At 35.9% G+C, this 56451-nt stretch overlaps 6 protein-coding genes, 1 long non-coding RNA gene and 2 pseudogenes across 9 annotated transcripts; 8 read left to right on the top strand and 1 right to left on the bottom strand.

The window, feature by feature from the left end:
* Positions 1-375: 375 nt before the first annotated feature.
* LOC111996794 (peptidyl-prolyl cis-trans isomerase CYP18-2) lies at positions 376-4166 on the bottom strand. The gene is made up of 6 exons (XM_024028790.2): positions 3992-4166; positions 3613-3708; positions 3446-3507; positions 2570-2703; positions 1932-2016; positions 376-713 (listed from the first exon to the last, which is right to left on the bottom strand). The coding sequence occupies exons 1-6, from the start codon at positions 4061-4063 to the stop codon at positions 668-670; spliced, it is 495 nt and encodes a 164-aa protein (XP_023884558.1). The 5' UTR covers positions 4064-4166; the 3' UTR covers positions 376-667.
* Positions 4167-7042: 2876 nt separating this feature from the next.
* Positions 7043-11382, top strand: LOC111996789 (mitochondrial fission protein ELM1). 3 transcript variants are annotated; one of them, XR_002881280.2, is made up of 11 exons: positions 7043-7328; positions 7607-7763; positions 7891-7957; positions 8171-8267; positions 8961-9110; positions 9234-9360; positions 9641-9753; positions 9830-9893; positions 9987-10048; positions 10185-10293; positions 10915-11007. XR_002881280.2 is itself a non-coding variant. In XM_024028785.2 (11 exons), the coding sequence occupies exons 1-11, from the start codon at positions 7143-7145 to the stop codon at positions 11014-11016; spliced, it is 1266 nt and encodes a 421-aa protein (XP_023884553.2). In that variant the 5' UTR covers positions 7045-7142; the 3' UTR covers positions 11017-11382. The 3 variants fall into 3 exon arrangements, 1 of the variants encoding a protein (XP_023884553.2); XR_010630306.1 differs by having other exon boundaries at positions 9987-10091; XM_024028785.2 differs by having other exon boundaries at positions 7045-7328; positions 9987-10080; positions 10915-11382.
* A 1229-nt stretch (positions 11383-12611) lies between these two features.
* On the top strand, positions 12612-14054 carry LOC111996797 (casparian strip membrane protein 1). The gene is made up of 3 exons (XM_024028793.2): positions 12612-13032; positions 13282-13405; positions 13621-14054. The coding sequence occupies exons 1-3, from the start codon at positions 12764-12766 to the stop codon at positions 13834-13836; spliced, it is 609 nt and encodes a 202-aa protein (XP_023884561.1). The 5' UTR covers positions 12612-12763; the 3' UTR covers positions 13837-14054.
* A 2836-nt stretch (positions 14055-16890) lies between these two features.
* LOC111996790 (DNA-directed RNA polymerases II and IV subunit 5A) lies at positions 16891-20488 on the top strand. Its single transcript, XM_065777076.1, is given in 6 exon segments — positions 16891-17015; positions 17017-17173; positions 17937-17958; positions 17961-18115; positions 18720-18833; positions 20105-20488. Coding segments are annotated over 6 exon segments (612 nt in total). The 5' UTR covers positions 16891-16977; the 3' UTR covers positions 20231-20488.
* A 2166-nt stretch (positions 20489-22654) lies between these two features.
* On the top strand, positions 22655-29314 carry LOC111996798 (mRNA-decapping enzyme-like protein). Its single transcript, XM_065777074.1, is given in 10 exon segments — positions 22655-22940; positions 23145-23185; positions 23402-23451; positions 24063-24207; positions 25018-25074; positions 26921-27035; positions 27500-27528; positions 28639-28692; positions 28694-28916; positions 28919-29314. Coding segments are annotated over 10 exon segments (1266 nt in total). The 5' UTR covers positions 22655-22781; the 3' UTR covers positions 29312-29314.
* Positions 27533-28619, top strand: LOC136061529 (uncharacterized). Its single transcript, XR_010630305.1, has 2 exons — positions 27533-27769; positions 28099-28619. It is a non-coding gene; the product is annotated as an uncharacterized LOC136061529 (long non-coding RNA).
* Positions 29315-39324: 10010 nt separating the features above from the next.
* LOC111996781 (glucosamine 6-phosphate N-acetyltransferase-like) lies at positions 39325-40309 on the top strand (annotated as a pseudogene).
* Positions 40310-42970: 2661 nt separating this feature from the next.
* LOC111996782 (uncharacterized) lies at positions 42971-45485 on the top strand (annotated as a pseudogene).
* A 6340-nt stretch (positions 45486-51825) lies between these two features.
* LOC111996796 (small RNA-binding protein 11, chloroplastic) lies at positions 51826-54329 on the top strand. The gene is made up of 4 exons (XM_024028792.2): positions 51826-52025; positions 53541-53609; positions 53708-53814; positions 53891-54329. The coding sequence occupies exons 1-4, from the start codon at positions 51911-51913 to the stop codon at positions 54008-54010; spliced, it is 411 nt and encodes a 136-aa protein (XP_023884560.2). The 5' UTR covers positions 51826-51910; the 3' UTR covers positions 54011-54329.
* The last annotated feature ends 2122 nt before the right edge of the window (positions 54330-56451 follow it).

Below are 56451 nucleotides of genomic sequence, written 5' to 3'. Positions count from 1 at the left end.
CGAACACTCTCTCTCTCTTTGAGGAAGAAGAGTCACTGCTAAGCCCTCTCTCTTCCTTGTCTATTACCCATGTTTTAATTTCAATTCATATAGCAGTGTGTGTTATAAAGAGCCTGACTATCATTACTTTTCTTAATATTCGCGCATCACTCCAGCTACTCCACTAAAACAAAAAGGAAATTTTTTTCCTCAATGTGAAAACTCTGATTGGGCAAACAAAAAGACATGGAAATTTGAAAAAATAAGCATAAGACTTTGGCCTTTGGCTAAAGTTTTATAGAATTCTTATGTTAGGGAGCCATTTGAAGTAAAACCAAAGCTCAGATATTTTTTGATTACTCGTAGTTGGAGAAAGGAAGATTTAAACATTGGACGTTTAGGAATGCCATGAGATGTCAGTTAAGTTGCAACTTGCAAGGTCTTGGCCAAAGGTCAAATATTTGAGAACACTTAATTAAAATTAAAACAAAAAATAAACCCTGAATCCAGGCAGATACTTTCCTACTTAAAAAATTTCGAAACTTTCTGCCCTACTATCCTATGAAAGCATTCCAAATACAATGTTTTATCACATTTCTGAATGATACAAGATATTCAAGAAAACCACCACTTGAGTCTTGAGCATTTTGGAACCTGATACATGTGCCTCAGTAACAGCAACTCGATATTAATCTTTGACCGATGTCCGTAGTATCTTCACATCATGGATGGGTCTGTAAACACAGCATGTATCACAAGAAGTTAAGTCTTTAAAAGTGTACAGAAGAGCTCAATCACCAGAAAAAAGTTACAACACAGTAAATCTGGGTGGAACCTATAATCTATATGCCTTGATTGCATTACTTTGTAAATCTAGCCAGGATATGATATATCAAAACTAGGAATTTGTGTTGCCAAATTGTGATATAGTGATTGTCACTTCTGCAGAATGAAGATATTTGAGCTAGAAATGATTGACTAAACCTATTAGTAGGTCCCTTTTAGATATAGCCAATATTGTTCCAGCATCCAGCTTGATTCTGTAGCTTATAATTAGTTCTCTCTAATAGAGCAGTTACATTTTCACTGAAATTTTTGAGAACTAGTGTCTCAGTTTTATCATTTTTTTTTTTCTTTTTTTTAATAGGTGTCTCAGTTTTATCATTCAGCAATGTATTCATAGAAGCAGTAGGAAACGGAATCATGAAGGGTCCTGCCTATATAGCACTTTTTCTAATCATCGCCTATTTTGCTTATTATTTTAAAGTTTGCTAACTTTGTGACCTAACAATTTGAAAGGATCACAACCTCGCTGAGCTATCTTCCCACAATAATTATATACTGCTTTTTTGTTTGTCTTTTCAAGCAAAGACCTGTTTCAGTCTTCTTGGCAAATGGATTATTAGTTGATATGAACTTACAGAAACCCAATAGAACATTGGGAAGATTAAAGATAGATGATAACTGATAAAAATTAAAAATTTCCACGTGTTGAGCCCTCTTATTGAGGAGTTTGGATGTGAGAAAGTGTTACAATAACAGTTAAGTAATTAAGTTCACTTTTCCCATCAATTGTAGCTTTTGGGACAATTGATAATTTATCAATAATATTAGAATTTCTTATAGATAAGTTTCATTTTTCAAGAAGGACCAACATAACACCATATTATTCTCTTCGTTTTCACTTTTCAGCTTTCACAAGCAACACAAGGTTAGTCTAGCTGCACTCAGTTTTTGGATTATTCAGGGTGAGGAGGCCACGTTATTGGGTTTCAGAACAGCAGCATGCTTAGATGATTGTCAATGTTCAAGTTTTATTCTCTAAAAACAGTTAGGAAGCATCTAATACGTATATAAAAATTCATATCCAAATAACAATGCAGCAAGCTGATGTAGCCCATGTTCTAAATCAAGGCACTTATAGATCAGGGATATTTCTAAGGAAAACATACCTATCATTATTATCAGTTTGGACACTGCCAAGTCTTTTGATTATCTCCATTCCCCTACAAACTCTTCCAAATATGGTATGTTTTCCTGCACAGTACAGATACATCAGTTCAGCATTATGAGCACATGAAAAAAAGTTTCAATGTATCAGACAAAGAAAGGAACAACCACGCTTACCATTTTCAATATTAAACACTCATTAATAAAAAATTTGTTTTTGAGGCAACCCAAAACACATCATACAGTATGAAAGATAATAAATGTCAGAAATATTAACTGCTCAAAAGATGATATATTATCCTAAAGTAGCCCTTATTTGGCTAAGTAGTAATTTGGCATTTATTTTGGCCTTGAATGAAGGAATAAAAAAAAACTAACAGCTTAAAGACATTTCAAAAAAAAAAAAAAAAGCCCCAAATATAGGTGTAATAACTTCAAGGAATGGAGGGGTCCATTCTTGAATAAGTGTTGAAGCTTTACATTTTATGTCAGCAGTTCAAGCATGGTTATTCTGCAACTTAATCATAGCAGTAATACAGTACCACCTATACCAATCACACGGGAAAAAAAGGTTGAACAAATTTTCAAAGAGAATGATCAAACACATGCAAGTTGTAACAGGGAAGGATCATATCATTACCATCCAGTGATGGACATGGAGCCAGGGTTATGAAGAACTGACTTCCATTTGTATTTGGACCAGCATTTGCCATGGACAAAATACCTGCCCCAGTGTGCTTCAACTCCGGCTTAATCTCATCATCAAACTTCGAACTGCAAAGCATCACAGAACAAGTCATACAAGAAACCCCTCTTTTTTTTTGGATAAATAACGTAATTTATAGAAGAAAAAAGACAATGTATACAGGACATATACTAGAGACCATTATAATCATGGTGTAGAGTACAATGATCAATGAAATCCACATACAAAAAATCCCTCTTAAGTCATACATATATCAAAGACATAATATGGTATTCATTCACATTATTTTGATAAGAGGATAGTGAAAAGGGATTTAAAATACACTATCATATATTAAAGCTAACTCCGCCTGTATCTATACCCAGTGTCATATATTTTGTTCACATTTAATCCCAAACCCCAGAAAAAGGAGTAGGATTGTGGTAAGTTGACGGTCAGCATAAATTTTTTTTGATAAGTAATAAGTTTTATTGATATCAAAAAAGGAACACCCTAATACACAGGGAGTGTACAAGGGTTCAACAAATCAAGTACAAAAATTACAAGAATCAAGGAAATCAATAAAAGAAGGGAATGATTGGTTTTGCATAGCAACCAACCAATCCAATAAAGTTCTAAAGACTACATATAGTGCGCGGCTGACCCTGATTAGCATGTTTAGGATCCATAGCCGGCCCAATAGTTTTGGGACTAAGGCTTGATTGTTATTGTTTTACTATATACTAAAGCTAACTTGGAGAATAATCTTCCAGAAACAAATCTGTAATAAAAAGATAGAAATACCCAAAAAAAATTAAAATTGAAATTTACCCATATATGGATTCTCCACCTCTTCCTGTTCCAGTGGGATCCCCACCTTGCACCATAAAATCCTACTCCAAAATTGAACCAATATATCTATGTAAACATTTACATTCCTCAACAAAACAAAAAGTACAATACAAGAACAATTTTACGAGAGAGAGAGAGAGAGAGACCTTGATGATTCTATGGAATTTAACGTTGTCGTAGTAGTTTCTGCGAGAGAGTTCAATGAAGTTCCTGCAAGTTCTCGGTGTGTGCTTGTAGTATAGCTGTGTTTACACGACAAATTAAAAATAAAAAAATTTTAAAAATTGAAGTTTGAAACCTAATGACACTTTGCATTTGTATGACCGTTTGAGCTAGTTTAGTTGACATTCAAACATTAACAACCAAAATAAAGTAACATTGAAAAAAAAAAAAAAAAACTCAATTTAGTACTTTGTCTGATTTTCTATGGCTTTCTGAGCAACCAAACACAAAAAAAAAAAAAAGAAGGAAGTACTCAAACAGAAAGGGAATTGAACCAAAAAAAAAAAAAAAAAAAGGAAGTACCTCAACGGTGAAAGAACCCATGGAGGTTTCCAGTGTCACCTCCGGAGGCCCTCCTTCCGCACTGGCCCACATCTTAGGAGAGAGAGAGAGTGAAATGTGAAGACTGAATTCAAGAGCTCGAGTTCTTGGTCTCAGCTCAGGCGAAGGTGTCAATTGCAGGGTCTGAACTCTGAACCCAAATTCTAAATACTTGGGTTTTGTGGGCTTTCTTTTTGGGCTCAATTTTGGGTCGGTTTTAAATATTTGCAAACATGGGCCAATGTAATTTTTTAATATTCCATTTTTTTATTGTTTTTTTTTTCTTTGGTGACTAAAAATAATAGATAATAATAATCCCATCCTTTGATTTTATATGTTGTGTATCGATTTAATCTCTACATTTGCTTTAAAAATGATAATAATAGATCGCTATATGACTGTGTCTTATTGATTATTTTGTTTTCACTAGTTAATTTTTTAAATAACATCAATTATCACATCTTTTTTCTTTTTTTTTGTGTGGTGCATTTGTGAGAATACTTCACCCTTGACAATTTAAATAACCCATCTTACTTTATTAAAAAAAGAAGAAGCTTAGATGGATTTGATAAATGAAGGTATAATTTCAATTTTAAACAATATAAATAATGTTATAGAGTCATTTGCATATAATGTCATTAAATTTATTCAAAATGATAAAGTTTTATTTCAATCGTCCCTTTGGATTATTATTTTTTTCTAGTTAACTTTATTAACTTATTTGTTTATGTATAAGTTTTAAAATTTTCATTTTTTTTTCATATACAATTATACTTTTGCCAATTTTCAATGAATAAACTTTTGAAGAAAAAATTATAATAGGACACTATGTTATAATAGGAATCTTATTCAAGTCATTACATAATAGTTTTTTGTTGTTGTTGTTGTTGTTGTTGTTGTTGAGAAAGACATAATAGTTTATAGTACTATTCATGCATGTAGGGATAAAGGGCCCAAGGGTGTATATTGGGCTGTGGGCCTTATCCGAGGATGCTAAGTGGTTCGAGAACAAATAAACAATAGTGAAGACATAATAATCAGAACTCCACAAGTAAACTACGTCTAGGAAGGTCCAAGAAGGTGGTCCGAGGAGGAATGCCTTCTCGGCTGGGCAAGATAGAAGTCAGAAAGTGTGGTCTGCCATCCAGGGCAACGTTCCATGAAATTCTATTGATAAGGATACACATCATGAAAGCTCAAGACAAAAGGAAGCTGTGAAATATCTAAGAGAAAGTTGCTACTACGGCAATGAATGCTTTGTAACTAACTCTCTAACTGCATTGATGTAGAAGTGATATTTGAACAGTAATTTTCACGGCTACTCTTAGAGACTTCAGGAATGTACTAATGATATAGGGATCAACACTAGAAACTTGGTCTACACGTGGAGGGTGAGGATGAAAGAATAGAGAAAGTATAAAAGAGAGAGAATACCCTGAGGAAAGGGGATCGAAACTAAGAAAGAAAACACGGCAGAAACAATAACAAGACTTGTAATCAGATCCAAAAGAAATATATACAAGAATCAACCTCCTTGGATTGTGTTCGATGTCGATATTTCTTAGATAAAATCAATCCATCTTTATTCTATTGTCATCTTAACCCATTATAATTGTTGTTCCACTCATTAGAGCCCAATTTTATAACCCACTATTTACAAATTCATTGTATTGGGCTCTTTAGGCCTACTTCCTTTCATCATTTGGGCTTAGATACCAAACTGCATCCCTACAATGCATATTTTAATCATATGATCTAACAAAGTCATCTAAACAATTTCTTCTAAAAAAAAGTCATCTAAGCAAGTTATACAACCATTAAAAATAAGTATCATTTAATTTTGATTTTTAACTCATCATATCAACTGTGGAGACAATTTTTGCTTCAAGGCCAAGGGCTAGACCACGTTGGAACCTAGGCAAATTTGTTGTCCCACATGAGAAAGAAAGCCTCCCTCTTCATGCCATATAAGAAAGCCTCCCTCTATCACCATTGGCTCATCTCTTATATGGCATGAAGAGGGAGGCTTTCTTTCTCATGTGGGACAACAAATTTGCCTAGATTCCAACGTGGTCTAGTCCTTGACCTTGAAGTAAAAATTGTCCCCACATCAACTTTTTCCAAAATAATTGTTCAATATTTTCGAAATACAACAATGTATTATTCTCTTATCTCACGTAATAATGAATCATTCTAATTGAATTCATGATGGAAAACGAGTTATATTTTCAATTTTTGCACTCACAAAAGGATACATGACACATTTATACATGTTGTCACATTCTAAGTTCGGTTGAGTAATTTTTTAATTTCTCTTTTAGTTGGGTCAAGAGAGACTTTAACGTTGTTGCTCATACAATTACTAAGTTTGCTTTAAGTTCCCTTGAGTCTTTCTGTTTCAATAATGGCAACCTACCTCTAGTCTTAGATTCTGTTTGTAGGGTGGATTACCCCTAATCGTCCCTTATTGACATGCTAAGAAGGAATCACTTACTAGTACAACATTATTACATGTCTAGCTTTAATGATAAAATAAAAGAAAAGTTAGTACATTAAGTGCATATGTACCCCCAAAAAGTATCTTTAATTTCGAGAGATGCTTCGAATAAAAGAAAAGTTGGGACATTTTTGATAAACAAAAGTTAGGAAATAAAGAATGAAAGAAAAGTTTTTTTTTTTTTTTTTAAAAAATTTTAGAAAGTGTAAATTTAGAATCTGTTTATTTTGTTAAAATTAAAAATTTTTTGTTAAAAGTATTACAAATAAATATAAAAGTTAACTGAAATAATATAATAAGACTCATAAATAATATCAAATAATACATTAAAATCTATAAATAATAACAAAAATAAACTAATTAATAAAATAAATTGATAAAAATAATCATGCCAAACACAAAAAAATAACAAAAGAAAAGTTAAGTGGCATGGATAAACTATAAGTATATCTTTTTATTCGGAGAGATGATAATTCTGACTATAAATTGACACACTTCTAGTAAATGAGACTAGTCGACTCAAAATGGGCATAACGTGGGCCCCAAGCCGGCCCACCTCGCCCAACTGGAAATTGAAAAGAAAAAAAAAAACGGAAAGAAACATACCCAACGGGTTCCATACTTGCCTGACTTCTGATGAGACCAATCAGGCTTCCCGAACCGCCCAGCGGGTTTTCGGGTCTGCCTGAGATCTTCGATTCTGGTGGGGTCTACGGCGCAATCAAACGAGCTATCATAATCGGAAACGGTTTCGCCGGCTCAGAAAATCAAAGCATTGGCCTTGTTCGCGCTCTCGGTCTCTCTCGCCACCACTCTTTATACGTAAGCCATTTCTCTTTGATCCCAATTCTCTGTATGAATTCTTTTTAAATTTTTTTTTAAGATACAATAAAATTTTAACTTACAGTGTCTCGCTTTAACTTAAGACAATAAAAGACTTCACTAGTTCAGCTAACTTACCGAGTTAATTTCATAATGAGCGTTTTCTTTTGTCATTAGACTAAATCACTTACTAATTGAGCTAACTGAAACTTACGCTTACACTTATGAAGTCTTAAATGTTTTTATTAATGATTTTGTATATGAACTGAATTTTGCAGCGAGTTACAAGGCCAAGAGGAGGAATCAATGAGTGGCTTCATTGGGTTCCAGTTTCTCTACACAAAAAATTAGACTATTTCATGAAGCGAATAATTGGATATCAAGTCATGGTTAATAATGGGCAAAAAGTGATGCCTCTGTTTTCTCAAACAACTGGTATTGTATTGAATTCACTCTCGGATTATGTATGAGATAGATGTATTTTGTGATAAAGATAGCTGTTGATTATGTTGGGAAATTGTTAATTTTGATTGTATAGAGAATTAAAATGGTGGTTGCGCAGGCCTATCTGATGTTCTAGAAGCTGATGCAAATCATATTGCCAAAATGGCCCGCGAAACGTTTGACAAGTATGGTTTCCATGATTTCATTTTTTCATGAATAGTTTTATTAATTGGAGTTACACTTACAAATTACAAATTGTATGTGCTTCATGATTCATATTCTTCGGAACATCGTGTATAACAAAGTGTATTGTTCAATGCTGATGCACTGATATATCCAAAGACCAAACAGATTACCAATTAGTATAACAGAGTTTTGCGTTTTTTTTTTTTTTGCAGAGACGGCCCACTGTTGGTGGTTGCATCAGGCCGGGATACTATTTCTGTTTCAAGCTCCATAAAACGTTTAGCTCCAGAAAATGTCTTTGTTGTTCAGGTTAAAGTTTATTCTTTTTTAATCTTTCTTTGATTGCATATGATTGCTCTGTAATTTTACACGATGTTGATATCAAAACATGATGCAGAATGTTTGTTTTGTACAAATTTGTTTAAATTTTCATTTTTAAAGATTTAGCTTTTTAATACACCGGCTACTCCAATGCTTTTTGAAAATGTGATTTGATTTCTAATTGGCTATTTTTGGCTTTTGTAAATGATTTCTACTAGTACTAGCTTTTCAATTACTCCAGCAATTTCAATGCTTTTTGAAAAACTGTAATTTGAATTATATCTAACTTTTTTGCTTTTAATAGAATGATAAATGAGGGTTTTGTTGCCAATGATTTTTAGCCCAATTAAAACCTCCCCTCATAAGTGCTAGGTGGAGGATGATGTCGTGGGTTCAAGACCCATCCCAGATGTGTATGTAACTTACCAATTAAAAAAATAAAAATAAATAAGGGTATTGGAACAATTTCTATTAGCTACAGGGTATTTGTTTGCAACAAGTTTACTCTCTATTCTGGATCTTTTATTTAATAGCTTGTTTAAGCATTTTGATGGTAATACTTCTTTCCCATTTTTTCTAGTTCCACCATACCATCTGGTACTATGTGGATTTGATTTGCTGATGCATGCAAGCACTACAATGTCTGGTTGTAATAGCTTTCTTTTTGACAACATGTTCCAGATACAACATCCAAGGTCCCATTTGAATCGGTTTGACATGGTAATTACTCCTCGTCATGATTATTACCCTCTGACTCCTCATGCACAAGAGCAAATTCCTTGGTTTCTCCGCAGGTGGATAACTCCACGTGAACCTCCAGGGAAAAATGTGGTAGGTATAGAATACTTCCTCAAATGGTTAATATGTGTGATGGTCGTTAAACTTTTTCTGCTACATATGGTTAGTTACTGCAGTGGCTTATGAAGCTCACAAGTGTGGAAATTTGGATTTCAGGTTCTCACTGTGGGAGCTCTTCATCAGGTTGATTCTGCTGCACTTAGGAGTGCTGCTTCTGCCTGGCATGATGAGTTGGCACCACTTCCAAAGCCCTTGCTTGTGGTCAATGTTGGAGGGCCTACTGGTAATTTTCTTTGCACCTATAATCTGTCAAGCTTTTGCTCATATCAAACACCAAATCTGATTGAAGTCTGCGGAATCTAATTCTACCTCCCATGCATTAAGTTCTGTGGTGTTTTGTAATTTAGACTGGTTTTTCTACATCAGCAACTGTGGTTATCTCTATGATGTTATATCTGCAAGAATTACTTATTTATTTGAATAAAATCACATCTTGAGCCCTTCTTCTTTCACACTTTTCTCCCTGCCATTCCCTGAGTATATGAGAGATTGTCATATTCAAGGCAATTGTCCATATGGTGCGGATCTTGCAAAGCAGTTGGCAACTATGGTGCGAAATATTCTTTGGAGCTGCGGAAGCATCAGGATATCTTTCTCTAGAAGAACTCCTGAGAAGGTATATATGCTTTAGGAATTTCTTTTGAGGGACTTATTGATAGTTGCACACTTATTCTCTGTGCTGTTAACAACAGGTGTCCAATATTCTAGTAAGAGAATTTAGTGGTAACCAAAAAGTGTACATTTGGGATGGTGAAGGTACTAAGATATCACAAGTACAAAGAATATTTTTTGAAGTTTATTTCATAAGTACAAAGATTGTTTGACATTTATTTTTGTAATACTGCATAGGTCGGAATCCACATATGGGGCATCTAGCTTGGGCTGATGCTTTTGTCATCACAGCTGATTCAGTAAGTATGTTGAGTGAGGCTTGCAGTACTGGGTATGTTCAAAGTATGATGATAAGGATTAACCTCTCAACAATCGTTTGTTAAGTTCTTTTGATCTGAAGTTCATGTGTTTTAATAATGATTTTTTCGGCTATAGGAAGCCTGTTTATGTAATTGGTGCTGAGCGGTGTACATGGAAGTTTGCTGATTTCCAAAAGTCTCTTCAGGAACGAGGAGTTGCTCGACCATTCACTGGTAAAGAGGATGTAAGTTGCTATTTGTCTTATTTTGTTCTCTTTAGCTGAAATTTTATGTTTTACCTTGCACTTATTGTTTCTCACTTTATTTTTTCTAAAGTTGGTTGGTGTTGAGAGAAGAATCTCACAGCAGATGTTCTATATTTATTTTTAGCTCCTTGTTTTCTCTCAGTGCCCTGTTTATTATTACACTTGCCTTTTTAAAAAATAAAAAATTATGGGGCCTATATTTGGCATAGCGGTTACATCTCACATAAAATTTTGTAGTATACCACCGATGATCTTTAGTGCTAATGGAACCTCTCCTCCCCTTGTAAGAGCAAGGTGAATGATGAAATTGTGGGTTCAAGACCCACCATGCAAGTATGTAATTATCAGTTTAAAAAAATGGCCTAATAGTATACCACTTCTACCAGAAGTTAAGTGCAACAAGTGTTTTATTGGTGTAAAAATGAGGAACATCATGTAATAAGCTCTTATAGCATAGGAAAATATTGCTTTTACACAAGTGAAATGCATTTGTGCCTTGGCCTATGTCTCACCTGATCACTTTTTTTCTTTGGCCCGAGTAGCCTAATCACATTATAAACAAAACTAAGGTTCTTTCACAATGCGTGGTTTGATTTACAGATATCAGAGAGCTGGAGCTATTCTCCACTTAATGACACTACTGAGGCTGCTAATCGTGTGAATATGGCACTTGCCCAGCGTGGATGGAGTATACACAGTTAATGGGTTTCCTTGTTTTAGGTCCGTGATCCCAGTAGTCTATCAGGGGTTGGAATTGCCTCCAACCAGAAGCAGTCTTTACCTGGTCCTTTACCAATTGATGCCTAGAAGCAGTGTCTGACCTGTTTTTTACTGACTGATAGAAGCAATTAACTCTGACTGGATTGACCAATTTTGCTCATACCCTGTGTTAGAATTCTTTTGTTTGGTTTTGTTATTACCTGTATCTTGTTCAATACCACAAGAGATTTTGAATTGTTAACAGAACTTACAGCAGAGCAGCCTGTCTTGTAAAATAAAAACTGAATTATAGTACTTGTTCACTTAAAGTATGATGATATGTAATTTATTTTGATTTGGTTGATGAAATTTTTGGTTCTTTGCTCTTGCATATAATGAATTTGACTCCAATGCTTCCCATTTATTAAAATAATCTTAATGCATGTTGTATTACAAAGTCTATTAGTTCTCTTTTGGTTTGTTTTAAACAAAATTTAAACCCAATCTGGGAAATACGACCCTGAGGACCAGCTAAACACTAACATTGAATGGTCTCTTTTGAGGAAAATTGCCTGAGCTTACCCTTTTACCATGAGAGATGGGAATTCACTTTGACTGTCTTTAATCTTTGTCTTATTTTATTTTTTATTATTCTTTTTTGAGGAAGATCTTTGTCTTATTTCTTCTTAGTTTAAGAGCTTAATATTTCAATGGCATGAACCTTAAGGAGTAACTTAAAAAGCTGGGGATCAGCGGAAGTGAATTTTTCTTCTCTTTAAGGCCAAAATTCGCCTATACTAAATTCCAAACTAGATGCTTAATTTAATCTCATCTTATGTTTTTATTGGGGGAGCTGTGGTGTAGCAGGAAGTTGGGCAACTTTTAGTCTCCACCTTAGGAAGAAAGATTAAACAAAATTGCAAACTATGATTTCTATTGAGTTCTCTTTGAAGGAAATTTTCCTGAGGACCTGAGGTTGATCATATGATGAAGAATAAGAAAATAAAACACTGGATTAATGGTCTTCAGTGACTTCAGTCACAACCTTGAAGGGTGCATAACAACGTGGTTTTATCTAAAGAGAATAAGGTGTAACTTGGAAGTGGGGTAGGAAAGATCCGTATATTCACACTGTTGGATTAGCGAGGCTATGTGGTTTAGTTGACTGATTAGGAGAATAATAAACTTTTGTTAGTTATAGCAGGTTGAAATTTTAACTTTTATTTTTATATATTAAGACCCTAGCTACTATTCCCACTTTCTATTTTCTCCATTATATGGTGCTAAAAGCAATACTATGACATACTAAAATGACAAAGGACAGACATGCGATAACTCAATTCTGCTTGTTCTCTATACATAAAATTTCTATTATATCCAACCTGTGACCAAAATAATTGTAAAATTATTGTTTGGTCGACTTTATTTTTGAAGTTGAAGCAAGTAAATTATGAGTTTATGACCATCTTGTACTTGCTTTGTGAACAAAAAGTGATCAAAATTCAATCAAATGGAAATGGTTAGCGACTCCCTTAGTTCCCCCAGCTACCATTGACTATAACTTCACAATTTTAAATGCAAATTATTTCAAACCAATCCCTTTGTGATTCTCTATATAAGGTTCATTCATCAAGTCATTCTCATCATCACCACAAGCTTCAAAGTCTCTCTTATTCAACTATTCTCTCAACACAAGCTTTTAGTTCTCATCAGTTTCTCTCTAGCTCACTATTTTCATTTCTACACAAAAATGAGGAGCGGTGATTCAACCACAATTGATGTTCCAGAGTCAAGCGCTGTTGCTAAAGGCAAAGCACCTCTTGTGGCAATTGTCAAGCAAGAGCAAGGGAAGGGTGGATGGAAAAGAGGAGTTGCCATATTCGACTTCCTTCTTAGGCTAGGAGCTATCATCACCGCCCTAGCCGCGGCTTCCACCATGGGTACTAGTGATGAGACCCTTCCCTTCTTCACTCAATTCTTCCAGTTCCAAGCTAGTTACGATGATTTGCCCACTTTCCAGTACGTGATTTTTCATCCCTCTCTCTATTCCTAAATCCAAACCATAAAATTGTTCCATTTCAAATGAAGAATTTCTCTCTCTCTTTCAACTACTACTTTTGTCAATAAATAGAAGCAAATGCCACTTCTACAAAGCAAAATTATATCATACATTTATACACAAACTTTGTGAATGGTCAATATGTATATGTTCATGCATGTAGAACGTATGAACTTTATTAAAATTTTTGAGACTTCAAAAAAATGCAGGTTTTTCGTCATTGCAATGGCAATAGTGGGTGGCTACCTTGTACTTTCTCTTCCCTTCTCCATAGTATCCATCGTTCGCCCCCAAGCAGTCGGACCAAGAGTGCTCCTACTCGTTTTGGACACAGTAATTAATCTCTTTAACCTTTTAATTCAGCACCATAATTTGCCATCACTTTTTTTAGCAGTCTTTGATTTTTTTCACATCAAATAGTGTACACAATGTGGATATTTGGTGTTGAAGTGTGGACATTGTGAGAAACATTTCACATCCAAGAATATGAAACAATAATTAACCTTTTCTTAACTTTGGCATTAAATTAATCCATCTATTAAATTCAGGTGGCGCTTACTCTAAACACCTCAGCTGCTGCCGCGGCTGCAGCCATAGTCTACTTGGCTCACAATGGCAATTCCAACACAAATTGGCTAGCTATCTGCCAGCAATACGGTGATTTCTGCCAGAAAGTCAGCGGTGCCGTGGTGGCCGCATTTGTCTCGGTTGTTGTCTTCGTGTTCCTTATTTTGCTGTCTGCTTTGGCCATCCGAAAGCCTTGACAAGATGATGGACCAGCTAGCTAGCTGTTTAAATAAATTTTAGTTTTTGTATTGTTGTTTATGAATTTCTTTCAGTGTTACTTTGAATTTTGTTGTGTGATGTTTGAAAAATTGTAATCTACTTTCTTTTTTACTTTGATTAAAAAAAAAAAATTGTAATCTACTTGAATGTATGGCATGTGTTGTAATGAAAAATTATTGTGATTTATGCGCATTAACTTTTTGTGCCCACTTCAAGCTTTTCTTTATGGAGAAATTACATATTTTTGACTCTAAATTATACCCAATTTTACAACTTTGCTCCTTGAACTATTGAAATGCACAATTAACCATTCAAAATTATAAATCTACAACACTTAACTTCCTATTGTCTGTTTTGGGATTAAGTCTAACATAATTTTGCATCAAAAGTCCAATTTACTCCTCCCTCCAGAACATACGATAGATGGTAAATTGGTCTTTTAATGTTACATTCCATTAGACTTAATACCAAAACAAATGACGTGGGTGTAAGTGTTACATAGTTATAACTTTGGGGGTCATTTGTGCATTTCGATTGTTCAAGGGGCAAAGTGTAAAATGTGATATAGTTTAAGATGAAAAAAAATGCAATTACCCCTTTGTTTATTGTATTTCTGTAAAGCTTAGATTGTACTTTTCCAGTCTCTTGAGGAAAAAAATCCATTGTTAAGAGTTTTGTTGGCACTTCTTAGCATTTTTTACGAAGACATCTAATGTTCAAATCTCTCTTATATATTGTTGTAAGTAATTATAATAAATAAATAAATAATCATTATTTTGACATCTTACAACACTAAAAACAAATTAATTTGTAATATAAGTTTTCACGTGGGATTTAGTCTATAAAATTAGGAGATTATATAGGCAGGACATACAATAAAAATACTAAAAGACCTATTCTTTAAGCTAAAAAAATTTAATAAAGGAGAAAATCAACACAATTGAATTGATTCAAGGAGGAAGTCAACACAATTAAATCATATGTGCCAAATTCAAACTTTATAGGATCTTTATAGTTAAGAGAGTGGAGGATTTAAATTATAAATATCTATTTTATTATTATTATTATTATTTGATAGGAAGATATCTATGTTAAAAACACTAATGTAGATTGAGGTATAAAACTTGAAAATTTTACTAAACTTTAGTATAGCCCAAAAGGAAAATAGGCATAGAGGACATGTCACAAACAACTTGCTGTTAAAGACCTAGTTGATATGCATCCCTATGTAAGTCGCAACTCGCAGGATTTGGCTTGGGTTTAGTGTCTTATGGACTAGACCTAGGATGCTTCTATATATCTAAAAATTGTCACATGACAACATCCTATATGCATCGAAATATATAGGGGGTGTTTGTTACTATTGTTTAAACAACAGTTTTTATTATTTAAACAACATTATACATATTTTCGCTTACTATTATTTTCATAAAACAACAACAATATTATTAAAAATCTCTTGCTGAACGGGCCATAGTTACTAGCTAAGGTCCATCTTCCATCCCATGTAAAAATGGGCCACAAAGCCCATAAATGAGATTTTTTTTTCTTTTCAAAATAACACTATTTTGAAAAAAAAAATAATTGTTAGTTAACAACGTTTTAAAACTATTTTGCAAAATAACATTTCAAGTAAAAAAAATAAAGAAAAAAAGACTACTCGATTTTCTGGCAAGACCGAGCTGGATTTTATATTTCACGTGGAACTCTGAGTCTTTATTTTCTTTCACTGTACCTATTTTTCTTCTGTTTTTGGTCGGAGTGGTACTAGTACCCAGAACCAGACCCAGACCCATAATGTCCTTCTCCTTATTCTTCAACAAAACAAACAAAAGTCATTCTTTCCCCATCTTCCTCTCGTCCTCTTCTCCCTCTGTCCTTTCTCAAACTTCCAAAGCCCCAAAAACCCAAGAACAAAAATCCAAAACAAAAACTGATCGAATCGGAAACCCAAACCCCAAAAAAAAAAAAAAATACACTCCGACGAAGAGGACAAGGAAGCAAGAGATCCTGGCGTAGATGAACCACCACGCCGCAAGAGATCCGAGCCGCAATCATGGCTTCGATCAAGTGCATCGTGGCTCTCTGTCTCTCTCTGTGTATTTACTTTGTTGTTGAAGTTGAAATGATGGTTTGTTGTGATTTCATGGTTTGTTGTTCGTTGTGGGTCTCTGTTGTGATTTCATTATTTCTCTCTGAGTCTGTCTCTGTGGCTGGGGGAATGGGCAGACTAACAGTGAATTGGGCAAGTATGTAGTAAGTTAGACAACGGTTTAAAGTTTTAAGAAAAATAGCATCTCGAGTTTTAGAAACTCGAGATCCATATTAAAACTCGAGTCCCAAAGACTCGCTTTGCGAGCGACTTGGGACTAAAAATGCCATAAAGATCTCGAGTTTTAAAAACTCGAGTTCCTATAGTGGCGTTTTTAAGTCCTATAGTGACGTTTTAAAGCCCTATAGTAGCGTTTTCCTGCAATTTTTTTTTATAAATCTGTTCAGGGAGCTTTATAATGGCGTTTTTAATCCCTATAGTGACATTTTAAAGCCCTATAGCGGTGTTTTTCTGCAAAATTTTTTCTAAGTGTGATCAGAGAGCCCTATAGTGGCGTTTTTAAGCCCTATAATGTCGTTTTAAAGTCCTATAGCGACGTTTTATAGAACTCGAGTCTTTAAAATTCAATTTTTATGTTGATTTTTTCTCCACATTTTACCCATTCACTTACAAATTGAGACTTAAAAACTCGAGTTTTATCTTAGAACTCGAGTTTTAGATACTCGAGATGCTACTTTTCAACATTTTTTTGCGCCGTGACAACTAACTAAAATTTTTAATATTTATTGTTATTTAGAAATAAAATCCTCTGTGGCTGTGGGTATGTTGGAGAATGGTATGGATGAGGTTAGTTTGCTAAATAGTTTGAAAATGTTGCTAACTAACAAAATTGTTTTGAAAATAGTGTTATTTTGAAAAAAATAGCCTATTTAGCAAATTTTGCCCGGCTCCGCTCCTAGTAGAACGAAAAAAAAAAAAAAAAAAAAAAAAACTCTTTGTTTTGTTCTCTGTTGTCAAAACCCTTTTCTTATTTGTTTCAAAGAGAAAAGTTGTGGTGTGCTTTGCAATGGTGCTGTCGGAGGATGAAACAAACAGGCTATTAGGATCCGAAAAACGTGATGCAAATACTTAAGGATCGGGGTTATTTGGTTGCAGACTTTGAGGTTGACATGACCAAAGACAGTTCAGAAGGAAATACGGGAGAGCATGAAAAGGGAAGACTTGTCATCAACAAAACCAAGCGAACTGATTCCTCTGATCAGGTTCGTTTCCCCATCAATTCTATTCTACTTTTTGATACTCAACTCGAATAAAAAAAAACAAAAAAAAACTTGAAACCCTAATCTATCTTTAACCTATGATGCTTGAAGATACCTTGTCTAAAGTCCTATACTTCTAAATCCACGATTCCATGAATTTTACTTGAATAGACTGTTTATATCATCAATAATATGAACCTATTGACAAACTTATACTATCCAATTTACTTATCAATCAAAATGGGACATGTTAATTAAGAAGGTAACATAGAGTATGCTTTTGGGTAGAATAGAATGATGGAAAAGAACAAATGTGGCTGACCCTGATTAGCCTGTTGAGAATCCTAGCTAACCCCAAAATTTTGGGACCAAGGTTTGATTGATGTTGCTTGCCTACGTTTTGAGTTTTTCTTGCTTCCATATAGTTTAGTCTTCCCTGTGCAGAGTTTCCTCGTATGTCTTTTAGCATTTACATTTTTATTGTCATTGATATCACTATTCTATGATTCTTTTGGGATCAGGAAAGTGGAGCTAGATCAATTCATATGTTATAACTGTTCTATTGCATAGTTTCTTTTTTTTTCTTTTTTTGTAAGAGTTGTAGCTCAACTGTTGGCACTTCCTCTGTTTCCAAACAGACATCTAGGATTCAGAAAAAAAAAAAAACGGTTATATGTTTTGATATATATGATCAGAATGTACGACACATGTACTACTGTTATCATTCTTTTGTTGGTTTTCTTACTGGTTGTTCCTTGTATACCAGATCTATGTTTTCTTCCCTGAGGAACAAAGGTTGGTGTTAAGACAATGAAGACTTACACCAATCGCATGAAGTCGGAGAATGTTTTCAGAGCAATCTTGGTTGTTCAACAAAATTTAACTCCCTTTGCGAGGACCTGTATAAGTGAGATATCTGCAAAGTTCCACTTGGAGGTTTTCCAGGTGAAAGTGACTTCATAATGTTGTAAGAACAAAGTTGTGGCTCTTAAATTATGTCTATTGTCTAGCTTATCCATTATTTTCTTACCCAAGGAATCTTAGTATTGTAGACAACAGGGCTGTTGCAATGGCCTACTTAGTATTCACATCTCCCAAGGGTCTTGGTGGGTCTGATGGTTTAGCTATTTGAGTGAACTTGAAAGTTTGTCTTCTTAGTGGTGGTTTTGATGGTTTACTGAGCTTGAATGTTTATTCAACCAGTCACCCATTCCTGCAACTTGATGGTTGAAGAACTTTGGTCAAAGATGTTCCCAAAGTAATTTTTGTAGTGATTTTTTTCTTTCCTTTTAAACTGATTTATCATCTTTATCATCAATTTGAAGAGATTTTACTCTAAAAGTGACAAAGTAATCATCTTGGGACTTTTTTTTTTATAAGTATGTTGGGACATCTTTGTGATACATGAACCATTTCTTTTATGTCTGTGTGTGAGGTGTTATTGGTGACTTTGAATTTGCTTGATATTTGTGGAACATATTCAAATGCAGCTTTGTGTAAATAAGTTTTTTTTTTCTTCTTAAATTCTTACTTATATCCATTCATACAGGAGGCAGAGCTGATGGTAAACATTAAAGAGCATGTTCTTGTTCCAGAGCATCAGGTGCTTACAACTGAGGAGAAGAAAACTTTGCTGGAGAGGTACACCGTAAAAGAAACACAGGTCAGTGTAGGTTAACATTTCAGTTGCAAATGTTTGGAAACTAATAGCAGTTAAACTTTTGTTAGAATCTATGAGATTTGTTGCTGAGACCGGAAGCTTATACTACAGAAAATATGCCTTAACATGCCAAAAATTAACTATTTAGGTGCACACACATGAATATTGGTTTTAAGAAATGATTATTATTATGCAAAATTAATCATCATTTTTGTGCTAGACAACAGGAAACTTGTTAGTCTGCTCCATGATTATAGATTGGTCTCTAAATATGCTAAAATTTTGGCCAAATGTTGCTGTGTTTAGCAGAAAGACTTTTGCTATTAGCGTGTATCCTTGGATGATGTGGCTTTGTTAATGTCCTTCAACAGTCCTAATTTGTACTGTGATCATCCTGTTGTGGCAAACTCTTACTTTTGTTTTTGTTTGTTTAGTTAATGAAATCCCTTCCCACAAAAAATAAAATAAAAATATGAGGTTGAAATAAGGTAAAGCTTCGAAGGACTAGGTTCATAAGAGAGAGCTAATGAGCAGAGCTGAGGAAAATTTATCCTAGTGATTTTGAGTGTAGCGCTGTTTTCTCTAAAGCCTGTTGGGGTTCTAACAAATCAGCTGGGCTCAGATTATCTGTTATTTACAGTGTACTTTACCGTCTGGTATCACTGGATATGATCTATGTCAGTGGACAAATTCTTGGGGTTTTCGGTTTTCCAAAGTGCAATCAAAGAATTGAATGTAATAAGTCAAACTAAGTTGTAAACTAATTGCTGTTTGTGTGTTCTAATAAGTATTGCTGTTTTAAAAACTCTATATACTACTTTTGTGTGTTGTGTGTTCTAATAAGTATATTGTTTTCTTAAAAAAAAAAAAAAGTTGTAAACTAATTGCAATTACACAAAACTGCCACAATATTTCAGAGTTATGTAATCAGACAATGAGGTTACTATGAGAGTGCCCTCATTATGTTACCTTGGACAACTTTGTAATTATCCAAATGTTTTGCTCTAATGTTAACATATCTTTTTCAATTTTTTTTTCTCTAATGAAGGTGTCCTTTTCAATCACATGATCATGAGCGAATTTGAATGTGCAATCTCTTCTTCCCTTTTTTTTTTCCTTAGTGGGATATCTGTGTAGATTATGTAAATTTTTTTTACCATCCCTCAAGGTTGGGATGTCAGCCCCTTCTGAATGCATGTCATTTTGCATGTTTGTTACAAATACCATCAAATTTTGATATTTTATTGATTACGTTTTGGGTGATTGGAATGCAGCTGCCTCGTATTCAAGTGACTGATCCAATTGCCAGATATTATGGGCTGAAGCGTGCACAAGTTGTGAAGATAATCCGGCCAAGTGAAACTGCTGGCCGATATGTCACCTACCGATATGTTGTATAAGTATTTACATTTTAGTGACTGCTTAGGAGATTGTTTGAGCTCGACTTGAGTTGAAAGTGCTGTTGTGCTTGTCAAAATCGTCAGAGGCCAGTTTTAAGGGATTTTGTAGTGGGGGTTTCAAGACAACCATGTTATGAAAATATTTATTGTTATTCTTCAGTTGTGCATCATAGTGTATGCTGTCTGTGGTGATGGTTTGTAATCCTGTTAGCATTTTCTTCATGCATCTTAACGTAAGCGTTTTGTGTACTTGTTATAGATGCAAGCTCTGTTTTCTCTGTTGCGGTTCTCTCCTCAATCAATAGAGTAAATTCCTAATACCACAAACCCGCTCATACTTGTGGTTATCCTGGTGATGCTGTTCATTGAATGTGCTTGACTAATATCTTATTGTCCAAGTAGCTAAGTTATTTCAGGCATTATATGCCCTTTTGACATGCTCATTTGTTCTCTTGAATAAGGCCTTGCTGTATGAAATAAGTATAGCCCTGGACGTTGTGCCAAGTTGGGTGACTGAAGATTCAACCAAAAGCAACTGAAACCAACAATTTTATTTTATTTATTTATTTATTTTAAATAAAGAAAACCAACCTTGGTTGGTTCCGCATCTATCATTAGTTATGGAAAATAAAAGGCATATTCTTGGCATTGCATTCAGGACATCAAAGAGATGCTTTTGGGGTTCCAATTAACAAATGGCAATGAAGAGTAAAGCCTACAAATGTAAAGTAGAACGAATAAGGGTTTGTTAGGGTCATGAAAAGTCCACCCCTCTGTTTATTTATTTTGAGTTCCACCCCTCTGCTTGTGGAACTTGCACACATCAGCTTCCATAGGCTTTAATAATATAATCAGATGCTATACTGGGAAATTTTATGGGAGGCTAATTGCAGCTATTTCTTAAATAATTTGTCATGAAAGAAGAAAAAAAATTTAAAACATCGATCACATGCATTGATATAGAAAATTTTAATAAGAAACAAATTTCATAGTTTTTTTTTTCTGGGGGTCAAATATAAAGAGATCCCCTACGGGGTCATTATCAAACACAACCCTGTGCTATGAAAATGACTTCTTAAATCCTTAAACTAATTAGTGTCCCACAAATTTTGAAACTTTTTATTTTATTTTATTTTTATTTTAATAATAGGGGTTCTTAAACCAATTATTCAACAGCACTTATAAAATTAATTTTAATAATAATAATAATAATAATAATAATAATAATAAAGCGCCTTAAGCCGCTTTGAGCTAGTCCCGACAACAACTTCATGACATAAGATTAGAATCAGGTACAATACCTACAATGCTCTAGGTATTACATCAGGTGCAATTACATCATTTTTCTCACACAAAGAAAAAAACCACTTTGATTTTTTTTTACTTTTTCTCCTTTTTTTTATTTAATGGTTGAGACGAAAAGTTGTTTTTTTCAAGTCTCAATCTCAGTTGTTGAGAACTATTGCATTAGTTGCAATATCTACCCTAGGTATTGCACCATGACACGTGTGTTCATATAATCATTTTACATCTAATAAAAAGTGATGGAAGTGTTAATAAGAGAAAGTCAATTGCATAATTTTAGTTACTATAAAAACTAAAAGAGTCAATCCCACATTTTCATGAAAAATGTTTTGCTTCAAACATGTTTGGAGGCTCGTTGACAAATGCTTTGTCATGTGCACTAAACTTGACTTATTTAGTTGGTTACGTTAAATGAGACATGTTCATTGCACATTATAAAAACTAATGTCATCCGAAAAATTTTCACGAAACTCATAAACTAGAACAAAAAATACTTAGTAATTTCAGGGAATAGTAAAATGGTGTTCCCTCCTTTTACGTTTATGATGGACCTCACAATAAATTGAATGGGGGAGACTTTACTACAAATTGAATGGGGAGACTTTACTACTCTATTCTAACAGGAGGAAACACCATTTACTGTGCTCCGCTCCAGAGTACATGAGAATAACAACCCAAGCAGAGAAAGGGTATAGTTGTAAATTCAACACCTGCTCTCAAGTCTCAAAGAACCGATGATCTATATCATATTAAGCAGATGTAGACGACTCCAGTAGTAGTAGAACAGTAAAAAAACAACAAAAAACTTTTTCTTCTCTCTCTCACTCGCATGCTCTGCTCTCTCTCTTTCTCTCTCTATAACTTTCCCGGGAAAGTAAATTCCAAAAGGAAAATTAATTTCGATTTAGGGTTTTTTATTTTTATTTTTTTGGTGTGAATAATGTCTCAGACAGGGAAATTGATGCCGAATCTGGATCAACAGAGCACAAAAATGCTCAACCTCACTGTGCTCCAAAGAATCGATCCCTTCATCGAAGAGATCTTAATCACCGCCGCTCACGTCACCTTCTACGAGTTCAACATCGAGAGCAACCAATGGGTTCGTTTCTCTATATCTCTCTTTTTTCTCACTCGCATGCTCTGCTCTCTCTCTTTCTCTCTCTATAACTTTCCCGGGAAAGTAAATTCCAAAAGGAAAATTAATTTCGATTTAGGGTTTTTTATTTTTATTTTTTTGGTGTGAATAATGTCTCAGACAGGGAAATTGATGCCGAATCTGGATCAACAGAGCACAAAAATGCTCAACCTCACTGTGCTCCAAAGAATCGATCCCTTCATCGAAGAGATCTTAATCACCGCCGCTCACGTCACCTTCTACGAGTTCAACATCGAGAGCAACCAATGGGTTCGTTTCTCTATATCTCTCTTTTTCAGCTCCTGTTTGGCTGCCGAGAAAATGTAGGAAACTATAACAATTTTTAGGATTTTTTTTTTTACTGTTTGACTTTTAACTCTGCCTTCTACACTTACTTAATGCCAATACAAAGTATTTTTTTTTTTTTTTTTTTATAATTCTTGTTTTAGTAAAAAACAAATTTGGCGGTTGCAGAGTCGCAAAGACGTTGAAGGATCTCTTTTTGTTGTTAAGAGGTAAATTTTGTTTTGTTTTGTTTTGTTTTTTGTTTTTTGTTTTTTGTTTTTTTTTTTCGTGTTTTTGATTTATGTTTGGTGTTAATGAGCTATGCTTTTTTATGTTATTTAGATTTATTTTATGTCTCAGCTTCTTAGTTAAGCTTGTTGTGTTTATAAATTGTTTTGTCTAATGCTAATAATGTTGTTGTGATTTGTTGTTTTTGTTATTGTTAGGAATACTCAACCGCGGTTCCAATTCATTGTAATGAATAGGCGTAACACAGGTTCTAATTTTTTTTTTTTTTAATTTTTTTTAATTTTTTTTAATTTTTTTTAATTTTGTGATTTTGTTCTGTTAAAGAGGATGATTTTTTTTTTAATAAATGGATATGAATTATGTCAATCAATGCTAAAAATCTGTGTGGATCTTGCTAGTTCATGGTGTAGATTGGAAAAAACCAAGGCCCATTTGAAATTAGGGAGAACACGATGGCCTATTTGATTGCTATAGTCAACTCTAGGAATGGCTTACCTAACCTTCCTGCTATGCTTTGAATGCTCTCTATTGTGGGCATTAGCCTACTATGTAGAAGAAGACTTTGTAGTCCCTTCTCTGCACTACCTTACTAGGGGTTATACCATGGCAATTGAACCAATAAACTTTCTGGAATGAAGCAATTAATGTCATGATTATCATGTGGTGTACACCATTGATTGATTTCTGGCCAGGAATAAAGCTAAACTTAGTTTATGGTTCAAACTCTCCTTCTCCTTTCCCCATCTATCTACTAAAAAAAAAGCTACACTTTCTTTAGGTTCCTGGTTTTACTTATTGGAAATGCCTGTATCTTTTAGGCATTCTCTTATTTTTGTTTTCGTTTTAACCCTTTAACAGATAACCTAGTGGAGAATCTCTTGGGAGATTTTGAGTATGAAGTTCAAGTTCCATATCTGTTGTACCGGAATGCATCCCAAGAGGTTAATGGAATTTGGTTTTACAATCCACGGGAGTGTGACGATGTTGCAAATCTATTTAGTAGGTACAATATATTCCTTGTCTATATTGTCATTTGAGCTAGAGTTCATACTTCATCGGCATGCCATAGACTTTGTTTATGCCCTCTTCATACCATAACCTTAAGATTCTAAATCATGTTGTAACTCTAACAAATTTTGATAAGTATAACTCTAACAAATGATTTTCCTTCACTTTAATTTTGTCAAATACTCAAATCAGATTACATCTCTAGACAACCATGTGACCTCTCCCGAAATATGCGTCATTGTTCATCAACAATTATTGCAAGTTCTGCATGGTTCCTTTTTTTTTTTTAATTTAATTTAATTTTTATTTTTTCCCCCCTGTTCAAGTTTATTTTTACTGTTAATCCATTTTCCTTTTATCCTATTATCTTCACACTACCACTCCTTTGACATGTCTTAAATAGGCAGTAAATATAAACACGCATAGTCTCTCTTGAGGCACACATCATTATGTTAATTTGAAACCATAGAACTAAAATTTTCTTTTTTGTTAAACTAATAGCATAACATATAATGGTCCTATTATTCATTATCTATAACAAGGGAAAAAATTCAAGTGGATGTTGTTAACATATTTGAGTAGGACAGACACTTATTCAAGAAAATAAGAAATAAAAAGGTTGAGGACAGAGAATTAGTAACTATGGCATGTATTGGGATCAATAACCAATAACTTGAAGTTCAAATATCTGGACTTAATCTTCTTCTACTTATGTTGTATAGGATTTACATTATAATTCTATGTGATGGAGATTTATAATTAGTAGTTGTCTTATAGATTACATTTTTATGTTTCCTTTCTACAGGATACTTAATGCATATTCAAAAGTTCCTACAAAGTCAAAAGTATCTTCAAGCAAAAGGTAACCATAAAAAAAATGCTGACAACAATAATGGTGAATTCTTTATAGGCGTAACACAGGTTCTAATTTTTTTTTTTTTTTTTTTTTAATTTTGTGATTTTGTTCTGTTAAAGAGGATGATTTTTTTTTTTAATAAATGGATCTGAATTATGTCAATCAATGCTAAAAATCTGTGTGGATCTTGCTTGTTCATGGTGTAGATTAGAAAAAACCAAGGCCCATTTAAAATTAGGGAGAACACGATGGCCTATTTGATTGCTATAGTCAACTCTAGGAATGGCTTACCTAACCTTCCTGCTATGCTTTGAATGCTCTCTATTGTGGGCATTAGCCTACTATGTAGAAGAAGACTTTGTAGTCCCTTCTCTGCACTACCTTACTAGGGGTTATACCATAACAACTGAACCAATAAACTTTCTGGAATGAAGCAATTAATGTCATGATTATCATGTGGTGTACACCATTGATTGATTTCTGGCCAGGAATAAAGCTAAACTTAGTTTATGGTTCAAACTCTCCTCCTCCTTTCCCCATCTATCTACTAAAAAAAAGCTACACTTGGTTTAGGTTCCTGGTTTTACTTATTGGAAATGCCTGTATCTTTTAAGCATTCTCTTATTTTTGTTTTCGTTTTAACCCTTTAACAGATAACCTAGTGGAGAATCTCTTGGGAGATTTTGAGTATGAAGTTCAAGTTCCATATCTATTGTACCGGAATGCATCCCAAGAGGTTAATGGAATTTGGTTTTACAATCCACGGGAGTGTGACGATGTTGCAAATCTATTTAGTAGGTACAATATATTCCTGGTCTATATTGTCATTTGAGCTAGAGTTCATACTTCATCGGCATGCTATAGACTTTGTTTATGCCCTCTTCATACCATAACCTTAAGATTCTAAATCATGTTGTAACTAACAAATTTTGATAAGTATAACTCTAACAAATGATTTGCCTTCACTTTAATTTTGTCAAATACTCAAATCAGATTACATCTCTAGACAACCATGTGACCTCTCCCGAAATATGCCTCATTGTTCATCAACAATTATTGCAAGTTCTGCATGGTTCCATTTTCCTTTTATCCTATTATCTTCACACTGCCACTCCTTTGACATGTCTTAAATAGGCAGTAAATATAAACACGCATAGTCTCTCTTGAGGCACACATCATTATGTTAATTTGAAACCATAGAACTAAAATTTTCTTTTTTGTTAAACTAATAGCATAACATATAATGGTCCTATTATTCATTATCTATAACAAGGGAAAAAATTCAAGTGGATGTTGTTAACATATTTGAGTAGGACAGACACTTATCCAAGAAAATAAGAAATAAAAAGGTTGAGGACAGAGAATTAGTAACTATGGCATGTATTGGGATCAATAACCAATAACTTGAAGTTCAAATATCTGGACTTAATCTTCTTCTACTTATGTTGTATAGGATTTACATTATAATTCTATGTGATGGAGATTTATAATTAGTAGTTGTCTTATAGATTACATTTTTATGTTTCCTTTCTACAGGATACTTAATGCATATTCAAAAGTTCCTACAAAGTCAAAAGTATCTTCAAGCAAAAGGTAACCATAAAAAAAATGCTGACAACAATAATGGTGAATTCTTTTCAAAATGATGTAGCGTCTAAGATGTTTATGGTTTCCTGGGTCGGTCCTTGGGTTTTCACAAAACTTGTATTTAATGGCGCTCTGCTTCAGTAATAGTTTCTGCTAGTTGCATTATAATTTTATCTTGTTGATTGCAAACTGTGCTGTAAAATTGTGAATAATTCTCTTACTTTCTTTCTTGTTTTTTATCCCCTCAATTTTTTTCTGTACTCAGTGAGTTTGAGGAACTTGAAGCAGTCCCATCCATGTCATTAATGGAAGGTCCTCTGGAACCATCATCATCTGCCACTGATGCACCTGAAGATTCTTCCTTTCGGAATCTTTTTAATGTATGTGGTCTAGTTTAACATTGATACTTCAAAATTTTTTCTTCAATATCTTAGATATAGTGGAGCACTGGTTTTATTCTATTTTGAGCTTTTTCCTGTGGATATGTTGGTGACATGCTACTTTTTCTGTGTTCTAAGCACTACTATTTAAAGAGATCTCCTCAAAACATGTTGCTTGCATCCTAAGATGAAGCATATGTGTGTAATGCTTATGGATGTAATTGAGATCTGGTCCTTCAGATGGTACCAAAAGCTTTCTGTTGATTTTGAAAAGTTTCCATAAAACAAATTGTGGCCCTGGGTTGGATGTTCCATTCTATATTCTGAAAGTGATCTATTTGATATTGGATGCTTGCAACATTGGATGCCCTTAAGTCTGCATCCTTACCTTCTTGCCTTTGCTTAATATTAGTACATTCATTCTGTCCCTTTCCTGACTAGTTTTTTCAATTCTACTATTGCAGACAGCTATGAATATTGGAACTCCAAATGTATTCTTTTTTTGCACCCCCTTCCTCATCGGCCTTGATAATGCCGCCTATTTCTTCATCTATGCAACTGCTCCTGTCCTTCACCCTCCCCTGAATCTGCAACGTCCATATGGCACTCCAATGCTTCAACCCTTTCCACCACCCACTCCACCATTGTCGCTTACTCCAAGTTCTTCTCCTTCAAATGATGGACTTCTTATTAGCAGAGACAAAGTTCGCGATGCACTTCTGATGCTTGTTCAGGTATCTACATCTTCTCTTTTTTCTTTTTTCCCTGGTTATCTAATTTGTTCTTGTATGCGTAAAACCGCTTTGAGAGGAATTGTTGTGAATCATGGTATACATGATTATGTTGACACCTTACTGTGCTTGTATGGTGAGGCTTATTTATTTCTGCTAAATTGTCGTGTATTTACTGTTAACTGCAACTTGGTATGTGGTTCGGTGGATGATCCTTGTGGTTGAATGTTGTGTACTTGCCTCCACATTCCCAGCCTCTCAAGTTATATTAGTATTATTATTGTTATTATTAAACAAATTGCTGGCTGATTCATGGACTGTTCTTTTGCTAGGACGATCAATTTATTGACATGTTTTACAAAGCATTAGTGAAGGTGCACCATCCTTGAGTACCTCTAGAGAACTAGTGAGCTTTCCTTCTGAAGATATTGCTGATCAAAACATGTGTGTAAAAATCAGTTCTGTATATAGCTCTGGTTCCATAAATAATGTGGTGGATAATATCTTTGAACAGAATTTTCTTCCAATTCAAGTCGAGGAAAGTTTGCCCAGCCCACAATATGGCGATTCAACCAATCATCTATATCTATTTTTAATCGCATTACCTATTTAATAGCTATACACTTGTTTAGGCTACTTAATGGGTCATATGATTAAAATACAGGTGGATGGTTATTTTAATCACCACAGGTTTGAGGAGATCTCTTTAAATTGGAGGAAAACCTTTGTGCAATATCCTTTTTTTTTTTTTTTTTGTAACTTTACTGATACTTCAGCCTTTTTGGAAACTTGTCTACTTTGAGAAGTTGCTTTCTTGGATGTAGGGTAGCGCTCTCTTGTTGGGTTTTGTTTATNGCTATGAATATTGGAACTCCAAATGTAGCGAACTCTAGACAGCTGTCACAGCCCTATCATTCTTCTGCAGCTCCCTTTATCTTCTCATTCATCTAGTGTTGTTTCTTCTACTGCTCCAACTCCACAAGTACCATCATTTCTCTTTCAGCTCCATCTAATCCAACCCCCTTCAAGACACGTTGATCCAATTGGCAGCAGCAATCTGGTCGCTAATCTTCTGAAGCCCTCTTCTTTTTTTGCACCCCCTTCCTCATCGGCCTTGATAATGCCGCCTATTTCTTCATCTATGCAACTGCTCCTGTCCTTCACCCTCCCCTGAATCTGCAACGTCCATATGGCACTCCAATGCTTCAACCCTTTCCACCACCCACTCCACCATTGTCGCTTACTCCAAGTTCTTCTCCTTCAAATGATGGACTTCTTATTAGCAGAGACAAAGTTCGCGATGCACTTCTGATGCTTGTTCAGGTATCTACATCTTCTCTTTTTTCTTTTTTCCCTGGTTATCTAATTTGTTCTTGTATGCGTAAAACCGCTTTGAGAGGAATTGTTGTGAATCATGGTATACATGATTATGTTGACACCTTACTGTGCTTGTATGGTGAGGCTTATTTATTTCTGCTAAATTGTCGTGTATTTACTGTTAACTGCAACTTGGTATGTGGTTCGGTGGATGATCCTTGTGGTTGAATGTTGTGTTTCATTTTCCTCCCTTGAATAGAATGTTGGTAATAGTTAGAATAGACATTTTTGTTCATTTCAGAGTTTTATATGTTTGTTGTCAGTTCATTAGATTGTTTTGGATTGTGTTGTTGGTGTCCAAATCTCTGCTCAGACATTAGGGACAACCAGCTATTATGAACATTTATCAACAAAAAAGAAGTATTATGAACTTCGGCTCTAGTGGATGGTAAGCCTGCACAGAAAGTCTCGAAAGTCTCTTTCTGTGATGCAGACATTTCTGTTTTCATGTCTTGTATTTTCCGAGGGATACCAAAAAAAAAAAAAAAAAGGTGAAAATGCATTTTTGGTCCCTACATTTTGGACCTATTTTCAATTTGGTCCTTAAATTGATTTAGCTCCTAAGTCAGTCTTTGATTTTTAAAAATTGTTTTTAAAATAGTCCCTACCGTCAACCCAGTGACAGAAAATGCTGAGGTGGCAAACGGCGTGTCCAACTTGCTGATGTGGCGCTGACGTGGATATTAAAATATTATTAAAAAAATTTATTTAACATTTTTGGAATGCAACGTCAGATTTAAATTAATAAAAAATTAAAACAGAAATTCAGATCATAAATTTTAAAATAAATGAACATTAATTTAATTAAATTAAGAAAAAAAAGCTGTTTCAGTTTAAAAAATTGAGTTTCTATCCAAAAAAAAATTAAATCTAATTTTTTTTTTATAATCTTAAATCTAATTTTTGGGATAATTGGGAAAAGTAACAGTTACAAATCCACCGGAATTTGCCACAAATCCAAATCATCTACCACAAATCCAAAATAACAAACACATTCTTACCCACACAAACCCATTGGAGAAAACAATAAACTCATCCCTACCCACACAAACACATTGAAGCAAACCACCTCCACCCAAATCCTCTGCCACAATCACCGATCTACATCAAAACCCATAGCTTATAGCCTCCATGCTACCACGACCCACCATCACACCACAACCATTAGGCCACCAACGTGCCACAACCCAGCAGAAACCTCAGCCACAAAACCCATAACACACCTAACCCACAACCCGCAACCCATATGTCACCAAGACCCATGGCCATGCCATCACTGCAACCCAATCGATTGATGTTAGCCTCCATGCTACCACGACCCACCATCACACCACAACCATTAGGCCACCAACGTGCCACAACCCAGCAGAAACCTCAGCCACAAAACCCATAACACACCTAACCCACAACCCGCAACCCATATGTCACCAAGACCCATGGCCATGCCATCACTGCAACCCAATCGATTGATGATTCTGTTGAAGCAAGATGACCCAAACAAAACGCCAACACCGATGGAGCTTCAGTCAATCACGGATCCAAACGAAACCCAGATTTAAACTAAAAAAGCTTCTTTTTTTTGTTTGGGGCCGCCCAGTTTTTGCGTTTTTTGGAGTTTGAGTTTTTGGAGTTTTTGAGTTTCTGGGAGTTTTTGGGTTTTTTGGGTTTTTGAGTTTCTGAATCCGAATCCTAGAGAAACCCAGTTTTTGGGTTTTTTTTGGAGTTTTTGAGTTTCTGGGTTTCTTGAAGCAATCGAGCTTTTGGGTTTGGAGCCACTGAGTTTTGGGGTTTCCTGGAGAATCCAAAAATAGCTCTCTTAATGGAGGCAGTGGAGTCGGTTAGGGTGGTGAGTCGATTTGGGTGGCGAGTGTGCTGTGTTGTGCTGGAGATATGAGTTTGGGGTTTGGTTAAGACCTGGGTTTGGGGTTTGGTTCTTTGCTCTGGAGATTGATTATGGGGAAGAACACAAAGAACAAGAACATGTTTAGAAAAAATATTGAAAGGAATTAAAAAAAAAAAAAAAAAGACATTCAATTAATTTATTGTATTTTAATGTATTTATTAAATTAATGTTCATTTATTTTAAAATTTATGATCTGGATTTTTGTTTTAATTTTTTATTAATTTAAATCTAAAGTGGCATTCCAAAAATGCTAAATAAATTTTTTTAATAATATTTTAATATCCACGTCAGCGCCACGTCAACAAGTTGGACACACCGTTTGCCACCTCAGCATTTTCTGTTACTGGGTTGACAGTAGGGACTATTTTAAAAATGATTTTTAAAAATCAGGGACTGACTTAGGAGCTAAATCAATTTAGGGACCAAATAAAGAATAGACCCAAAATGTAGGGACTAAAAGTGCATTTTCGCCAAAAAAAAAAAAAAAAAAGCAAAAAGAATATATCACTAGTTGTCGCACAAGATTTGTCTTGCTTTGCCTCACTGGATGTGACTGAGACCTGTCGTGACGCATAACATCTTAGAGCATTCGCATCAAGAATTCTATCCTATCTTATTTCACTATTTTAAAAAACTACTTTATCAATTATACAATATCATTTTATAATACTCTTAACATTTCAATTTTTATTTTACAATACAACATATTAAAATAATATATCCAAAACCCAAATAAAAACAAAAATGCAAAACCCAAATCACCTCTGCAACCACTAACACCATGAACATACCAAAACTGATTTTTATCTCCAAAACTCAGTACCCAAATTGATTTTTATCAACTAAAAACCAAAACCATCTTCAAGTACAAAAAAAAATCAAAATCACAGCAACCCACAAAATCAAAATCAAACTGAACCTCGACAACCCCCAACTCTAGCAACCACGGCAACCTATAAAATCAAAATCAAACCAAACTCACCTCTTCCTTTAAGCACCGGTCACAACAACCAAAAAAAAAAAAAAAATGTTTAGAAAAAATATTGAAAGGAATTTAAAAAAAAAAAAAAAAAAGACATTCAATTAATTTATTGTGTTTTAATGTATTTATTAAATTAATGTTCATTTATTTTAAAATTTATGATCTGGATTTTTGTTTTAATTTTTTATTAATTTAAATCTAACGTGACATTTCAAAAATGCTAAATAATTTTTTTTAATAATATTTTAATATCCACGTCAGCGCCACGTCAACAAGTTGTACACACCGTTTGCCACCTCAGCATTTTCTGTTACTGGGTTGACAGTAGGGACTATTTTAAAAACGATTTTTAAAAATCAGGGACTGACTTAGGAGCTAAATCAATTTAGGGACCAAATAAAGAATAGGCCCAAAATGTAGGGACTAAAAATGCATTTTTGGAAAAAAAAAAAAAAAAAAGCAAAAAGAATATATCACTAATTGTCGCACAAGATTTGTCTTGCTTTGCCTCACTGGATGTGACTGAGACCTGTCGTGACGCATAACATCTTAGAGCATTCGCATCAAGAATTCTATCCTATCTTATTTTACTATTTTAAAAAGCTACTTTATCAATTATACAATACCATTTTATAATACTCTTAACATTTCAATTTTTATTTTACAATACAACATATTAAAATAATATATCCAAAACCCAAATAAAAACAAAAATGCAAAACCCAAATCACCTCTGCAACCATTACCACCATGAACATACCCAAACTGATTTTTATCTCCAAAACTCAGTACCCAAATTGATTTTTATCAACTAAAAACCAAAACCATCTTCAAGTACAAAAAAAAAAATCAAAATCACAGCAACCCACAAAATCAAAATCAAACTAAACCTCGACAACCCCTAACTCTGGCAACCACGGCAACCCATAAATCAAAATCAAACCAAACTCACCTCTTCCTTTAAGCACCGGTCACAAAAACCAAAAAAAAAAAAAAAACCATAGAACTCAAAACTCCAAACTCGTTGATCCACCACGATCCTCAGCCCCAGAGCCACCACAACACACCACGACCTGTCACGATCCACACTGATTCAAAACGCAACCAACACAACCGGACTTGAGAGACCTACAACCTAATCAAAATCAAACCAAACCACGGCAACCCCCAACTCCAGCAACCACGGCAACCCATAAAATCAAAATCAAACCAAACCTATCTCTTCCTTTAAGCATCGGTTACGACAACCAAAAAAAAAAAAAACCACAGAACCCAAAACTCCAAACCTGCTGATCCACTACGATCCTCAGCCCCGGAGCCACAATAACCCACCACGACTTGCCACGATCCATATCGATTCAAAACGCAACCAACGCAACCGGACTTGAGAGATCCACAACCCACGACCCACATCGGACTTGAGAGAGCCACAACCCACGACCCATGCCGGACTTGAGAGAGCCATAACCCACGACCCACGCCGGACTTGATGCACCCACGAACTGTGACAAAGCCATGATCCACGGAGAAGACGAGAAGCTTGGTGTTAGTAGTGATGGCGAGAGAGAGATGGGATGAGAGAGAAGAGAGAGGCTTGGTGTGAAAGAGTTTCAGCGACGAAGAGAGAGAGAGAGAGAAAGCACTTGATATTTACACATAAAATATTAATATATCTTTTACAATTGAGTTACAATGCAATTCTATTTTTAGAATTGCACCGTAGCACAATTGCAAAATTTTTTGCAAGAGAATACATTCTGTTTGGAGCTGGCGTAAAGCAGCTCTTTTATGCCACCAATAATAAAGCGCTTCGTCAGCCAATAACTTTAAACTTAATACACCTTATTTCACACGATTATAACCCACATAATATCCCAAAATTTTTCCCAAACTCATGCACATTCTTCTATCTGATCCTTCTCATCTCTGTTTCTCTCTCCTTCTCATCAAAACCCAGCGTCGATCTGCCATCACCCACATCACCTATGATCTACCATCACCCAACAATGATGCTCCTACAACCGAGTCCAGAAAATGGGGAAGCACGTCGGCGGAGTGCGAGAGCGTGAGGTGAGCGTGTTTTTCCAGAAAAGCTCTCATCTTTACTCTAAAGGGTTGCTCATCCTTCGTGTTCGTGGTGGTAGTGGTGGGGAAGGTATGGAAGTCATAGAGATCGGCAAAGCTCCTCCTCTTCATCCTATTCATTGGCCTCTCATTCACTACCACCGTCACCAACTTACTATATCTGCCACCAACAAGAAGAAGAAGATGATTGATTTTAACAATAAACAGTCCTACAATAATAAGTGACGAATGAGTGTGTGTGTGTGTGTGTCTGAGTGGGTGGGGTTGTTTTATGTTTTGTTTTCTTAGTTGGGGCTTCGTTTCTTCTTCTTCTTTTTTGTTAAAATTTGTTGGGTTTTTTTTTTTTGGTTGGGTTGTTGGGGGGTTTTTGTTGCTAGATGCACAAAATGTTTGGGGGGGGGGGGTGTTGTTAATTGGGTTTGCTGGCTCAATTCGGATTCTATATTGTCAAAAAAAGAAGGAAACATGTGATCTATGCTTGGCCTTCCAGTGCTCACAAATGATATTTCAGAATCTAGAATGTAAAGCTCAAATGCTTTGGTCAAAGAAGCTCTGGCAGGTTGGCGCTAGGTTTTGATGAGAGGGAGAGAGAAATGGAGATGAAAGGGATCAGAGAGAAGAAAGTGCTTGACTTTAGGAAAATTTTTTGGGGTATTAGGTGGGTTATAATTGTGTGTATTAAGGTGTATTAAGTTTAAAGTTATTGGCTGACGTGGCGCTTTATTATTGGTGGCATAAAAGAGTTGCTTTATGCCAGCTTCGGACAGAATATATTCTCTTTTTGCAATATTTGGTTTTTACAAGTCCGGATGTGGGGGGTTTTTTGGGCCTTTATGCTAAATTTTGCCTACATATGGCATTCCCAATGTGAATACTCTTACGAGAAGAGTGGATAAGAAAAAAAGTTGGTGCTCAAAATGGGACACAACTTTTATTTAGCAATATGTAAAACTGATGAAACTTACCTATAAATGGAAACATTTTTATGAGTAGCAGTTTGAAGTTAGTGAAAAAACTTTCCTCTAAAAGGAAAATTGAAGAAGTGAATATTCTTTGGCAAATGTGCAGTAGATATGATTGTCATTTTAACAGGATAAGCCTAATTAAGGAATAATTGAAAAGGCCACTCGAGTTTTTTTTTTTTTCTTTTTTTCTTTTTTTAAGTTTGAAAATATATGCAAATATTAATGGAGTTATAAGAGGGAAAAAGAAAATGAGAGTTTTGTAACTCGATTAATACCTTTTGGCGTACCTAATGGAGAAGTTACAAATTTCTTCTTTTCCAATTATTGAATTATCAAAAATAAAGAGAAAAAAAGAAATTATGTGCATTAAATGACATCCTCTAGAGGGTTGGGTTTTGATGGAGTGTTAGTGTTGGATAAAATTTAATTCATCCAGCTAAATGTTTGGAGATTTGTTTATTGTTTGAATATAATTTTTTTAGGCCAAGATATCAAGCCTAACAATATATTTTTTTAATCAATAATGAAAAAGCGATACTCGAGTCCAATGTAGATTTGTTAAAATTGAATATACACTTCCAATCCAGTTTGAATTTGAAGGATGAAATGCATATGGGTAGATTTTTTTACATGTGAAAAAATATGTCAATCTATGCTCAACTTGTTGAAACAAGAAGTCAAGTCGGGTGAACTGAAGACCCTAGTGCAGTTGCTGTTGTGGAGCGCATGCCAGATGGTCAGTATAAGATCATTGGGGATATAATTTTTGCCACAAAACTATGGAAATGTGATTACTTAGCAAGCAGCATGGGCTTCAGCCAATCTTTCAGCTGGACAGTTTGTGATGGGAGTTGAAGATAATGTGACCTCAAGGTCATTGCCTGATTTTGATGTAGTAAATTCAACAGTTGGCGGCGATAACAAGTTAGGTAACGGAGGCGGTGGGTCGGCAAGATTGAAGAAATTCAGTAGTAGGAGTATTGGGTTCTTTAGCAACAATTAATACTAGCCTCGGTTTTGGCGTCAGTAGGAGCATGTATAGGCCTATAGGGGCAGAAGTGCATCCTTGACATGTAAGGTTACTAGTTCATTGGCTGCAGTCATGGCTCAGATATGCTGTCTCGCAGGGCTACTCGTGTTTGGGTGATTGTATTGAGTTTGAGTAGGGCTGTCCACGGATCGGGTCGGCTCGGGTTTGGGCCTGACCCAGACTCGACCCGACTGGATCGGGTTAGCAAAACTGTGACCCGCAACCGACCCAATACATAGGTCAGACCTGGCGGTTCGGGTCAACGGTTTAACGGGTCGGATTCGTCGGTTTGGTGGGTTTGGGTTTCGAATTGGGCTTGGGCTTCGAATTGGGCTGAACTTGTGAATTTGCATAAATTTTTTTAATTTTAACCTAATTTTTGATAGGCCTTTTGGGCCCAAATTAATGGGCTTCGTTTTAACAAAGATTTAGATACTTTGACTCATGTAAATATATGGTACGGGCTCATCCTTCATTTCAAATTGGGCTTTCAAGTTGTATGCCATTCCACAACTTTAAATCTATCGGGCCTACAGACCTTTTTAAGTACAAATTTTTATTAGTACAAATTTAATGTTTGATATAAAAACATTTGCAAGCACATAAAAACAGTACATCACTGATAACAACTGGACAATTAGCAAGCACATAAAAACACCTAATATCACATTCTAACCACTTGTTAAAACCACACAATACAGAAAAAGACATTTTTCAAAATGCCACAGCCTTAAGACCTGGGCACTGGGCAGTACATAAAAACACACACAATACAAGAAAGAATTTTTTCAAAATGCCTAGGAATTAAGACCTGGGCAGTACCCTTAAAATCCAAAAACAAATAAAAAAAGTCTAATAATATCACATTCTAACCACCTGTTAAAACCACACAATACAAAAAAAGACATTTTCAAAATGCCACACCCTTAAGACCTGGGCACTGGGCAGTACATAAAAACACACATGGGGGGGGTGTTGTTAATTGGGTTTGCTGGCTCAATTCGGATTCTATATTGTCAAAAAAAGAAGGAAACATGTGATCTATGCTTGGCCTTCCAGTGCTCACAAATGATATTTCAGAATCTAGAATGTAAAGCTCAAATGCTTTGGTCAAAGAAGCTCTGGCAGGTTGGCGCTAGGTTTTGATGAGAGGGAGAGAGAAATGGAGATGAAAGGGATCAGAGAGAAGAAAGTGCTTGAGTTTAGGAAAATTTTTTGGGGTATTAGGTGGGTTATAATTGTGTGTATTAAGGTGTATTAAGTTTAAAGTTATTGGCTGACGTGGCGCTTTATTATTGGTGGCATAAAAGAGTTGCTTTATGCCAGCTTCGGACAGAATATATTCTCTTTTTGCAATATTTGGTTTTTACAAGTCCGGATGTGGGGGGTTTTTTGGGCCTTTATGCTAAATTTTGCCTACATATGGCATTCCCAATGTGAATACTCTTACGAGAAGAGTGGATAAGAAAAAAAGTTGGTGCTCAAAATGGGACACAACTTTTATTTAGCAATATGTAAAACTGATGAAACTTACCTATAAATGGAAACATTTTTATGAGTAGCAGTTTGAAGTTAGTGAAAAAACTTTCCTCTAAAAGGAAAATTGAAGAAGTGAATATTCTTTGGCAAATGTGCAGTAGATATGATTGTCATTTTAACAGGATAAGCCTAATTAAGGAATAATTGAAAAGGCCACTCGAGTTTTTTTTTTTTTCTTTTTTTCTTTTTTTAAGTTTGAAAATATATGCAAATATTAATGGAGTTATAAGAGGGAAAAAGAAAATGAGAGTTTTGTAACTCGATTAATACCTTTTGGCGTACCTAATGGAGAAGTTACAAATTTCTTCTTTTCCAATTATTGAATTATCAAAAATAAAGAGAAAAAAAGAAATTATGTGCATTAAATGACATCCTCTAGAGGGTTGGGTTTTGATGGAGTGTTAGTGTTGGATAAAATTTAATTCATCCAGCTAAATGTTTGGAGATTTGTTTATTGTTTGAATATAATTTTTTTAGGCCAAGATATCAAGCCTAACAATATATTTTTTTAATCAATAATGAAAAAGCGATACTCGAGTCCAATGTAGATTTGTTAAAATTGAATATACACTTCCAATCCAGTTTGAATTTGAAGGATGAAATGCATATGGGTAGATTTTTTTACATGTGAAAAAATATGTCAATCTATGCTCAACTTGTTGAAACAAGAAGTCAAGTCGGGTGAACTGAAGACCCTAGTGCAGTTGCTGTTGTGGAGCGCATGCCAGATGGTCAGTATAAGATCATTGGGGATATAATTTTTGCCACAAAACTATGGAAATGTGATTACTTAGCAAGCAGCATGGGCTTCAGCCAATCTTTCAGCTGGACAGTTTGTGATGGGAGTTGAAGATAATGTGACCTCAAGGTCATTGCCTGATTTTGATGTAGTAAATTCAACAGTTGGTGGCGATAACAAGTTAGGTAACGGAGGCGGTGGGTCGGCAAGATTGAAGAAATTCAGTAGTAGGAGTATTGGGTTCTTTAGCAACAATTAATACTAGCCTCGGTTTTGGCGTCAGTAGGAGCATGTATAGGCCTATAGGGGCAGAAGTGCACCCTTGACATGTAAGGTTACTAGTTCATTGGCTGCAGTCATGGCTCAGATATGCTGTCTCGCAGGGCTACTCATGTTTGGGTGATTGTATTGAGTATAGGGATGGCAATTTTTGTCCGACCCGCGGGTACCCGGTCCGGCCCGACCCTAATGGGCCGAGTTTTACCCGGTCCGATTAGGAATAGGGTCGGGTATGGGTTTAAAAAAAAAAAAAAAAACCCGAAGCGGGTCCGGGTCTGGTTCGGGTTTTATCAAAAAAACCCGGACCTGACCCGAGACCCAGCCCGTTTTAAAAACCCGGTTCCCTAAATTACAAAAATACCCTCTCTCTCTATATATATAAACCTATCTAACCCTAATCCCTAATTCCTCATTTCATTTTCTTCAGCCTCCCTCCCTCGCATCTTCACAGCAACGGTGAACTCCAGGTTCTCTTTTTTTTGCCTTGTCCTCTTTATATTCCACATTCTATTGTATTAATCTATTGTTTCTTGTTGATTTTTTGTTTCATACGACATTCTTTTTTTTTTTGGTCATCATTCGTTGATCTGCCATGTCCTCGTTATTTTCCTTTTATTCCTAATAAGTTAGGCAAAGAACTGAAGTACTTTCGAAAAAAGATGCATGCCAATAACTCCTCTAGCGAAGAACAGAAGTTTCAGGTCCGAAAATTACAGATCTCAGACAAAAACAAAGGTTTCATACAGCTACTGAGGTAACTAACTGTTTGTGACTCTGTATCTGACAAAGATTTTGAAGATCGATTTTGGGAGCTCAGTGCCCTTGGAGATGACCACATTATTTCCGTGGTAGAAGACGAATCTCCTGGGAAAATTATTGCAACTGGGAGCATTTTCATGGAGAAAAAGTTTTTGAGGAATTGTGGCAAAGTTGGGCACATTGAAGATGTTGTGGTTGACTCCAATGCTCGAGGGTTGAAACTAGGCAAGAAAATTATTGCCTTCCTCACAGAGCATGCTCGTTTGATGGGATGTTATAAGGTGATTCTTGACTGCAGTTTGGAGAATAAAGCGTTCTATGAGAAATGTGGCTTTAAACAGAAAGATATTCAAATGATTAAGTACTTTATTGCTGTGTTGCCGTGTATTTGTGTTGCTGTTGATGTTTGTGTTTGTGCTTGTATTTTTTTTTTATTTAAATTAATAAGATTAGTCGGAATCGTCGGATTGGGCCACGGATTAGGCGGTGCAGGCTTAACGTAGGCAAAAATAAATTTGGGCTTTTTTTTTTTTGGTTGGGCCACGAATTGGGCCCAATCCCTAAATGGGGCCCGCGGGGCCCGTGGAGCTCGGCTGGGGCGGGTCCGGGCCCCGGAAAAAAACCCGGTATCCTAAACGGGCCGGGTCCGGGCCACGGATCTTGCCCCGCGGGTTGGGTCCGGGTATGAAAAAACCCTGCCCGAACCCAACCCGTTGCATAAATTTTTTTAATTTTAACCCAATTTTTGATAGGCCTTTTAGGCCCAAATTAATGGGCTTCGTTTTAACAAAGATTTAGATACTTTGACTCATGTAAATATATGGTACAGGCTCATCCTTCATTTCAAATTGGGCTTTCAAGTTGTATGCCATTCCACAACTTTAAATCTATCGGGCCTACAGGCCTTTTTAAGTACAAATTTTTATTAGTACAAATTTAATGTTTGATATAAAAACATTTGCAAGCACATAAAAACAGTACATCATTGATAACAACTGGACAATTAGCGAGCACATAAAAACACCTAATATCACATTCTAACCACCTGTTAAAACCACACAATACAGAAAAAGACATTTTTCAAAATGCCACAGCCTTAAGACCTGGGCACTGGGCAGTACATAAAAACACACACAATACAAGAAAGAATTTTTTCAAAATGCCTAGGAATTAAGACCTTGGCAGTACCCTTAAAATCCAAAAACAAATAAAAAAAGTCTAATAATATCACATTCTAACCACCTGTTAAAACCACACAATACAAAAAAAGACATTTTCAAAATGCCACACCCTTAAGACCTGGGCACTGGGCAGTACATAAAAACACACATTTTTTTTTTTTTTTTTTTTTTTTAATATTTTAAACTGCATGAAATGGGATAAGTATTAAAGCAAAAAAGTAATTTGTACGTTTAGTTGATAAGTTTGAGTTTGATATTTTTCTGAGAATGATGAATATTTTTTTTAATATTTTAAATTGCACGAGATGGGATAAGTATTAAAACAAAAAAGGTAATTTGAACGTGAGGGTGTTTTTATTTTTATTTTTAAATATTTTTTTTGAAAACATTTTTAAATAGAATATTAGAAACGTGTTTTATTTAATTTTTTTTCTAATTTTCTTTTAAAGTTTTTTAGATGGATTATGCCATTTGAATTAACACAAAACTCTCTTCTCAATATTGTGGTGTTTCAATTTAGCTAAAATTTTATTCTCTCCTCCAAACGTCTTTTGCTCTCTCACTCCTTGTTCCAGGAATCAAAAAACTCAACCATGAAAGCAAATTAAAAGATTCAAATTATTGTTCTCTTAAAAGAATAATTGCTTGCTTATTTATATTTATGATACTCTCTTACCTGTTTGCATTTATATACAAGCCATATTATTGTCCCAAACAATCTTTCTCAATCCATCAGCAAGATAATTCTGCGATATCATCCCTTGGTCTAACTCCTTAGAGCATCAGCAGTGGGGCTTGTATATGCTAAATGTTAGAAATATTTGACATTTAAACCCCAAAACTGCTCAACAATGGGAAGGCCACATCGCAAATGCCAAAAAAATTTTGAGATTTAACTACAGTACCGTCTCAAATGTAAGATGGTACTATATCTGAATGGTATAAAAAAATAATTTTTTAATGCTTTTTACCTGGCAATTTCTCTGTCCTCTCTCATTTTTTCTCTTTCTTTTCTCTCTCTTCCTTGTCTCTTTCTCATCCCCTCTCTCTGTCGCCATTGTCAAGCTTCTCTCAGTTGTCTGTGCCAGATCGGAGCTTACGTTGAATCCCCAAGCCAAATCGGAGCTCACGCTAGATTGGATTTCTAGATCGGCATGGTGGCGAGGCTGGTGGCGCAGCTGAGATGGGCATGGTGGCTGGAGGTCAGCATGGTGGAGATCGGCGTTTGGTGGTGTTGACATGGTGACCGAGTCGTGCGTGGAGATCGGTGTGGCGAGGTGGGTTTTGATTTTGGGTGGGTTCAGATGGGGTTTTGATCGGTAGAAGGAGATTGCGTGGGTTCTGTTCTGATGGGGTTTTGATCACGTGGGTTCTATGGAGATCAGATTTTGATCGCATGGGTGCCGAAATAATGGGTTTGTTGGTTTTCTGATTTAATGGGTTTGTCCGGTGGGCGTGTGGCGTGGTGGTGGTGACTGGTGGTTTGTTGGGGTTCGGCGGCAGTGGCAAGTCTGATCACTTTAAAGATCGGCATGAATTTTTGATGGTGGGCTTTTCTTCAAATTTTTGTTTTGGGATTGTTGTTGTGATTTGCTGGGGTGGCTAGTGGTGTAGCAGTGATTTGGGTCCGTGTTGTGAGTGATTGTTGCTGGGCAGAGGACTGGGTAAGTGATTGTTGCTGGGCCGAGGAGGTACTGATCTGGGTTTGTTCACGGTGAAGAGAGAAGAGAGAGATTTTTTATAGGGTGGTGGTGGTTGTGTTGATGGTCGGAGGGCAGTAAGTGCAGCGGCGTGGCTCTAGTCTTTTCACTGGGTTTTTTTTTTTTGTTTTTTGGTGTTGACGGTAGTTTATGGGTTACCGGTGGCGGTGGTGGTGTGTAGCGGTGGTGGTGATTGTGGTTCTTGAACAGAAGGAAAGAGAGAGAAAGAATAAATAATGTATAAATAATTTGTTGTATTTTATAATGGTAATTGTGAGATATATTATTTTATTACGTAAAAATATTATTTTAATGAGTAGGATTGGGAAATAAAAGTTGAGATGTTGGAGAATTGTAAAATTGTATTGTATAATTGATAAAGTGACTCTTTGAGATGGTAAAATAAGATGAGATATAAAAATCGACTGTGGATGCTCTAAGAAAACAAATCTTTCCCTTATAGTTTCTAGTCCAACTCCTAACTCCCTAGAAAAAACAAATCTTTCCCTTATAGTTTTTGGCATTGCAGCTTGAGCCAAACTTTGGAACAAAAGGAAACAATATATCAGTTTATGGTGGAGGCCCAACGAAGTGCGTGGAAATGTTTGGTTAGATAAGCATGTCAAAGTCGAACCTAATGATAACGGTTTAACTCCTTTGAGGATATGGCCCATGGTGGTGGTGGATTTGCTATAATAAGTTATCCATTAACAATGGCACTCGAGAAAATGCAAGATAAGTGTATACAGAGGTATCCAGGTTTGTATGGATTAGATGATCGAATTCAAGCTCGCATGGCTGAACTGAGTCCAAATCTTCTGTTTCACACTTTCTGCTCCACTATATACTCCACAAATAAAAACATACCACATGTCCATCTAATTTATTAAATGCTAAATTTATGTCATCTATTATTTCAATTTCCTAAAATAAATAAATAAATAACCCATCATATTTAGGCAATTAAAATAATAGAAAGCATAAATTTAGCATTTAATAAATTAGATGGACATGTGGTATGTTTTTATTTGTGGAGTATATAGTGGAATAGGAAGTGTGGGATAGAAGATTTGGACTCGGCTGAACTAGGTGTTCCTCTCACAAAGGAAAAAGGATTTCACCAGGTTTTTTTTTTTTTTCCTTAATTAATATGCATGAAATTAAGAACCTCATTTTTGTTTGTTCCACTAAACTTTTGTTAAAATAATGATTTTGTATTTATGTTAAGATATAGATAGGAAAGAGTTTGGAAACTTCATATAAGAAACAAATATGTTTTTTCTATCCAAATGTAATTGATAAGTGATCAAATTACAGTAGAATTTTAGCTAGATAACATTTCTAAAAGTAACCATTATAATAATATTATAATAATGAGAACTAGTTTATGCGCCAAATATTTATTATTGTAAATCTATTATTGTAACCCTTTATGTGTGTAATTAAAACTAGTGTGTCGGGTTTCTCCAATAAATATAATATTATACAAACAATATAGAGGTTTTTTATTTATTTATTTTTTATTTTTTATGATGAGACAAACAATATAGAGTTTAGATAAATAGATAGGGATATTTTATTAATTGTTAATAGCTAAGCTAATTTAGGTGCCATCAATGTAGGGTTGTAAATGAGCCAAGCTTTGTCGAGTAATGCATGTTTGAACTTGGCTCATCAATAAAAATCAAATGCTCAAGCTTGGCTCGAGCTTGAGACAAGCTTTAAAACAATGTTTGAACTCGAGCTCGTGATAATGCCAAAAAGCTTGAGCTCGGCTTGGCTTGATTAATTAGTCAAGCCAAGCTTGAGCTCAAACTCAAGCTCAAGTCAAGCTTTTAATCTTGAGATCCCAAAAAAATTGCATCATCAAATGCTTATATCACCAAAAATCAAGTAAACAAAAAACAATAACATACTCATTTTATCATGTTTCTAATTCCACCCGTGATTAAAAATTGTTCAAATTACAACTTTACATAATTAAATCCATCCATTCATCATTCATTGTCTATAGCTTAAGTAATTGTTCAAAATACAATTTTACATCCACATTTGTCATCCATGCAACTATAATCTTCACAAATATAAATAAATTAACATTCCAAAACATATATGAATAAACAAGCTATAAATTTAACATTCTAAAACATATGTGTAATGTCATAATAATGAGTTTATTTAGTAAACATATATTAAGCTATAAACGAACCTAAGCTCGGCGTGTTTTTATCAGGCCCTATTGTTCATGAGCTTGTTCACAAACAAATTTTTTTGTTTGGGCTTGGCTCATTTATCAAACAAGTCTAAAACTAAGGCTCAAGTTTGGTTTATTTATAAATAAACAAACATAAATGAGTTTTTTATCGAGCCGAATCCGAGTTGTTCATGAACGGCTTGGTTCGTTTACAGCCCTACATCAATGGGTTTAAGCAAGACTGTTGTCTTCCATCAATGGATTTAGTTTTACAATGATGAATTAAATTAATAACATGCCTAAAAATTAGCTATAAATAGAATAGAGGAAATAAAAAATATTCATCCCTAATAATCTATTTCTTCTCCTTGCTGATTAGTTTGATGTGTATGGCAACCTAGTGGGCCTCCTAGCAGCGCACCCAATTGCGCCTCTACTCTCATTACACCACTTAGACATCGAGGCTAATTACATAATCCCCAACACGAAGGACGAAGTGGACGCCCTAAAACGACTCAAGCGCCCAATGAAGATGGACTCGGCTGGGCTGATGCAACAATCCATTTGTTATGACAAAAATCGAAATTGGACAGTATCTGTTTCATGGGGTTACATTGTACAAATATTCCGAGGCACTTTCTTAGTCAGAGACTCAGAGATATGGAATTGCCTAAAAGAACCTTTGTTGATTGGCACCACAAAGTTGATAACACTGCTTTCTCCTTCAACACTGGCCCTAATAGCATGCACAAATGTCAAATACCTTTTGTGTATTACATTTCTACTGCTAAAAATTCGTCAAATAAAAATGAACAGCCACTGAATATCTTCCACATCAAACTCCGCTACCAAACCGCGAATGGCAAATGCCAACTCCTTCTCAAATTAAAAGAGTGGAGGTTTACAAGACGCCCAACCCATATTTATGGGATAAGGTAATGAAAATTTTTTTCTTCTTCTTTAGGACAATAATCAACACTCCATGAGATCCTGCCTAGTTTAATTGATGTTAACGTGGAAAATGGCCCACTACCACTATTTAGCAAAAAAAATTAGCAATCTACCATTGTTTTAGAAATATGTAGGTGTGGGGCCCGTAGGCCTGGTAGACTGGGCCCATCTTGTATTTGGCCCAAAGCCCATGTCGAGGAGGGATGACTGTCCAAGGCTGGTATATGAAGACCTATGCCTTTTTGGACCCCGCCGAGGACATCCCTGTCCTTGGCATACCGAGGCTAATTTCAGGTGGGGGACAGGCCCAGAACAGGTTGTCACATCCACACTGAATACGCTCATCTAACCCCCCCTGACCGCATTAATGGAGAGGTAACCCCTTGACAGGGTAACATTGATCATGGTGAACCACTCGAGTACTGATAGGGCCTCTGATGGGACGGACGGTCAGAAGGAAGGCCAATGGATGATCAACAGAAGGCAGAAGGGGATAGGTGGGGGAGAACTATATAAGAGGGGCGAGCAAAGCAGTGAGGGAAGGGAGGAACCTCCTCGGACGAAGGCCGAGGAGCTACCCTTAGCTGTAAATTGGGTTCACTCCCCTTCAATGGTGAAAAGCGACATATGTTCCGTTGCTAGTCGGTTAGGGCCTAACCCTTCGCCCCACTCTCTAGAAATGTATTGTTAGGGAACCTTTCTAAACTGAGTCCCTACAATTGGCGCCGTCTGTGGGAAGGATTATTGCACTGGCAGGCGCAACGGGCGATCGTTCCTAAGTAGTTATTTTACGGAAGGTTGGTAGCGACGCATCAAAAAAAAAAAAAAAATTGCAGAAAAGTAGAAGATTCAAAGTAGAAGATTCAACAGAAAAGAAAAGGAACTTCATATTATTTTATTAAACGGAAAGTACAAGATACAAACAGAGGCTCAGGCAGGCGTATTTTACAACTAATTTTACAAGCTAATTCTACAAACAGAGGCCCAGGTGGACCTGTTCTAAAACTAGCTAGAGGGAATGGGGCTGAGGCTAGCATGCTCCAAGGCCACCAACAACTCATTGTCCGGTGTGGCGGAGCTGGAACAAAGAGAGTAGCCAACGCAGGGGCATCGGGACGCCCTCCCTCATGATGTTCCCTTGATTCTCTCCAATCCTCACGAGCGTTGGCCGTTGGAGACGGTAACACTCGGGCACCAGGCATGACGTGATTTTGCGCGTCTCCTCCGGCAGGGGTGCGCCCCGGGGAGGAGCGTTAGGTACTTTAGGGACATCCCTCCTGGCCACCACGCATGGCACTATCAGGGTTACGCCTAGACTCTGCAGCGCCGGAAGCCTGGTGGGGGCTGCGGTCACAACGGCTCTTGGCCGGGGCGGTAGGGCCTTTGGCTTGTGTGTCCTCACACCAACCCAGGGCCGCCCCATATCTCCCAACTCGGGTCACAATCTTGGCAGGGTTATTGAAAGGGCTCGGGGAGCTGAGGGGACGTGTTTCTAGTTGTGTTGGGAAGTTCATGGTGTATGGAGAAACGTTTCCCCCAGAAAACCTTATATAGAGGATGAAGACTGGTGGGAATTAATCCACACAAAGTTCGAAAAGAGAATTATCAGCGGTACTAATCACGAGGATGCTAAACCCCAAGGAGACCATAGACCGCTGGATTTGTATCAATTCACGAGGATATTAATGAAGGCGTGTCTCGCGCACCGAAGCGTCAAGCGCGGAGCGCGAACGGCCAAGGGACGCCTCGTAAATGAAGAAGATGGGAACTTGAATTGAAGGCGAGGTCAACGCCACGTGTAAGATCATAGTCCGAACCACCCCTGCCCAAAGCACCGTAGAGTCAATAGTCCGACCCGAGGAGGAACCGTCTCCAGTAAAGCGGTCTGAGGACAAACCCCTTCATACAGAAGCATGGAAGTGTTAGACAGAACCAAGGCATTGCATGGTCCTCGGCCTCAAGCCTATGGGGAAACTAACCACTCAGCTATACCTGGGTACTAGACAGAACCAAGGTATTGCATGGTCCTCGGACTTAAACCTATGGGAAAACTAGATACTTACAGAAGAATGGAAGTGTTAGACAGAACCAAGGCATTGCATGGTCCTCAGACTCAAGCCTATGGGGAAACTAACCACTCAGTTATACCTGGGTACTAGACAGAACCAAGGTATTGCATGGTCCTCGGACTCAAACCTATGGGGAAACTAGATACTTACAGAGAAATGGAAGCGTTAGACAGAACCAAGGCATTGCATGGTCCTCGGACTCAAGCCTATGGGGAAACTAACCACTCAGCTATATCATAGACTCGAGTTACTATGGAAAAATAAACTCAAAGTCCATAAAAAAATTTTCAAAATTTTTCAAAAGAGTATATTTTTTTGAAACTCGAGTTTGTGAAACTCAAATTTGCCATGAAACTAAAGTTCCAAAACTCGAGTTCTTTGAAAAAATATACTCTAAAAATTTTGAAAATTTTTTATGGTACTTGAGTTTATTTTTCCATGGTACTCGAGTTCTATGAACTTGAGTACCATGGAAAACTCGATTTAGCTAAACTCTAGTACCCAAAAATGGCCCACTACCACTATTTAGCAAAAAAATTAGCAATCTACCACTGTTTTAGAAATATGTAGGGATTTACTACTTTTTGAAACTCGAGTTTGTCATGAAACTCAAGTTCCAAAAACTTGAGTTTTTTGAAAAAATATACTCTGAAAAATTTTGAAAATTTTTTATGGTACTTGAGTTTATTTTTCTATGGTACTCGAGTTCTATGAACTTGAGTACCATAGAAAACTCGATTTAGCTAAACTCAAGTATCCAAAAAGTGGTAGTTCCCTACATATTTCGAAACAGTGGTAGATTACAACATAATTTGCAAAAAAGTGCTATTTGGCTATTTTCGCCTGATGTTAACACTAGAAAATGTATTTAGTTAGCTTGAGTTACAATTTTAATTTATAATCATATCATCTGTCATTATCATGATTGTTAACTTACATCGTTCTTTGTATTTTGAACAGCCTCCAAGAAGAAACTCTGCAAGATCTTGCCGACTAAGAGCACTCACAACAGAGGTGCTATATAGGTATAATGGTATTTTTTTAGCTCTCAATCACAAAAAAACCATCATGCAGCAGTGGAGCTAGCTCCTCAGCTATAGTGCACATCTATCTTTAGATGTGCACTGTAGCTCACAGTTAAAAAAAAAAAATTATTACACTTCTCTCTCTTCTCAAATTATATAAACATTTCCTACTTTCTCTCTCTCTCTCTCCGGCTTCTCTTCTTTCTTCTTTCTTCCTCAATTTTTTTTTCTCTAGCTCACCGCCAGCTCCCTCATCTCCCTCATCCCTTAGCTCGCTGGCAACTCCCTCATTGCCGATCTGTTCTGCCAACCCAGCTCGCCGACCCACCCCAAACCCCATCGCCCAATCCTGCCTCTTCTCTCTCTCTCAGTCACTCTCACCTCTCTCTCTCAACGTCTTCAACCCAAGCCTTGTGGCCTCAATGTCACTTGCCCAAGCCGACCCAAGCCCCAAGCCGTCGATCCACTCCTTCGACCCACCTTTGCCTAGTCCTCCATCCCAACGCTTACCCAACGCCGATCAAACCCATCCGCCTCAGCGCAAGCCACCGCTGCAAGCTAAGCCACCGTTGCCCCCATCTCTCTATTCTCTTTGCTGTGATTGAGTTTTATTTATTTATTTATTTATGTATTTTCATATGGTTTGGTGGCTTGGTGGAAGTGGTTGATTTTGGCTATGGTAGTGGTGGTGGATGATTTTGACAGTGGGTTTATGGGTTTTGGTTGTGGTGGTGGTAGATGATTTTGGCTTTGGCAGTGGGTTTTGTGTATTTTGGCTTTGCAGTAGCTTGTTCCTTGGTTTTGTTTTTTTTTCCCCTATGTTGTGTTGTGATTGCCAAAGTAGAGTGGTGGTTGTGGCCGGTGGTGGTGGTGGTGGTTGTGGGTGTGGTTGTGGTTGTGGCTGTGACTAATGTAGAGGTGGTTGTGGTTGGTGCTGTAGATGTTTTTGTGGGTAGTGGGATATATTATTTTATTGTAGGGGATATATTATTTTATTGTGATATTTATATTATTTTATTGTGTTCAAAGTTAAAATAATTCACTACTACAGCATGTGTGAAGGTAAAATAGATAAAGTAACTTTTTATATAGCTAATAGCTAAAATTTTAGATTCACTGCTGTGAATTCTCTTGTTAAAATGCTCTAATAAGAGAGTACTATGGTAATTGCGTGGGAGAATGCAAAGAAGATGAAATTATTGCATTGCGATGACAAAACTAGTATTGATTTTCCTATTTTGTTGCTAATATTGCCCCTCATAATTTAATGATTTCTTCTCTCTGTTTGAATATCCTTTTCTACTGTATTCAATCTAAAATCTCATGAATTATCTGTAGAGATTCATATGAGTCCATAATTTCTTTTGTGTCTGTGAACATAGGAAAAAAAACATGGCTTTTCTCATCAGTGCATGAATGTAGGAACATTATTCAAAAAATAAAAAATTCTTTTATCAAAATGTTAAAACCAAGTTTTATTTTTTTTAGTTGCACAACTCTATTAAAAAAAATTATAAAAGTTATGAAACTAACATGGGAGGCTCACATCTTATTGTATTGACTGAAAAAAAAAAATTGTTATCAGAAAATCATACTGGAACAGCCAGCAGCACAATGACAGTGTCACACACATATGTCTGAATATATTCTGTAACGACCCCGCCCCAACTGTGTAGATATTGTCCGCTTTAGGGCCCATACCCTCACGGTTTTGTTCTTCCCAAGTTACACTGGGGAAAAGGCCTCTACACATTGAAGGGAGATCATTCCTTATAAACACATTCCCATGTGCTTCCCTAGGCGATGTGGGATTCATGGAATGCAAGACCCCCTTTTTGGGTCACTACAATCCACCCCTTTTACGGGCACACGCGTCCTCGCGTGTGGGGCCCACATTTTTGGCTAGGGCATGGCTCTGATACCATCTGAGACTTTACCAGTTGAGCTAACTAGAACCCACCACGCTTCCGCTGCGCCACTCTGATAGGACAACGGAGACCACAGAGACCCGTACGCTTTTCCTGGCCATGGCAGGTACTCGCGGGCACACGAACACATCTGTAGCAGCCACTTGTATAACCCCCATTGGTGTCAGCACTAACCATCTTCCATACCACCTTAATGCCCCCATCTTTAGTAATTAGCACTGGGTCACAAGCTTGCGCAACCAAGCTTAGGTTGATTGAAAACCTGGCTCTGATACCATTTGTAAGACAGAGCTCCCACAGTTCTGACTACCGTGTGCACATACTTCAGCTCAGGCTTAGGTTCCCGAGTTTTCACAAGCTTTGGGGTAAAAGCTTGTGCACACGTTAGGGGTTGCCATCACTTATGAATCTTTCTTTGGTTGCTCACTTTGCGATGTGGGATCAGAACTTTTGGGTTTCAGTATAACTTGGGGAAGAACAAAACCGTGAGGGGTATGGGCCCTAAAGCGGACAATATCTACACAGTTGGGGAAAAGCTTCTACACATTGAAGGGAGATCATTCCTTATAAACACATTCCCATGTGCTTCCCTAGGCGATGTGGGATTCATAGAATGCAAGACCCCTTTTTTGGGTCACTACATATTCAACATTTTTTTTTCATAGTTGAGCAATAAAAAAATTTGTATGAAAAGAATAAAACAACAGGAAGGTAATATATTATTTTATTAATATTTGAGATGGCGAACTTAGCGTGCGTTTGCTTACAGAGTTTTTTGCGTTTTGCGTTTTTTTAGTAGGTCCATGGGTACTGTTTACGGACATCAAGAACTGAAAAACGCAATTATGGGTTTTGCTACAGTATTTTGCTTTTAAAAAAATTATTTTGTTACAATTTTTTAGCAATAATTTTTATTTTTCAGCAAATAAATGGTATCCAAATAGACATTCAGTTCATTTCACTGGAGTAGATTTACCTCTTTTTTTTTTTTTTTTTTTTTGCCTCGTAAATTCAAGATTAAAGATTGGATGGGTAGATAATTGGGAAATATATTAAGATTTTAAAAATAAATTATCCTGTAACTTCAAATATTTATCATTTTAATTTCGAGTATTTATCATTTCATATATTAAGATTTTAAAAATAGATTATCCTGTAACTTCAAGTACTTATCATTTTAATTTCGAGTATTTATCACTTCTTTAAATAAAATTCTAGGCCGTGGTTACATAGTTTGAGAATTGAATTTTAGATTGTAAATTTAAAATTCTATGTATTATATTTAACTTAGGATTAAAGGGCTTTCTCAAAAAAAAGGAAAAAAGAAAAAAGGATTAAAGGTATATATATATATATATATATCGCGGAATAGTTTCCATCATTTCTAAGCTCTCAAGAGTATTTCCCTGGCAGCAGAACCCAGTGTGTGTGGCATCAAATGGCGGCGCTTAGAAGACTAGTTGGTCATAATCCCAATCTATCATACACTTCTCTCCTTCCTCCAACTCTTCTCATTTGTTCCAGAGGCATAGCTTCCAAACTTTTCGTTGGAGGTACTCTCTCTCTCTCTCTCTCTCTCTCTCTCTCTCTCTTTTCCTAACTTTTTGTTTCACTTTGCTTTACGACGTTGTACTATCTCAAAACGTTAAGCAGTTATTACCCACTATTTATGTGTGACCGAAAACCAATCATATGTTTCGCTGTTTATCTATGTCACCATCTTGTTTTGGATTACTTGAACTATGACCATAACCTGTTCGACGTAATACCTATATGAGTTTTTTGCGTTTCCTTCTTTCACCTTTTTGTACAAAATGCTCGTTTAATTCATCCATAACCAAGTGAGGCTTCCAGAGAGAGCTGAATGGTCTTGTGGGTACTATTGAAATCCTTAAATGCAACCATGTACATGGCTCTGACCTTAATTAAGAACTCATGCTAATCTTGATTACATTTACTTCAAAACCTTTATGGTTATCAATATTCATGTATGGTTCAGATTGTTTTTTTTTTTTCCAAATAAAGTGGCGGAAGTGTGTCTGTTCAGGTCTTGTCTAAATAGTGTTCTATCTTTTTTGCTTAGGTACAAAATAACTAATCTTGAGATTGTTTTTGTATGTGTGAATGCCTTTTTATCATCTGTAACCAACATAGAGATGTGATTCTCCTAGCTCATGTTTTTCTGATCAATATACTGTTGTGTTATACATGCTGTGTGTATTACTCACAGAATTCCATATCCTAATTTTGATTACTGGATGGTTCTATCAGTTGAACCTTTTAAACTCCGTTTGATGGGGGCTTTTATAGGGTGTTTCGTCATTTTAAAGAACAGAAGCATCTCATTAGATAAATCAAAGGTGCTTTAGCCTTTTGATAAATTTGAGAAGCAGCACAAGGATTGCTTTTCAAAGTAACTAAGCTTCTCATAATATTAAAAAAGAAGTGCATTGAATTGTACTAAAAAAGCACTAAAAAGGTTGTATCCAGTGCTGAAAGCTCTTGCTTTTGAAAGTATTGGGAGGGATGATTGGTAGGCAAGCTTACCCCCAATTTTTTTGAGAAATGCTGATTTCCAGACTCGAACCTATGACCTATTGCTTTTGGTGAAAGGCACTTGCCATTGCATTGAGGCTTGACCTCTACTAAAAGAGCATTGGAATCTTTTATAAAATTGCTACTTATTTAAGTTTTGAATTTTAGTAGAATGTTTCCCTTGATACTTAGTGACATGCTCTGTCAAAAGTACACAAATCATATAGAAACATTTTCTCTTTGTATTTGTATGTAAAATATATCAAGCAGTGGAGAGCTTCAAGGTCCCTAGATTAAGGCCATAGAGTTTTTCTGATTCTTTCTTTTTTTGGCTTCTTATCTAAATCATTTTTCCATATTATCTTTGCCAACAAAAAGTTTTGTTTAACTGTATATTAACTCACTTAGACTTCCCAAAAAAAAAGGATAACATAGTTTTGCAGCTTTTATTGCCCTATATACTGTATAGTTTCTCAATTTTTTGTTATGTTATGCACTTGCTAAAGATTTTTTTTTCTCTCACAATGCTGTAGGATTGTCATTTTACACCAATGACAAAGGATTATCAGAAGCATTTTCTCAATATGGTCAAGTTGTTGAAGGTGACAATGGGCTTTCCATATGCCATAACATTAAGTTACCCTCTTCAAGCCAGTAGAATATTCAGTTAGTTGGAGCTTAACAATTTTTCTTTTTCCAGCTAAAGTTGTAATGGACAGAGTCTCAGACAGATCAAAAGGATTTGGATTTGTGACCTTTGCTTCAGAAGATGAAGCTCAGAAAGCCCTTACCGATATGAACGGAAAGGTAAGCCCCTGTTTTCATCTCTGCATTTGATTCTTTTAAGCTTTGAAATTCAAAAATAACAAACAACTACTGCCAGGCATTAAATGGGCGTGTTGTTTTTGTGGACTATGTGAAACCCAAATCCGATTTTGGAGGTGGAATGCCAATAGCAAGAGGGCCTCCAGAGCCGAAAGACGACAGTCAAGTACTTATATGAAGATATAATTTGTGCAAAGGACAATGGCAGGAAAAGTTGGATTCCTATAAATTATGTCTTATCCAAATGTCTGTGTTAACTTTTTCTAGCTAATAATCTAATTTTGGTCTCAAGGCATATGTCTGCTACAAGTAGAAGCACCACACATCATCAGAAGCAACATCAGATAGTATTTTAGATCAAAATCCAACAAACTTTGAATACAAGTTTTAAGTGTGATCTGTGAGATAGAGTTCACTTGTCTTGAACATTTAATGAGTAAAGGTTGTAATATACTTTAATATTTTTGCAAACTGAGAGAGTTCATTTGTCTTGAACATATATGTATTTGAGCTTGAAAGCATTCTGATCTGGAGCTCGAGAGTCTGACTCTCGATCTCAAGACTTGAAGCATAACAAGGAATCCGCGGTGGGAGCCTTGTACACAATATGTTAGGATCATACGCATTAAAATTATTTCGAATTTTGCCTTGATACAGCGTCATGGTCTTGAAGGTGCGTTGCCATTGGAGGGGACAATTGATCTGATTTTTGCGTTGATACAGCGCCATGGTCTTAAAGGTGCATTGCCATTGGAGGTGACAATTGGTCGACTATCTACTATATAGTTATTCCATGACCACATATTTTGTCACAACTTATTAAAGTGATTGACTATGAATGTTGAATCATCACTTTTACATGAACTTATCGCTCATAGTTGAACATATTACAATTGTAGCAAAATTGTGTCATTAGAGATTAGACACTCTACTGTAAGAAAATTGCGTAACTTGGGTATGTGTTGTTTAGCTTGGTTCAAGAAGTCCAGATGGCTTGCAAAATGATTGCACGAAAGTCTAGGGTCTAAGAAGTTCACATGGTTACGAAATGAGTGCATGCAAGTCTACATGGCTTTGTAGAATGATTCCACGCAAGTCCATGTATATGTAGAGAAGAAATAGAATTAACAATTTTACACATGTATATGCCATGCACTTTTTCGATTGAGAAGTTGACAAAAGTGGCTAAACACGTGAGTTTAAGACAATAAGCGTTTTGAGTCCACATTGAAAAGGGAATGCAAATTTTCTGTAACACTTTTTGTTCCATCAATCATTACATACAATGTGTATGATTGCTTTCCATTTTAAACTTCAGTTATTCTATAAGGAAAGTAAAATGAAAACATGGCAAGTAATGGTTGGTGGACTGGAACATAGAGTGGTACACAAAAAATTGTACAGAAGATTTGGACTCTTGAAAAGGAAACAAAAAACACTTGTGCAGTCCTAAATTGTAGCTTTAGTACCACAAAACCATTCCACAACTTTTTGTCACAAGTCTAACCCTTTTTTTTTTCACCATTTACACTCTCTCATGTCATAATTGTGGCAAAGAAGTTGTATAATAGTTTGTGGTACTAGATTTTTTTTTTCATTTGTTATAGAATGTAGAGATTGAGCTTTTCATAATTTTTACCATAAAAAAGTATTAATTGAACGGAGAGATCCATACTTAAAAATTTTAGGGGAATAAGTTAAAAGAATTCGCAACCCAACCCAACCTATTATGTGTGTAAAAATCAATCCAACATTTTGGATATAAAATATTTCATTTCTTGTAAGGGAAAAAAAGAAAAGAAAAGAAGAAGACATTCGATGATTATAAGTCCCTATTTTTTAATACATTTTTACAATTCACATAATATGCTTAAATCATATTCCAAATTTATAAATTAATCCAAAAAAATTCTCAAAATACTATAATAAATCAAACAAAATGTTGATGGTCATTTTGGGAAGCCCAGTAGAGGGAAGGAACCCACCAACATGCGCAAAAATGAGTTAGTAATTGGGTAGAAAAGCCATTAAGCCTAAGCAGCAGTAATAATGGATCATAGGCCTATAAAATAAACAAATGGGCCTTAAAGAAGTAAACGGGCCTAAAGGAGCCTAAGAAGAGAGAAGTAGCAAACCCATGGGCAGTATGTGATATAGAAAATTGAGAATGAGTCATGTAAATCATGTGATTAGAGACAGATGACCTTGATTGTCCACACTAATAAGTTTTAATTTTTTTAGAGAAAAATAAGTTTGGTTCTCCCTCCTGAATTTTCAACCACCTTTGGCCTTTTTTTTGTGTTTCATTGAAATCAGCGAGTCATACTCTAACAGCTCTTGGGTCATGACAATTAAGTCAGTATTCACACATTCACACTCAACTTAGAAATGACTCAATTTTAGGCCGATTAGGACAAATTAATAGCAATAAGCAAGTACGTACATTTCCTATATATAATGTCAAACCTGAATTTCCACCACAATTATTCTGATTGTAACCCACATTAAATATACTCTTGTCCAATCCACGAAAATTTTCTGGCTCCACTAATGAAATCCAATGTAGGTCTAGCTGTTCTATCCTCAACCTCCATCCGTCATTGGTAATTTCAATCCGCT

This window comes from Quercus suber, unplaced genomic scaffold (assembly GCF_002906115.3).
Source record: "Quercus suber isolate HL8 unplaced genomic scaffold, Cork oak 2.0 scaffold_147, whole genome shotgun sequence".
NCBI classification, from domain to species: domain Eukaryota; kingdom Viridiplantae; phylum Streptophyta; class Magnoliopsida; order Fagales; family Fagaceae; genus Quercus; species Quercus suber.
The sequence above is the reverse complement of the archived record's forward strand: the minus strand, read 5'-3'. Positions and strand labels throughout refer to the sequence as shown.

Coding starts and splice junctions, on each gene's coding strand:
- LOC111996794 (XM_024028790.2), bottom strand. CDS start 4,063: ATGTGGGCCAGTGCGGAAGGAGGGCCTCCGGAGGTGACACTGGAAACC. Junction 3,709..3,991: donor TGGGTTCTTTCACCGTTGAG/GTACTTCCTTTT, acceptor GTGTAAACACAG/CTATACTACAAGCACACACC. Junction 2,704..3,445: donor GGTGGAGAATCCATATATGG/GTAAATTTCAAT, acceptor GATGCTTTGCAG/TTCGAAGTTTGATGATGAGA.
- LOC111996789 (XM_024028785.2), top strand. CDS start 7,143: ATGAGACCAATCAGGCTTCCCGAACCGCCCAGCGGGTTTTCGGGTCTG. Junction 7,764..7,890: donor TCTGTTTTCTCAAACAACTG/GTATTGTATTGA, acceptor GTGGTTGCGCAG/GCCTATCTGATGTTCTAGAA. Junction 7,958..8,170: donor GCCCGCGAAACGTTTGACAA/GTATGGTTTCCA, acceptor TTTTTTTTGCAG/AGACGGCCCACTGTTGGTGG.
- LOC111996797 (XM_024028793.2), top strand. CDS start 12,764: ATGAGGAGCGGTGATTCAACCACAATTGATGTTCCAGAGTCAAGCGCT. Junction 13,033..13,281: donor GATGATTTGCCCACTTTCCA/GTACGTGATTTT, acceptor AAAAAAATGCAG/GTTTTTCGTCATTGCAATGG. Junction 13,406..13,620: donor TCCTACTCGTTTTGGACACA/GTAATTAATCTC, acceptor TATTAAATTCAG/GTGGCGCTTACTCTAAACAC.
- LOC111996796 (XM_024028792.2), top strand. CDS start 51,911: ATGGCGGCGCTTAGAAGACTAGTTGGTCATAATCCCAATCTATCATAC. Junction 52,026..53,540: donor TTCCAAACTTTTCGTTGGAG/GTACTCTCTCTC, acceptor ACAATGCTGTAG/GATTGTCATTTTACACCAAT. Junction 53,815..53,890: donor TTACCGATATGAACGGAAAG/GTAAGCCCCTGT, acceptor AACTACTGCCAG/GCATTAAATGGGCGTGTTGT.